The 71,794-nt window shown below is 41.2% G+C and overlaps 2 protein-coding genes across 9 annotated transcripts; one reads left to right on the top strand and one right to left on the bottom strand.

The window, feature by feature from the left end:
- Nucleotides 1-18,960: 18,960 nt before the first annotated feature.
- On the top strand, nt 18,961-51,379 carry AP1S2 (adaptor related protein complex 1 subunit sigma 2). 8 transcript variants are annotated; one of them, XR_012661041.1, is made up of 6 exons: nt 18,961-19,322; nt 20,484-20,662; nt 28,148-28,256; nt 29,170-29,307; nt 37,709-37,803; nt 49,361-51,379. XR_012661041.1 is itself a non-coding variant. In XM_075096061.1 (5 exons), exons 2-5 carry the CDS (start codon nt 20,484-20,486, stop codon nt 49,406-49,408), a joined length of 474 nt encoding a protein of 157 aa, XP_074952162.1. In that variant the 5' UTR covers nt 18,961-19,322; the 3' UTR covers nt 49,409-51,379. The 8 variants fall into 8 exon arrangements, 4 of the variants coding, with proteins under 4 accessions (XP_074952162.1, XP_074952202.1, XP_074952153.1 ...); XR_012661042.1 differs by lacking the exon at nt 49,361-51,379 and adding an exon at nt 45,604-47,023; XR_012661039.1 differs by having other exon boundaries at nt 18,962-19,155.
- A 64-nt stretch (nt 51,380-51,443) lies between these two features.
- Nucleotides 51,444-70,769, bottom strand: ZRSR2 (zinc finger CCCH-type, RNA binding motif and serine/arginine rich 2). Its single transcript, XM_075096016.1, has 11 exons — nt 70,624-70,769; nt 68,726-68,805; nt 67,908-68,007; nt 67,507-67,615; nt 67,082-67,168; nt 64,860-64,898; nt 62,942-63,057; nt 59,840-60,053; nt 57,469-57,524; nt 57,210-57,319; nt 51,444-56,596 (listed from the first exon to the last, which is right to left on the bottom strand). The coding sequence occupies exons 1-11, from the start codon at nt 70,668-70,670 to the stop codon at nt 56,115-56,117; spliced, it is 1,440 nt and encodes a 479-aa protein (XP_074952117.1). The 5' UTR covers nt 70,671-70,769; the 3' UTR covers nt 51,444-56,114.
- Nucleotides 70,770-71,794: the final 1,025 nt, after the last annotated feature.

Here is a 71,794-nt window from a genome sequence, read left to right as displayed (position 1 = left end):
AAGCAGGTTTCTGAGCACAGGACCACGAGTGTCTACCCTAAACTGCTCCCTGACCCCCATTTTGGCTGAGCTAGTGCTCCCCCAGAGCAGCTTCCAGGCACAGTCTGGCAGTGAAGGCAGCAGGGTGGCCATCACTAGCTGGCAGTATGCCTACAGCTGTCTCCATCTGCAAGCCAGATGGTGAACTGGCACAGACACGGGCTGTCCCACAGCAGTTGGTCCTGATGCCCAGGGAAGCTTCTGGGCATGCTTCATTTATGAGCGGACACATGGACATGGTCAGCATGCCTGTGAGTCCATATAGCACTAACAGAGCCAGTGTCTATACGCAGACGGTGCATAGCTGTACCCAGAGGGCAGGTCCACCAGATGCAAACACTGTTTTTAAAGACAAGCTGGACTGAACTTGCAGCCCAAAAGGGGTGGGAGGTGAAGTGTCTTCATACCCATTTTATTGCTTTCATTCCTCAGCTGTTCCAGAGACTGGAGATGTCTCTTAAATAATTAGGGCTCTATCGCTCTGCCAATAACGTGCCCTGTACCAGAGCTTGTAGTACAGTCTTCGTGAAGAAACCTTGTTGGCAGTTATCCTCTATTGCTAAAATACTTCTGCAATAATACCCTTGGCTTTTCCTTCCTTCACTGAAGAGGCTGGAATAAGGAAGTGCAGAGCATTGGGAACAGTGTATCAAAAGCCATCAACAGATTGTATCTTAACTTCATGGGTAATTCTTGAATAACCAACTAGACAAAAATCTACATTTAAGTGCTCCCAAAGTCTATAAGCTTTGTACTCCAGGCAGATTTTGCATTTTGGTACTATTACTCAGCTTAGTGCCTGAGGTTGAGAAGTGAGGAAATGTGGAAAATATGAGGTAGTCCTAACAGCTATTTATATCACCCTAAATTATGGAAAACATAAGCCTTCCCTTGAAATGCTTGCACCACCTTTTTCCAAGCAGCTGCACGAAATCATTACACTTTGCAAAATGAATACGTTTGCTTGACTTTGGAAAAAGTAAATCGCACATATCAGCATTATGTTTTGATAACTTAAAAATGATTACTATCTCCCAATGCCAATTTCTAGGTTATGATTAATAGCAGACAATTTTACTTTGAAACCGTCCAGTGTTTACTGTAAAAGCCCACAGGTCTTAGTGGAAGGCTTGGGTTTATCATGAAATCTGAAAATGCTGGTTTAGTTATTTTGCATCCCAAAGCTGGAGGGATAATTGAACTAGTTTCTCAGAAAAGCAAGCTCAGGCTTGTGAGATGAAAATCCGACCACAAGATGGCATCTCGTTCTCACAGTAACATTCAGTAATGGGCAGGAATATTTCTGAAAAGCAAATGAAGCGGTGATGGGCATTTCAGTAACCCCAAACCATTTCAGACAGGGCACTTGCTCGTAGTGCTGCCCAACGTGGCACAGGTCTGGAGTACCACAACATGGAGCAACAAGCATCTCTTCCTCTCACCCCACCCGAACTACAGTTTCCTCCATTCATGGGTCCTAATGAAATTTTGACCTAATGTTTTTTATTGCTGTACTAAAAAAAAATAAAAATCTGAATGCACCATGAATATAATGCTGGCACTTTAAGGCTTTAGAGGGAAGGACCATCATTAAAACAGATTTGAGAACCTTTTGACTGTGAATTGCTCCAAAGGAGTGATTTTCTGGAAATCAGAAAGTGGCTGATTTTCTTGAGAGCAAAATACTTTGTCATTCTCAAGGATAAGACAACTGTTTCTATCATTCTTAACTTCCAGTACATGCTTAATATCTACGGTGTGTTTCCAGTTTTCAAAGAGTGATGAGACACAAAATAAGGCTGAGAATTACTTTAGTAATATTTCCATGGGGAAAATGTGACTGGCTCTGGAACTGATACAGTTTGAAAGCTAAATTTAAAAATACACACATTTAGCTGACACTGCTGTTTAATACAGAAGGCTTTAGAAATTAAATGTCTTTTATTTCTTATGTGCCCTATTACGTAGTACCTTTCCAGTCTGCAAGCACTGCGTTAATTAAGGACACAATACGGGAGTGTGGATCCTCTCCAATCTCAGGCACTTCCTTTCCCCGAGTAATGCTATGTCCCTCTGCACCAGCGGCGGTGCCCCAGGGACCCCAGTGCCGTGGGGGACGTGCCCCAGAGCGGAGGGAGAGGAGAGGCTCCAGACTGCCCTCTGCACCATGGCATCATCATCAGTGCATTCATCACCATCAGGTTTCAGCTAGGGTTTAAACAGCAGCCATGTGATGAGGGACACGGTAGGGAAGAACTGGTTGCCTGCTGGCTAGAAGCTGCCTGAAATCTCCCTCTTGGTTTGAGTCATGCCTCTCCTCTCTGGAGGCAGCCAGGGTTACAGGCAGCCCTGTGAGGAGGGGAGCTGGCACAAGTAGGCAGAAAGCAGATGTGCTGCAAGGCGGGTAGAGGGGCCTGTGAAATGCCCCGAAACATCCCTCTATTTGGACACGAGAGTGTCTTGTAAATCACCGTCCTTATGAAGGCTGTTCCTCTAAGTAAGGGCGCGTGTGTACACCAGTCCTTGCTCAGGCATGCTGCCCTGCTCACTGCCGCTGTTCTGCTTGCTCTGAGGTGAAATATCTTGTAAATGTTCTGTAAATCACAGCCTAAGACAGCAAAAATGCTACATCCGTCTGAAACTGCAGAGAGAGTTTCAGGAGTCAGGCTGCTATCATCTGTATTGGATTGACAGCACATCTTCACAAAATCTGAGGTGGGATCTGTAATGACCATGAGAGGTCATGAACCCACAGCAATGGCTCATCAGGAAGACAGCACCATGTTCCCCAGTAAAATACTGAGGCTTCAGCTCATCTGCTGAACCGTGAATATTGACTGCTGCAGCACCTTTGTCTTATTGAAGGCTTTCACTAATGCACTGGACAAGTATCCCGCTGCAATTACCATCTGAAATCTAAGAAACAAAAGCACAGCTCTCTTCAGCTTTGGCCTGGAGGAATGCCGTATCAAAGTTTTCCCAAGCTCTGCCCCTTTTGTAGCTGCATAAGAGACTCCTTGTTCCAAAACATTAACTGAATGATTGTGTGCTACTCCCACGTTTATTAGTGGGAGGCAACACTCTCCAAAGCCTTTTCTATTCTTGAACTGAAAGAACTGTGCAATTAAAAAAAAATTTATGAGAAGTGTTCACAAAACATCAAGGAAAATATAATTGAAACTGTCCTTTTCTTTCACACATTGAATTGTGTCATTTTTATCCAGCCTGTTTAAAAATGGCTCCGTTCTGTTTGCAGTGGGAAAACAATAGCGTAGACAATTTATTCAGAACAACCACTTATTTGAGATCTGTTATAGTCAGAGAGCTTCAACAAAGCCTGTGTCATCATGGAAGCTCACGAATGCTATTACATATCTGCACACACCTAATGTGACATTCCTGACACTCCATTGTCATCTGAATAGCTGCAAAAAATATACTTCAGGACACACTTCAGAGCTGAGAGCATCTTGCAAGAGCTTCCACAATTTAAAACAGAGTCCGAGGAGGTTTTTTTTACAAAATTTATTAAGAAATTCACACTCAGAATTATTAATATTTTGTTTCTGCTACTGTGGCTTAATTTCAGCTTTTCTCCTCTGCTCTGTTTTCACCCAGGAGAGCTATTGGTTTATCCTGTGCTGCACCAAACCCCCAACACTTCGAGAAAAGCCCACCCTGAATGCCACTGTGCTGGCAGAGCTCCCCAGAACTGAATACTACCCAGGCAGGCACGACTGTTTTGCCTACGTACCGTGAATCCGAGCTTCCCAAGTCAGAGAGGGCGCAAGACTGACCCAGATTTGAGATCCTTCCACAAAGTCTTTGGACCAGCTCCTTCATTTACTAACACCTGAGAGCTGGGACTTCACAACAAAACTGTTTAGCCCTGAAGATTACCTCAGCTTCTGCCTCCGTGACCAAATCTGGGAGCAGTTGAGTTCTGGTACCTGCACTACAGCAAGAACCAACTGAACTGGCCTCTCTCCTTCACTCTGGTTCCCACAGGCTGAATGATCAGACAAGAGCTGCAGTCTGTCTGCAGGTTACGTACAGGTGCAGCTTCAGCTTTAATAGCTTAAACTGCAGGTTTCCCCAGAGTTTCAATAATATGAGACCATTTCCTAGAAGATATGTGACATATGTAATATAAAATACATGCAGGCTTTTCAGATTCCAAAATGAGTGGATCTTCACAAAAGTCATGCGAACAGCACATAGATAGATTAAATAATAAACACTACATGTACTTCCTTCACTTAGTATTCCTTCACGTTGGAATGGGATCATCTAAGATATTCACACAAGTCCCATAACTCCCTTTCTGGCCATTACACTTCTTTTGCCACTGAAGGTCAGTGTACGTGACGTGGCAAGTCCTGTCGTTAAAAGACGTTCCCATTCATCATGCCTCCTCCCAAAACAGCCCTCCTGACTCTCTTTCTCCCTTTATCCCAAAACTCCTCACGTGGCTCCATACGGTACAATCTACTCTACAGTTGTGACCAGCACACAGAGAATACTATGTTCAGTGAGACCTCCCAGGGTCCAATGTAGCCATGATATCCAAGCCTTACCATGAATCAGAGTTAATTCAGATTTACCCGTCATGACAGGGAAAGGAAGGGAAAGGAAGCCATACAGTGCACAGTCAGTATAACCTTGGTAATGCTGCCTTTGTAGCTCCAGGTTTTATACTCGTATTACAAAATTACTGTCACAGATTATGGTGAAAATCTTGGAATTCACAGGTCAGAAGACTGTCTTTCCTACCTACCTATGGCTGCAACCTCCAACCGCCTGCCAACACATACTTGCTTCTTTTTTTCATCAAAAAAGTCATCCTCCACATGCATTTTCCCTTGCAGATGTTTTATCTAGACACTTACTTCTACAGAAAGCTTGTGTTTTTCCTTCCTTATGCATCTATTAATTTGTTGTATAAGGCTTGCAAAGGTTTTAATATTTGTTCTGTTTTCACATGGTCCATAAGCATGTTATTGTGACACAAAATAAATGTTTCAGTTCAGGATGTATATAGCCTAGGGACAGATCACAGACACAGATGCGCTTCAGAAATGTGCCAGAGACTGGTAACATTCACTGTTTGGTGAGCAAGAAAATTTTCCGTTTACAGTAGATCCTTCCCACCGTGGCTGCAAAATGTATTTGAAAAATGCGATTTAGGAGAGGGCACAAATGCTATGGTTCAGGAACAAAGAACAAATTTAAGCCTTGAACATTCCTCTGGTTCCATGAGGAGTGGATCTAATCAATTAGTACAATCAGTAACATCTCTTCAAAACACATTAAGGAATTCTTATCAAATGAGTATTGGTGGCACCATGGTACACAGGATACGCATGGTACCTCTGCAAGATCAGTTGGCCTATAATCTCTTTTCCTTATGGAACAGGGAAAGGTAGCATCACAGTGCCAATAAAAGAAGTAATACTCCAATGTTGCCATTTCTGTGTCATGTCCACCACATACCATTAAGGAAATACAATGACATCAAAAGACCACTTCAGCTGGAAATGAAGAGAACTTCCCTCTGTTTCATGCCCAGCTGCCCCTACTGTGACCTGATTTCTGTGTTCAGACTGCAGTGTTCAACCCAGGTACAGGCATTGCTCCAAAGTGGTGGCGAGGATGTCCTGTATGATGCTCAAGGGATGGGAGCAGTGGCAGCCAGCTCTGTGCAAACTTCTGCACTCACCCACGCAAAACCAGGCTGGGTCCAGCTGGACACCACTGGATACAGATGGAGAGATCGGACAATGAAGCCCAGCACTCTCATAGCTGAAAGCAAGGAACGAAGACATTTAAATGAACCCCTGATTTAGCCAGTAAGCACCCAGACTGTATTTGCACGGTGCCCAGCACACTGGGCTTTGGAAGCTCTAGGGATCAGAAAATAATAACATTTGTTTTCTAGATAGGACTTAAATAGGCACTAGAGAACTATTTTAGCAAATAAATAAATACGCATTAATGTGCCGGGGATCTTCCTCGACTCAAAATGACCTAATAAAAATATCCAAATGTTTCAGTCAAGTCACGTTTTTATCTATGTGACTGAGAAGAGGATTATCATGTGGCCATATTATTTACATATTTTTCAGGCATGATTAAGAAAACATAGCGATTGGAAAAAGTATCCCAATTGGGACAGATAACATTGATGTGATACGTGGGCTGATTGGAGATTTAAAAGTGCTGTTTGTTATGCTACAGCCAGTTATGAAACAAATGATCTGGCTCCAACATAAACTGTTAAACTGAAAACATGCCAGAGGGAGACAGCTGTCAGTACATTAAAAAGTCATTTTCTCAGACAACAAAGACTTAAACCAATCATTTTATAAACATATTTCTTTGCCCAACCAGATTTCTGCAACTGTAATGGTTCGTCTGCTGCACGGAGAAATAAAGTAAGTTTTTGCTCATATGATTTGTCAGGAATTTCTACTCGGGAAGAACAGATGGTGCTAAAAAATTGAACAAGGGTAACAGCATTATCAGGCTTTCAACTACAAAATCCATTCTTTCTACGCGCTTAAAATGGAAGCAATGCATACCACAAACCTTTGACCGCGGCCAATCCACAGTTTGCATTTAAATGACACTGTTCCCAGTGTCAAGGATCGCATTTTGGAATCATTTTCCCCAGATTTGTGACAAAGGCTTTGAATTATAAATTATAGACATGGCCAAACTTGCCAGTGGTGTAAACTGGTACCTTTCTATTAAACCAGTGGATGGAGGGATAGGATCCATAAGGATCCAAACAATCTATGCCTTTTTGGATGCCGACCCAGGTGACTGCCTGGACAGGTTTTAGGGAGGTTGGCCCTCCAGACAAAGCTCAGAGCACTGCATTTTCTCCAAAATAATTTTGTACTATTGTAGCATTGTCCAAACAATTATTCCTGGATCTCCCACTGACTTAACTCCTCTTCTGAAAGATCACCTGTGACCCTCAGCCACCTAAAGAAACCAGAGATCCCGAATTACTCTGTCCTCCTGCACCTGCATATTCAGGAGCCCAGAAAGTAAAGGCAGCACTCAGGTGTAAGAGCCCAAAATCCCAGCCCTCTCACTTCAGAAAATAAAATACATTTCATCACCAAGGTAGTCCACCACCTGGCCTGCTGCAGGTTAGAGTCCCAAGAATCACAAGTACTGAGGGGACAAGAAATCTCAAGTTCACTAATTCAAGCTAGGGAATTTATGAGAAGGGAATGGGGTGGCTTTACAACCCTGTTAATGTCTGTGCTGGCATGGATAATTTTGAGCTGACAAGTTACTGCTGGATAAAATATATTCATTTACTTTGCCTCTCACTCTTGTTCAGTGAGCCAAGTCTTGACAGAGCTATTGTCTCTAGTTTTATGTGAAACTTATTTCACCTGTTACTTTTCTTAAAGGCACAGCTCCTGGTGTCGTTCTGTAGAAATTATTTTTCTTTACTTCTTGCTTGCTATTCTTCCCTGTTCCACTTCCCTTCTCCCCTTCTTCTTCCCCTCTTTCCCTCCTTTCCTTCCTTTCTTCTGTCCTTCCCTCCCCTCTTCCCTCCTTCCTGCACCTAAAATCTTTGCCTGCTAGAGAGAAAAATGAAGAACGACCTGTATGGATGCTAAAGACCCAGAAGCCAAACAGCAAGGAAAAGGAAACCTCTGATGTATTTATTTCTAAATTGCATAATTTGGGGCCAGGCTTCTGTGGGCTTTGAAAACATGAAACTGATAATAAGGTCACCCACTAGGATTTAAAAGCAGGGCTGTCTCCACAGCGCAGTACTGAGAGTGGCAGGTGGCAGCCGTGCACAGATACAATCTGTTAAAGCAATAATAATGATTACTGCTCAGCACTCCTCTCCAGAAGCAGCACCACTAATGAAAATGTGATCTGCTCTAACCTAAATATGTCATTATCAGCAACTTCTAAGACAAGTCTAACGGCATCGGTTGCATACACTGCTGGCAAGGCCCACAGCTTCTGTTTCCCGAGAGATGGCAAGGCACTGACTCCACTCCGTAGCATGGGGAGAAAAGAGCAACCACATAAATCCTGTCTGGCAAATCTGCCTTTTCCTCAGAGATGGACCCCGCACGTCTGTCTCTGTCTGGCACCGGAGGCTCCTGCCCCGCACAGGTGGGAGGGCGGCTGTGCCTCTGCCCAGGAACCAGGAGCACCCTGAGCCCCAAAGCTTGCCTGAGCGCCAGCCAGGCATGGCTCCTTGGCACGCCGGCATCCTTCCCTGGCGTCCCTTCCCTGGCCAGGTGCTGCTCCCCCCAGCTCAGCGGGATGATTCAGCGCTCAGTGGAAGGTAAGCGTTGATGCTGCCAAAGTCTCCTCCAGTGTGGTGATGTCTAAACCAGAGAGTTATTCGGGGCTCTCAGCCAGTTTTCAGCCTGCACCCATCCATCATCCACTCCTCAGTCTGGTGATTTCAGTCTGGCGCTGCTTTAAGGCCCTAAACTGACTTAGCACCCATCTGCTTCTAGGACTGGGCGGATCTGCGTCGAGGGTGCAGGCAAGCCTGAGTGCCAGTGGCCCTGCATCCCCGTCCCCCAGTCCTGTCGCCCCTGGCTGTGCCAGGGCTGCTGCTGGTGGCAGAAGGGCAGGTCCCAGCACACAAAGAGCCACTGGCTCCGTGCTCCACTACACACAAGTGGGTACAGAAACAATGAGGCGATGGGAGCATCAGTCACGCTGTGGCATGGACATGCTCCCACGTGGGGATAACATGTAAGCTCAGAGTGGCTCACCTCTGAGGGAGGACGTCAGAGAAAGGTAGAGTGGGCATGCACCCTACAAGCATTGGTTATAAACATGCACATCCTGGTCTTAAATAAAACTTGCTGTGCAACATGGCAAGTTACACAGAACAAATCTTTTAAAAGCACGCCACTGCCAATTAAGGAGATACTCACTGCTATAAAAGTTGTTTTGAGCATTTATTATATATAAATGAACAACAGGAAAGGAAACCAATTTTTCTCAGCTTCTTAATCTTCTTAATGAAACCAATTGCATCAGCATAAGCCACACCCATTTCCAGTTCAGACTCCACCTGGTTTTTATGATGTTGCATCGCCACCGTACACAGAATTTTCCCATCCAGTACCTCTTTCAGTTTGCAAGTGTACAGTCAGTACTCCTTTCTCACACACATGGACACGCGCACTTTGTGAGGTTTGCTGAAGGGAGGTGTCTGCTGCCAGGCAGGCTGCGAGGCCAAGGCAGACAGTGAAGCGGTGGCAGTGGTGGTGGTGCTCTCTTCCCTGGGCCACCTACAGCAATGTTCGCCTTAACAAGTCACTACCCTGTTCCTTACCACTTGCTCAAACGGGCAGGAAAGTCAGCTTCACTGTAAATATTTACAAAGCAAGCATTTGTTTCCATTTTTAGATCACTGTTTGCCCATTATATCGCCCATCCCTTTTATGGTGATATAACTGATGTTTTCTTCTATCTCCACTTTGGTATCACAAGTAGTTCTGTCCAGCTGCCTCTGAAGATGCAATCTTTCTTCTTGAATTTGTCAGTGAATTGGGTATCCAAGAGAAGGGAGCCCAGCTGAATTACACTGTTTCAGTGGGAGGTATACAAAAACTGTATATCCTGTATGACAACTTGAGATGCGGTATCTGTAGGTGTGAGGCCTTCTTTTTGAGAACTTCAGCTGGGAACCCCCATTTTTTTTTTTTCCTTTTGACAGTATTTTTTAACCAATAAGTATCACAGGCATCCATTTGACTAGCCACCTTCATTGGCCAGTCATCACCTCATATTAGCCAGCTTGTGTGTTGCATGAAAATAGACAGGTAATGTGGGAAAAAAGCAGACTAGTTTAGTTCGTCTGCTACATATGCTCTCTTACAAGAGCGGTGAGATAAATTACGCCTATCTAGCAGCTAAGGTAGCACCTGCACCTGTAGCTTCTACAAGTTTTAATAACCAAGGTACCCTCTGTGCTCAGGAGAGGATGAAATCTTTGGAAAATGATCTTTTGTGCACAGAACTATCACTCAAAGCAGACATCCATGATGGAGAAACCACTGATCTCCAGTTTTGGACAACCGTGCTGCTTCCCTGGTTTCGCAGTTGCACCTCTTTCCTTTTTTGGCTACTTAGCTGTGTGATGAATTCTGGGTAACGCAAGAAAGAGTGGGCTAAAGAAGGTGAGCTGCTACATAAATTGTGCTGTTTGTTACAGCTTTTAAGTTGCTTAAACAGCCAAACTGATGAAATGTTGGTAACCATCTGCTACCAACATTTGTAAATAAATACAAACCAACCTAAATATTCCCTGGCTTGTAGCTCTGTTTCAGGCATGGGTCGCTTGGTGGGTTTTTTTTTTTTGTTTGTGTGTTTAAAGTTTATATGTAGTTTATGCAGAGCCTTCATTTTTTCAGACTGTTTAGCTGCCTGGGGGTGACTTCACTATGCTGTTCTTTGGTACCCCTCAGTGCAAATTACTCATGACTGAACAGAGAGTAAGGATGCCTAATTCTGTTATTCAGTGGCAGAGCAAGCTGTAAAGCTGTAATTTCTTCATGGCAGACTGGGAAGAGAGATTAATTATAAGCTTTCTTTACATGAGTTCCTTTTGCAAATTCAAGCAAGTGGGACAAACCTGCTCTACTTACAGAAGGAAGAGATTTCATAGCATTTAGGAGCCCGCCCCAAAACTCAGCTGTGTTTGCCTGGAAAGAAGAGCCAGAATTTTGAAAGTTTGAATCTTTAGTTTTGGCCTTACATCCGGGTCAACTGTATTATACACAGCAGCTGTGGAACATGGCTCATTTCAGTGCATCCTCTCCCATGCATGCTTCCTCTCTGACTTATGATGATACAGTACCTCTTTTGTTTACACAACAGTTGCTTACTGGGAAAAATAATATTATGAAAATTGTACTAGAAATCAGCTCTTGGGTACTTCTTCAAGCATCTACCACAATAAATGTTACTTGCTGACTGTTGCTATCATTTTGCACCATAGTGCCCCAGGGAAATAAAAGCTGCTCACTCTCAGATCTGATTTCCTTTCTGACAGCTTTGTCTCTGCAATAAACAGCATCTGTAGGTTAAGAGTGCTCAGAGGGAAACTCACATTTTGGAGAAAGCGTTGAAAAAATTACAATGAAATGGAAGGACTTCTTGATAGCCAAATTTTCCTATATAAAGCATTATTTTCCAACAACAGGTCATTAAGTTTTACAACATGATTTTACAACTCCTCCAACACATGAAGTGCTGTGCACATTTTAGATGTCTTTTTTTCTTTTGTTGCTGCTCTGCATTGAGTTATTATCTCTATTGAACATGACTTCTAAACAGTTTGGTGGGCTGTAATATAGTAGAAACATCTCTCAATTAATTTTTTTAAAAAAGTTCAAGTATTCCCTTCCCACTAGAGAGCCAGATCAAATATGAGCATAGCTGTATTATCTTGCACAAACCAATGATCTCTTTTGCTTCCAGATGACTGCAATGCTTATGAAAGCTGCCAGGATGCATTAAAATCATTCATGAATTTGTAATAAGGGTCTTAGGTTCCACATGGCAAGGCTTTTGCATTGCCAAAGGATTCATCCTTGTTAATAGCACACTCTGCAGTTTTGAAACACTGGCCTTTCAAACTTGAGCAAATAACTCAATCTCCTTTTGGCTTTGCTTCAGTAATGACCCATTGGAATAGGGCAGAATCCTAAAGTCACAGAGTAAATGGGGTCTTTTTACTGGGACAGGCTTCTAATTGTATTTGATATGCTACTGTATAGATGTAAATAAAAAGTGAGGCTTGCACATGAGGAACAATGTAATCGGGGAAAAAGGAGGAGCTACTTGGCTCTCCTCCAGTGATTTGTAACAAACATTAAGACTGGTATTAATGGAGTGTGAGCAAAAGAGTGTGCACGCATGCGTGTGTTTGTGTGTGTTTGTGTGTATGAAAGTACCAGAAGAAGTAGAACACGTATTAAAGTAACAAACTGACCTAAAGACAAGCTATCAAACAAGATGAACAACAAGACCAGAGCCATAACACACCCACAGGCAACATTCACGAATTTGTGAAGAATGAAATAAAATAGTGAGTCAAACTATCCTAAACACGATCCTATCCTAGAGAGTATAAAACAAGTCCAAAACCAGTTCATTTGCCAATCAAGAAACCCAAGGACACAACAAGGACTTAACAGACAGCATCCTTATCCTCTGTGTGATCACAGCCGTGATCTTGGCCAGACCATTTGAACCCACAAATATTCTGAGTATGTGGGTGTGAAAGTGTACAGGGAGACAGTCAACTGTTCACAAAGATTTTGTTTATAAAATGACATTTTTTAAGATCTCATGGTAAGCTTTATCACACTCATTTCCTATGCTCTTTAGTTCTTCAAAATCCTTCGAAACCTAGAGATCCCAGGTACACACTCTTTCAAGTGATGCACACATCCCCCAGCAAAGAGGTTTGCTGCAATTGCTGTTTAGCAGCTTTAAGGTAGGATGAGGGTGGCACTGCAAAGATAGGCTTTACAGAGTAATAGCAACAGAGGGGGTCTAGACAGCTTGCATGGGAATCCACATGGATGAAATTTTCTCACATGCAGAGACAGCCAGCACAAAAATTTGCACATCATTTAAATTCTTCTTGAGCCTTTAAAATTACGGAGTAAGTGGTTTACAGGCCTTTGGCTGCCCCAGTTTCATCCTCTTTAAATACTTCAGCCAAAAAGAAAATGGCAATAAATGAAGGCCTTACAGAATGTCATCCCTTTATGGTGGCGGCAACAACTAGGCAGATCATGTAATATATTTTCTTTAAAACAACAGAGGAAGTTGTACTGAGTTTTCCAGAAGGATTTGAAATGAAAGCTTAGTGTAATACTGTAGGATCAATGTGGAAGCTTGGGAGATTTAGGAGTCTGATTATAACACAGAACATTTTAGGTTACCATTTCAGATTCAGACCAGTTTCCAAGTTTCCAAGAAAAGTTTCTATCTGCTGAAAATTAGGACACACACTATGCAAATCTGTATCTTCTGTGCTGGTTACACAAAGCAATGTGCCAATCTGGGAAAGTCAGAAGTTAGAAGCTGGATTATCTCCTTGGTGCAGAAGGCAGTACTGTCTGAGCTATGTTAGATCAGGCTCCACATGGAGTCGGATCCAGAGGCCTTTTAGGATGATCAGTTGGGCACGTCTCATGGCAAGGACAGAAGAGGACATATATGCCTAAATCAGGACTTCAGTAGATTTAGGGCGATCGAACGGTGTTCCAGAAAACCTATGCACTGTCTTACTCTGAATGCATCTGACTTCACAGGCACCTTATCCAGAGCTGTGCTCTGGTTTATTAAAAAAAAAATCCTCATCCTGGGCAAAATTGAGCAGCTCTGCAGAAGCCTGTCCAAGAAGTACTTCATCTGAAGGGAGGGATCCAGCAAGTACATACTGCTTAACCTGCAGCATCAGCCACTTCACAAACCACAGCAGCAGCTACTGTTTTCTTAGGAGTACCAGAGGATGAGCAAGATATATGTGAGATGCTTTATTCAACAACTCCTTAAAGTACTGACACAGTCTCAGAAACCCCAGCCTTCTCTCCCTCCTTCCCTCTCTCCTCCTTCCTCCCAGCAACTACCTTGTGAGGCTGAAAAGCCAGGTTTCCCCGCACACTTGCTTCAGAAACCATTCAATTCTTTGCTGCTCTGGCAGTTTGTAGCCATAGAGCAGAAAGGAGCACAAGGAGTCACGACAAGTTCTTCATAAATGTCTGCAGGGCAGTTCATTTCTTCGACTCTGGGGCTTCTAAGCCCCACTCCAATATAAACATTGAAAAACGAAAGATAAGAACACCACCTAAGTTAAAAAAAAAAAAACACAAAAGAAAAAAAAAAAACACAAAAACCCAGAAATATGCTGCTCACTAGCCCAACATACACAATGCTACCAGCTGGCTTGTGTGTGTCTTTTTCAAATGGCTGCTGTGCCTTGCACAGGCCCAGGCTAATGAACACGGCAAATAAGAGCAAGCCCTCACTGACTGGCAACTAGCACATTCCCTTACCTCATTTCTGTATATTCAGATATTTTCAAAAGCAAGTTTTTATTTCCAAAACAAATGGCATGCGTAAGCCATGGTTTACGTTCTGTAATTCCCATAACCCGGCTGGAAGACCACATTTCAGCTGTGAACCTATTCCTTCAGCTTTGGAAATTCAGCTTCAAGGACAAACATCCATGATGCTCATTTTGTAGCTGTGCCTACCACACATGCAGCCTGACACCCATGTTCCTGAGGGAACTAACTCACGCAACCGTTAGAAACGAATCATATTTAAAAGAATGTCAATGTCCAGGAGTCTCTCACGGGCAAACCTATAACACCTGCACAGAAAAGACAGACGGGTGAGGACTCCAGGCATGATCTGATGATTTACTAGCATCTAGCAATCAGGCTCCTAGATTGCACTAAATAGTATTTCATCAAGAGAGAGCTCCACATAAAAAAAAAGAGCACAGCAATGAAAACTGTCATTTGTGGTCTCATGTATACTTACTTTGGCTCCACTGAGATTAAGTGTTCGGCATGAATCACAGCAGTACACTGATAGTTTGGCCAATGCTCAGACAGTGCATCAGGGAAGAGAATTGCATATAATAACGCAACATCCTGTTTGGAGGCTCAAGAGGCAAAAATCTAGCAGTAATCACTTCCAAGGCTAGTAACTCAGTTCTTATTGCCTTCATAATGACTCCACAGTTATTCAGTCAATGAAAATGGAGTCTGATACTGAGCATGAAGAAGATAAATTAACAATAAAATGAGCCTCACTCACACATTCACCGCTTACTTTAGTGGAGACCTGCAAAGATACAGTATGCACTTTAGAAGCATTTTGCCTTCCTCTTTAAGGTGCTGAGATGGTGAAAAGGGAGGCTGGAGCAAAGACTTTCTTTCCCAAATACTGGGTTGCTTTACTTAAGGAAGAAGAAAAAAAGCTGTTAAAATTTAACAGACAAGTTTTCCATTGCAATAGATAGCTCATGTTATAAAGGTCTTTTGCTTTATCCATCATTTTGGCCAACAATGAAAACACAACAACACTCTTTTAGGGGCTACAGATCTGACGCTAACACCATGCATGAAGTGCCAAATGCCAGGATGTTGGTCTTACTAATTTTGGTGTAAGACCTAATATTCCAGATAAACCGACCATATTCTAACTAATTAGAAAAACAAACAAAAAAAAAACCCCAAGCAACCAATCAATCAAATAAAAAACTTCAAGAATTGACATAAACCATACCAGGCAAACCCAAGCAAATTTAATCTTATGAGATGTACGCTTCCTTCCTCCCACTCTGCCTCTCTCTCCCAGCTCCAGGAAGTTCTCTTCTGTGTTTCAAGTCATGTTGGAAATGACCTAGAGAGCAAACTCTTGGTCAGGGACCCCAAATGTCTTATGGTCAATGGATACATCCCCTGAAGACTTGCCTTACATGTAAAATGGAATACCAAGGACTTTACAACTACGGCAGTTGAAAATCCACCCATAACAAACAAGGGGGGTTACCTTCATGGCTCAGAAACCAAAATACTGAGCTCATTCTTTAAAATCCATCTTGTTAAAGCTGGTTATAGGACAATAAATAAAGGCTAATGAACAGAAGACTCACTGTGTCACATCTAAAATTAGACTGCATGACATTTGCATTATCATGGGTTTGTGGACTACTCAAAGGCTATTGTATTTTTGTTATAAGCATTGTATCTATCTTTATCAATTTGATAATTACAGCTAGCTCAGTATATTGCTAGTTCAATGAGTAAGTGACAGGATAATTTCCTACAGGAACAAACGATGGAGTTGTTATAAAGAGGTGTAATTAGTAGAAATTGCAACACAGAAGAAAACTGCAAATGACAAGTCTTCTAAGTTCCTGAAAGAAGCAGCACAAACAGAAAGTCCAACACTACCTCTGTTTGTCACTGCCCTCCCGACAGAGGTACTCAGCCCTGAAACCGCCTTACTCGGTTATTGTGTCCCCTCACCCGTACAGCCAAAAGCAGCCTCACTGGCAATGCCCTGTGTGAGCCGCAGCAAAGTGCCCACACAGGAAAAGCATTGGGAACGTGGAGCTGGGAATGGGAGGAGGGGGTGGGTGAAGGCGAGATTTAGATCATCTGAAACTGCCATGGAATCGCACCTTGAACTGCTTAAAATAAGCAGGGTCATTCTGAGAGAAACGAGTTAAGGAATGATTACATGAGTGGCAGTCTCGGAAGGCTTGAGAAAATTACATCCTCTGGATGGAATGGTGATGAGGAGGCAGGACAGGCTGAGGAAGAGAGAGAACTTCAGCTGAGCTAGACCTGGCTAGACACTGCTACCCCCACGCCTGCTATAACACTGGTCTCATATGCCTTATCATACCACCTGAAACTGCACCTAGAGTGATTCTGATCAGGAGGAGATTTAATTAAGGGGCTCCAGGTTAAAGTCTGAAGAAATCCAGCCAAGTAACAGAGAGGAGGGGAAAAAAACAGTGGAGCAATTGCCCTTCTATCACTGGATGAAACCATACACTGAAACTGAGCAGGAAGTATGACAAAAAGTTAAAACAAAGATACAGGATCCAAAAAAAAGAATTGGTGGAGCTTTGAGACTTTGTCTTTATGCCACCAAAATACATGCATTTCTTCAACCATCGGGTAGTTAGTCTGATTTCAATCAACTAAGCGTCTGTAGAATGTGTGGTTTGATCCATATGCAGAAATATTTCACTGAGCTGGGAAGTGACAAATCATAATACAGGTCTGGTGCGACTCCTTCAGAAATTAGTTTCTGAGCTCCCGTTACCATTATGATGCTAATATACTGGAAGTAGCTCAGAGGATGAGAAATAAAAATAGGTTGCTGGCTTAAACAACGGTTTAGAAGACCTAGAAGCACCTGAAGCATGCCTGCACTTGTAACGGAGAACTTGTGGGATATATGATGCTAAATTCAAGTCCAGCGAAGTGCAGATTAGGAAAGAGATCATTTATGAAAGCTTTCTGAACAACAGGGTATTTTAGACCACGGGATAGCCTTACAAGAAACAAGGGCAGCTGCAGTGTGTGGCAACTAACAAAGACTCTACAAGATAGCAGATCCATACGCATCTGTTCTGTGCTTGATGAAAGACAAGCTCAAATGAGAACAGGACAGCTGCTAAGCAAACATTGAACATGACAGGAACAAGCCCCTACAACCGTAGTGCTCACTTTCTATGGGACCTCCAATATATTAATTGCCTTAGCCGTTTCGTTTCGTGTGCGCCTCTTCTTCCTCATGTTTTTCACTCTCACAATTATAACCTCTACTATAAAATAAGAAATATATCTGCAGTTTTCCTCAAGTAGAATTTATTATAGCATTCCTTGAAACACCAGAAAATTGGCTTTCCTTTCAGACCATCCACATTTTTACACAAAAGCATTTCCTGCACTGGTTTCTGCTGCCACAGCACTTTTATAGCCAGAAGAATAAGCTTTTTTTTTAAAGTGTCAATAATAAAAAGTAATAAAAGCATGACACATCCTGAAGCGCTAGGAGCTACTCCTAACAGAGAGCTACAGAGGGGACAACAATCTTTTCCCCTAGTCCTGTCAATCACTGTTACACTGCTGAAGGCTCAGCTGGTTAATCTTTTCTGATTATTGCCACCTTTAATGTTGGTGGGGGGATGAGCACCAATGATGTAGAGAGCTCCAGGTCCTTAAAAGATTTTTTTACAAGTTGCTCCAACTTTGCCTTGAAGAGACATGTCTCTAAATTACTTTCAACTAAAATTTTACCATGTATTTTCAGCCTACCTCCATTAGAAATAAAAAAAAACCAACCCAACAAACTCACAAAAAAAAAACCAACCCAAACCAACCAACCAAAACCTCAGATCAATCTGTTTCGGCACGGAAAAGCTCCTTAGCTACACATGAATATTAAAAAAAAAAAAAAAAAACGCAGTTACGAAACACAACATCGCTAAATAAATGACAGGGGCTCATCCCGCGGATCTCGTTACCACTCGGAATCAAGGTGACTTTGGGGAAAAACTTTCCGGGGAAGCGCCGTGCCGCCCGGCCCGGATCCGCCCCCGCCTCCTCACGGAGGGGCCAGGAGCCGCCTCACGGGGAGAGGAGCCTCCTGACGGAGGCGAGCGCCTCCCTCCCAACGGCTCCCGGCCCCGCGCCCGCCTCTGCCTCCAGCCCACCCCACCCCGCGCCCTCCCCCGCGGGGCGCGCACGTGCTAGAAGGAAACACGGCACGGCGCAGGCGCCGCCCAGCCCCCTCCCCCCCGCCACGCCGCAGGAGGAGTCTCAATCTCCGGGCGCCCTGATTGATTGATGTCATTTCCCCAACCCCTGCTTCGCCGAACTATTGGCTGTTTGCAGACCGCTATCTGCATTGCACATCCTGATTGGCTGTTGCCGCGCCAGCTGTTGTCCTATCCTGACTCGGGCCATGCGGACTAGGTTCTTTAACCCCGCCTCCTGCCCCAGCCCCTCCCACCGCCACCGCCAGCTCCTCCCTCGCCGCCTTTTCCACCCTCTCATTGCTCAATACCGCGCTTCGCTCCTCCCGCCCGCCGCCGCGCTGAGCTCCCCGATTGGGTGGCGGCGAGCTCCCTCAGGGCCCCCCCTCCTCGCCGCCCTACGCATGCGCACACTCGCGCCACCCGCCCGCCGGCAAGCTAATAAAGTTTTGTTCGAAGGGTGAAGGGGGAGAGAGAAGGGAACGTCAGTGTCCCCGGGCCCCGCCCCCTTCTTTCCCCGCCCCCAGCCCGGCAGCGGCGTCCGCGAGCCCGGCCCGGCCCGGCCCCGCCCCGCCTCGCCCGAGCGCGGGGGGGTGTGGGGTGTGTGTTGGGGGGGGGGGGGTGGCCGTTGAGAGGCGCGCGCGCGCGCCCTCGCGCCGGGCTCGAGCCGGCGGCATCTCCCCTCCCCTCAGTCCCGCTCGGCAGCCGCGGTGGCAGCAGTAGCCGCTGCCCGGGTAGCGGTGCCGGTGCCTCCTCCTCGTCCTCCTCGCTCTTCCTCCACCCCTCCCCGGGGCACGGTGAGCACAGCCGCGTGGGGACGGGCTCGCTGCCCTCGCCGCGCCGGGACGCGGAGCCCGCCGTTGGGTGCGACGGGACTGCGGGACCCCCCCTGCCCTCAGCCCGCCGCGGCGAGCGGCCGAGGCAGGGGCCGGCTGGCCGCTTTCTCTCTTCCTCCCCCTCCACGGTACAGACACGCCGATGCAAGTGGGGCGCCCAGCCCTGGCGGCAGCGCTCCCACCCGCTCCGCGCCCCGGCTGGGACGGGCGGCGGCGCCCCCTGGGCTGGCGGTGGGGAGCGGGCGCCGGTCTCCTCACCGGGCGGGGCGGGGCGGGGTGGGGCGGGTCCGCGCCGCCGGCGGCGCCGCTCGGGTGGCCCGGCACCGCTCCCGCGTGTGGGGGCGGCGGGGAGCCGGGCCGGGTGCTGGGGCGGCGGTGCCGGCCCTAGGGAGGGCGGGAGGGACGGAGGGAGAGAGGGCCGCCCGCGCCGGGGGAGCGCCCCGGCAGCGCCGGGCTGCGGGGCCGCCGCCGCCGCCGCCTCTTGTCTGTGCTGGCGCTGGTCGGAGTTGTCACCCGGGACTAGGCTGGGCTTCCTCATCGTATTTCACGTCTTGTCGTATTGCCGGGGAAACTTTCTCAGCCCAACGCAACTTTGAGCGAAAAGGGGGGGGGGGGGGAAGGGAGCTATGTTACAGCTGCTGGAAAACACAGCAGACAAGTTCCTCTTAAAATATAATTGCAACATCACTCCTTTAGAGGAAGCGAGACCTGGAACATAGGACCGCAGGGAAAGCACTTAATCTCTACTCCTTTTGTGAGATGGGAGAAAAGACTAGGCTTTTCTATGCCGTAGGACTCTCCATTGGGAGATATAATGCCTTTTAAAGTATTCTGAGGCTTTTCGGAAAGATTTTAAGTGCAAATTGCTCCTGCCGTAAGGCTCTAATCCGGTGATTTGAAAATGAGTTTGGGTATCAGAGGAGCCGTCTGTGCTGGTTTTTTGTCGTTTTCTGTAGTAAATGCAAACGCAACCATACCAGTGCTGGGCATGGTTTGTCTGAAATTTGGCTGTATTCATTCGCTGCCTGGCGGTTCTGACACACGTTTCTGAGACCTGTGTATCCTTTCTGCTGTCTTTGCTTTGACCGACCTTGTTCAGCGGAATCCTTTGTATTATTGGTACTTCCAAATATTGTGCAACATCTGCAGCCACTATAGAAATACGTAATGTAGTTAGGGTTTTGGATGGCTATCTTGCTTCCTGTTTGGTTTTCCTCACAGAAATCTTTTTAGAACTAAGAGCCTGAGATTAATCCTTTTTTTTTTTTTCCCTCCTTCTAATTCAACAGATGCAGTTTATGTTGCTTTTTAGTCGCCAGGGGAAACTGAGACTCCAGAAGTGGTATGTCCCATTATCTGACAAAGAAAAGAAGAAAATCACAAGGGAACTTGTTCAAACAGTGTTAGCCCGCAAACCGAAAATGTGCAGCTTCCTGGAATGGAGAGACCTGAAGATTGTCTACAAAAGGTTGTTCTGTCTCACTAACCTTGTAATTGCCATATATCACAAACAGTTTAATAAGTAGCAAGAAAATAATGAAGGTTGATTTTTTTCCTCTTTTTTTGTTGTTTTTTTTCTTCCCTTTGCTGGTTATGGAAAAGACTGACTTTTCCCTTGCATCTAATTTGATAACCAAGTAGGAAGCATTCATGTGTGGAAAATCACTCATGCGTTTAGAAATGTGCTGAAGAAAAGAAATGAGGTTTCCTACTTTCATAAGGAGTGGTGGTTCTTAATTCTCTGTTTAGAATCATAGAGTATGTAAATGCATACAGATACAAAGCATGTAAGACTTAATAGGTGATAAAGAAAACCTAAATTTTATAAATATTTACCTCGGACAGTGACTACATAAATTACCTGAAAATGTAACTTGCTTTTAAAGGCTCATAGAAATAAGGAAGCAAATTTTTTCAGAATACCTAGTTTGGGGTTTTTTTTGGTTTTTTATTTTAATTATTTTTTTGCTATGAATACAAAAAGGCATTTCTCCTAAATGAAGAAATCACGGCTAGATTTCTTTTGGTGGAAGTACTGTATCATTTTCTTTAGAATAGTTTCATTTCTTAGTTGTTCTGTACTTTTCTAGGTGTATTTGGCAAGCTTTTCTTAGCTTTGTGCTGATCTTTGGAATGTATTACAACACAGAGGTGTGAAAATAATTTTCTCCACAAATAACAGTAATCCTCATCCCCCTTTGGTAGGCTGCATCTCTTCTGGCTAAAGCTTGTGCTACGAAGCCTTGACTTATCTCCCTTCAGAAGATTTATGCATTCTTATTTTCTCTTTGAGATGATAAATTATTTGTACCCTGCAATAAATATTGTTCTATCCTCTCTGTAGGGAGGGCAGAGAGAACTGGAGCTGAAATGAAGAGTTTGTACCTCTTTTCCAATGTGCCAAATGGGTAGAACAAAAAAGGTTTAGACGTTTTGAGTCCTGGTTTCATATATACATTGGTAACATTCATGTGCGTGACGTTACGTGCACCAGTCTAATGTGTGTAGTTCTTCAGCACGAGGAGGAACTGTGCCTAAGTCTGTGCTTAAAGAAACCGTATGGAGTTTTTTATTCTCTTGCCTCTTGATTTCCCAACAAAACTTGTACGTACCTGTAGACAAGCTTGCTCAGATGCTTTGTGTGCACCCTTCAGCAACAATGACTGCAAGTGCTCTTCCAGCTGGGCTTTTATGGGACTAGATCAGAAAAACTAGGCATAAGAAGGCTAGTCTGTCCCCTTCCTTGCCCAGTCTTGAACAGCAGTAGCTGTTCTGGTGGTGAGTTGATTCCACAGCACTGCTTTCCCTTCCTGTCTGTTTATTGCTGGTAACTAGTACTTGCCATATACTTTTGTGTCTAGGGAGCTGGTGGAAATTTGGGTATGACTGTTTAAGTTGCTGAAAGTTGTGGTGTTTGCACATTTCAGTAGTGTGCTGTGGGTTGCGTGGTCAAGGAGAATGAAGAAATTTGCTGGGAGGTAGGTGTATCTAGACCATTTTGGGCTGGATGTAGACTGCAGTCATCTGCTAGACTGCTGGTGTGCACAGCTGACTGCAGTAGCTTATTTCACTGTCTGCAAACCAGTCTGGCACAGTTGGCCTATGAAATCTTGCTCATGATTAGCTTGTATCAAGCTAACGAACATCTCAAATCTTGTTTTACTCTTGCTTTTTTGGCAAGTTTCATTAGGCTAAAACATCACCAGAAAGGACTGGGTATAAGAGGTGATAGTTTAAATTCCTGTATCTGATAAAGTTTACAGCTTTTAGGTTTGTGGGACAGATTTTTTCCAATCATCATACTGTAATTAAGGTTGATGAGTACCAACTAGTATGATTCCTGTGAAGGAGATAATCCCAAGAAGGCAACCATAGTAGTCAAAGCGTAACACTTTCTGAAAGGTGGGTGGCTAAAAGAGAGACAGACCTACAGGAACTGTGTGTGGTTTGTGAGGTTGCAAAAGGTCTTCTGAGTTGCTCACAGACAAAAGACTCTTGAACATCTCTACTAAGATCTGCTCTTGTCTGATCTATTACTGGGAAGTATCTGAACTTCCTGGTGCAAATGTTTTTTTAATATAAGCTGTAAAAGATTGTGCATAGTGCTATTGCACAAGTTGCATGTGCATATTGCTATTATGAGTCTTAAATTGTGGAAATTGATGTGCTCTTCTTGTTTTTAGAGTGTATTTACTGTCAACATGTAAGAGAGAATTGACCTAGATATTGCGACTCAAAGAATGGTTGGTGTTATTAGAAGTATACTCAAGGGTCTCACTGATGTACATTTTCGCAAGAACAGAATGAACTCAAATGCAAAATTGGCAAGCCAGTAGCTTTTGCTACCTTCTGATACTTAAAATTTATGAAGAAAGCTGGACTGTTTTGATTCCCTCCTTAGCTCTGTAGCATTTCATCCTTACAGGATGCTTTCTGAGTGAAACTTCAAGAAAATAGAACTAAGTGTTCTAAAATTAATCTGAATATGTGTGACTAACTTCTGTTTTCCTTGGTTTCATACATGTAGCATTGATAATGATTGCAAAACAGGGTCAGTTGTTGGCTTCTTAATTTGTCTTTAGCGCTACAAAACACGGATGGAAAGGTGTGCTGCTTTTGACATGGTTCATTAATTGGGATGTATGTATTCTGTAGCTGGTTTGGAAGAGTTTTTCAAGATGGTAGGCACCAGAAGTTTGAAAAAGGATGTGAGCTTCTAACTTCAAGAGTCAGAGATTGGAAATGACTTGCTGGAGAAAAGGAAAAAAAAAGAAATTCAAATATGGAAAGACAGCAACAATTGTTCTTTATGAAAATAGGGAGTCATCTGCAGACAGCTGATTAGGAACTTAGCAAACAGTGTTAATGATGTCTCTTTGTGTTTGTCATTTTAAAAACTAACTGTAGTGATATTGGAACTTACAAGGTACAATTTCATGCAGCTTTTGCTTTGTGGCAGGGAAATGTGTTAAATGTTAGAATTTCTAATTTTACTAAAAAAGGAGGTTGTGTGATTTTTTTTTTCTTTGAAGCTCTCAGCTGTTCACTATTTTAGCTTCTGACAGTACGAGTTAGTTTCATTGTGTAGTATATTGCAGTCAAAATCAGAAATTGAAGAATAACTGATTTTTATGTAAATTCTACTTTGTTAGCATTTGGTTAACTGAGATCATGGGACTTGATTATTGTTGATTGGTAATTTGATTAAGGATTGTGGCTTTGCTTTTATATGTCAGTTTGGAACTGTATTTGCAGTATAAAGTTCTAGAACTGTCATAGCTTGGGCTCCCTTAATGCTGTGGCAATCATCTTTTACTTTAACATAAAATAACCATAATCATAGGTTATGTTAAAGACTTAGGGAAAAATAAGGTTTAACACTTTCTTTTTACCCACCCCCCACTGAAAGGAACAAGGAGCAAGCTCGTTCTGCAAATAGTGTGCGTCTTAGCTCAAAGTGTTGTGAACCTAAGGTGCAGCCACGTGGCTAATGGTATGTGCCCAGCAGCTGACGTGTTCCCTGTCTTTCTTTATGTACATCTTGGCTGTCAGTTGTATCTGTTAAAAATGTTAGAGTGACCTATTCAACACCACAATAAAACTGGACACAATGATTACAGTGAATTAGGTACTTGGGCTTGATTATTTTAACTTGATCGGGTCCTCTTTGTACAGGATTCTAGTTCATGTGGAACAAGGACCTCAGCATCAAGAAGCAGCAGCTTTCTGTTAGAGGATTACCAGTACCAAGCTTTTTTCCATTTCTGAAACTACTGGGGGTTATGGCCTTGCTGAAATGAGAAACTTGAAAATAAATGCTTAGCTTTGGCATTATTGTTGATTTTAGTATCCTTGACTGAATAGTGACTGATCTGGCTGTCCTGGAGTCTCAGAACTGTTTTATTTAAGAAATCTGTACGTTTTTTTGAGGAGAAGAAAATCTTTTGCCAAGCACGCTTCTCAGTGGTCCCAGTTTTCACTGGGTCAGCTATCACCAAAGCATGGATTCTTGGGCTCCCTTAAGCACCTGCCTGTCTCTTAAAGGCAGCTTGGTTGTCATTTGCAGTTCAGCTCTGCTCCTGCCAAACTCTGTAAGCTTTACATTTCTGCAGCTAGGATCTACATGCAAAGTGACTTAGATGCTGACAGACTTATGGCTTGCTTGCAACTTTACCTGGTGACAAACTTCCAGGGATGACTTGAAGCAGGTGTTCTCTCATCTAGTAGGAGAAAACTACTGAGCTGGTAGGATTTGCAAGTTACGTTCTGCCCATGGTGACCTGATCTCCCATCACAGTGACTGAACCTGGCTAGGAGCAGAGTAGTAGCAGCGAACTCTGCTGAAGCATTGCCTGCCCTTTGTGAGGCTTCCCACTACTGAACTGTTGCGATTGTTGAGGGGGAGGTTCATGAATTTCTTTCCTATCACAAAAAAACCCCTAAGGTTATCTATCTGAAGGCAGGAATTTGCATAAGTATTTATACCTCCTGTGTTTCCTTTTTGTTCTTTTATTCCATATTACATTTTGAGGTGATTTTTCCAAATGCTTTTTGATCTCTCTGGTTTTGTTTGTGTTGTTTTCTGACAAGTGGAGGATGTTTATCGTAAAATGTTTCCCTAAACGAGTGTAAGCAGCTGAGTTATCTGAAGATTCTGCTAATAACACCTACTGAGAATTCCCCCCGCCCGCCCCCCCCCCCCCCGCTACTGTAATAGGAGTAAAAAGGGCAGAACGTTTCTTCCAGACTGCGCTACATTTGCTTTTGTGTGATGCGGCAGTACTTTACAATCAGGATTTGCCTTTTCATTGGGTGCATGTGAAAGACAGGTTTCTTTCAGGCTCATTAGGAAGAAACAATGCTCCTGCAGAGCAGAAATCTTTTTCAGTGGGGAATACAGTAATCTACATTTCTTTGTATGGACACTCTCCATGTAAACTTCTACACATGGAAAAACCTCTAGTTTATCTGCTGTAGACTATGTGTGGACACTTCTTTTTTCTGAAGCTCTGGCCTGCAGGGAAAAAGAAATACAGTAAACTATTGTCTTTGAGAATTTGAGTCTGAAGAAAGGTATACCTTTTGTAGTACACTCGTGCCCTTTGCAATGATGGCTTACCTGTTTATACTGTTCCACTATTTGCCATGTAGGCTTACTGGATCTGTATTTGTTTTCTTTTGAGTAGTGATCCACTAGTCACGGTTGCTACTTAAAAAATACTTTGCAAAATACTCTTTTTATATTATGATAGGTACCCAGGCCTCAATTTTGTGTTAAGATGCCCACTGAGCAAGTTTTGTTTCTTGGTGTTCTTTCTCCAAAACTGCAGTTGGCAGAGCTTAAATATGTAGTCTACTTGCTAGCTGCCAAATAAAGGGTTTCAAAAGTATGTTATGCTCTCTTTTCACTGAGGAGACGGAGAGCAGACCACTTTCTGGGAAACTATTTTATGTTATGTAGTCTCCTCCTCTCTCTTTCCCCTCCCACACCCCTCTCTTTTGCGGGTATTTACATAAAATAGTTGTGCATCAAAAGAGACTTTTAAGTAATAGGGAAGCACAAAAGGACTGTGTGGATAAATTTCAAATACCTGAGTCAAATTTGATTTGATAAGGTCTGCTGGTACGTGATTCAGTGATTCATTGATTCACTTGTGTTTAAGTACTGTAAGAGAAAAGTTTAACTACACTTTCATCATAATCGGTGCTGCTCATCTGAATATGAAGAAAGCTTTGTTTAGATGGTTTTGGCCTGGGTGCTGGTAGTTAGCATAAATGTCAACTAATTTGCCAAAGCTCTTTTTTTCTACGCTGAAATATGGTAACATGGAGTTTGACTTATAGATTCCTCAGTAGGTTTGAGAACGTTTTTTTTCCTTATAGTATCACTTTCTAATACTTTTTTAAAAAAAGCTTTCTCTAAAAGATGTCTTGTACAGATTGAACCTTGCAGGCTGCCATAACGACTGTAAATGTCCTTGAAGAATGTGGGGCACAAACATGTAAAATCAAAGGAACCATGCTCATATAGGACTTCTGATGAGCTGACAAGTCACCATGGTGAAGAGATGAAAGAGCAAGGGAATTAAAGTGTTAAGTACTTCAATGGAGGTGTCTTCCTCTCCTCCCTCCCCATCATGGTTTGTGGTATGATCAAAGTTGATGTAGACAGTATTTGTTTCATAATTTAATATGCTTGAATAAAAGTTATTCTGAGCAGTTGTTCATGATGAAGCCATAGAAATTTGACTTGGCTAGAGCAGAACGGGGGACTTTCAGGTCATAAATGACGTTTGAGTGGCTGGGAGACAAATTTAAACATACTACAAAATACAGCATTTTTCTGCAGGATGTCTATTTAAAAACCCTGACAGTTTCTTTGGGGGCTTAAAAAGTCCCAGCTGATAAAATATGCATAACGTTTAAAAGGTGTATGGAAACAAATGTGCATCTTAAACTTGGCATTCACATTTGAATGACTTCTTTTTCAATAGGGGTGGCTACTTGAAGAGTGTTTAATGTGGCCAGTTGTCCTCTCTAAACAGGCAAAACAAAAGCTGTTTCTGGTTCATGTAAATTATCAGTTACAACTGGTGTTACTTGAAATCTCATTTGTGCCATGTGTGCCTGTGAGGCATATGGTTTTGGCACTTCTAGAAAAGGCTGAATGGGTTTTTCAGCTTTCCTTCCTGGTTTGTTTTTGTGTGGTTTTGTGTCAGCTTTTTTAAATGTGACTTGAACAAGTGTATAATAGAGCACAGTAGAATTGGATGATCTTTTTGAAGCATAACTCAAGATCATATCTGAAGTAAAGAATTCCCTGTCTTCCAAGGTGGAAGTGGATTGCTAGAAACTAGCTGATGGCCTCTCCGGTATTAGTCTGGTACCAGGACAGTTAGGGATTGAGTTGTTGACTTAATAGCAATTGGGTTATGTGATGTTAGTGTTAGTTTTGGAAATTTTTTTGCATTTTTAAAATTCTCTATAAAGACCAGATCCTAATTGCCAGCTCAATTTATCTTTCCCAATGCATTTCTATAGTTTTTAATATCTCTGTGTGTAGCTTGTGTGATAAAAATTTAAGATTGAATCTGTTTGTTAGGATACCAGTGTTTGGATGTTACAGATAGTAGAGAAAATATCTTGTACTCTGCGGGAGGCTAAAAAATCCAATACATTTTTCTTTTCTAGCCACCTCTTTGGCTAAACTAATTCTGTCAGCTAAAGGTTGGTAAAGACTGAAGTCTTGCGTGACTCAAGGAGGCAGATCCCGTGTGTGCATGCATATGTCTGCTCATCTTTCAGCTGTTCTTTGGTAGAACTTGCATGGCTGTTGCTTTAGAGCAACAGTATGCTAAACTTGAGTACGAAGGACTAATTAGAACATAATACATCTCAAGTGCATTCATTTTACTTATATTCTTATTCTAACATCAGGATCATTTTATTACAGGTACGCAAGCCTCTATTTCTGCTGTGCTATTGAAGATCAGGACAATGAACTAATAACTCTGGAAATAATTCATCGCTATGTAGAACTTCTTGACAAGTATTTTGGCAGTGTGAGTTAGTAATTTCTTTTCAATATTTATTGATTCACGGTCTCATTATGCTGTATTGTTTTATGCCCACAGCACTTTCAAAAAACGTAATCAACTAGCTGTTGAAAAGGTACATCTAACACATTTTATGTTGCTTGGCCAAATGAAACTGATGGTCGCCTATATGACTGTTAAAATACAAAATTACTAATTTGGGAGAAGAACTATTAATCTGGTCTTAATTGCCTGTGTTTATTTCATTTCGTAGTATTCTCACTTGAGGTCAGATAAAATCTTACCCTTAACTTTGTGTCTTGGCACCCAGCTTTCTTTTACCCTGGCACTGCTGTACAGTGTGAGCACCACTTACATCTGCTTCCAAGGAGGCAGTTGGTTGTGAACTAGCAGTAGCAGTACGGAAAGAAAAGACAGACATCTGCTTACTCAGACAGCAAACACAAACAACTGTAGTGATATATGTCAGGACTCCTAGAAAAACTGCTGCTCATCCTTCTGTCTTCCTAGTCCTTCTGACTTAGAAATGCACAGGATGAATAAGAAATTTGAGATTATTGTTTTCACACTTTTCTGTAAAATTGCATAATCTGCCTTTGATACTGCAGGCAAGAAGAGGACTTTTAGGGTTACTCTCTTGTTTGATGAAGAGCCATGTCATACTGATGGTTGTGAATTGAACCCTTTTGAACAATGGAAACATTTAAAGAGGTTGCTATAATGGTTTTTAAATAAAAAGAAAATTTTTTTTCTGTTTTTTCTCAAAGGACTGATTTTGATGTTGCTCCATTTCTTAAAAGGTTACAGCCTGAGGCCTAGCATCTTGATTTGGTGAAGTTTGGTGAAGCTGTGAACAAGTTAAGTTTTATAAGAGGATATACCTCAATAGATAGCAATAATGCTTGATGTTCTTTTTTAGGTATGTGAACTTGATATAATCTTCAATTTTGAAAAAGCCTATTTCATTCTGGATGAGTTCCTTTTAGGCGGGGAAGTTCAGGAGACTTCCAAGAAAAATGTTCTCAAAGCCATTGAACAGGCAGACCTTTTACAGGAGGTAAGCAGATTCAGCTTCTCTGGCCGAAGTATCAGCGTGGTAGGTTGTGACTTGAAAAAGGTCCTGTTTCTCTAAGCTTGTAGAAGGTGCTTTTTTTTAGCATGCTTAGCTTGTAGTTTATAGGTGGTTGTCCTAATTGTGCAAGATGGTGACATTACCTGCTCTCTTAATTTTGTTTGGCATGTGTGTATTGTAACCTACCGTCATTTTGTGTTTTGCTAGAAATGCAAGTGGTCGTTTTATGTGTGTACCTAGATAATTGTAGTTCATGCTGCTTTAATTTTGCTCACTTCTTTTTATTAATAAACCACTAGTTTTTTGTCATACCTGATGCATGTTCACTTCTTCACTGTTTCACTGCTGAAATCCAGAAGCTAGACTCTCTTCTTTGACACTCATTCAGGTATAGTTCTTATTCTAAAGACCTGCCTTTCTGCTATAGGTTGCTTACTCTGGAACATTCCTCTCGTATAAGTTGACAAAGCTGTAACAGTAGTGCCATAGAAACATACAGAATGAAGTATATGAATATATATTTTTTCCACTTTATATGCTTTTGTTGTTCATTACTAACATCGAAGAAAGACATATTGCATCTAACATTTTTCTTTGGAAAACATTTGATGGGAAGGGATTAATGGTATAGAAAAATTTAGTATTGTTTCCCCATGTTTCTCCATCCGGTACCATTTTGTTTGGTTTTTACTGAACTCTTGTAGTCTTGAGGTTAGTGTTAAGGTCCTTTAATGTCTAAATGGAAGTAATAAAATTCTGGTGTGCTGAGGGAGTCATCAGTCCTGTGTGCAGGGCAGTGGAACGTAAGGTTTAACAGAGCTGATGAACATTTAAAATAAATGTACTGAGGTTCACAGGTAAGTTTCTATATAAATGTAAGCTCCTTTTTTTTTCTCCCTCATGTGAACCTTCAATTTGTTACTTCATCCTGTGAGTTAATAGCTTTATTCTCATATAAGCATTCTGTGTTCCACTTGGTACTCTTTTTTTTTGTTGAACGTAGTACTAATAGGATGGGGAAACAGAATGTTCTTTACCCTTGTAGCTGTGTTTGTAATCCTTTCAGAGTACAAGCAAATCCACAGCACGTTGAAGTTCTTGTCTGTCAACAGCTAGTTAGTGTCATGAAGGAGGTCAGCCATTACACACATACTTACCACCCTATTTTTCTAGGAAGGAAATACATGCACTTATTTACTGCTTGTGTTCTGATGCAGTTCCTGAGCCCTTCTTTACTCCTAGAAGGAGTTATCTTAACCAGATGTCCTGTTGCAGTTTACAAAGGGTGTGTGTGGGAAATAATATATTTAGTTTTTAAAATCTTTTGCTCTTCTTCATATGAAGACATATAACAGACTAGTTATCGATTTCAGTCTCCTGCAAATGCACAGTTAATTATACATAAAATAGAATTACTGCATTTTTTCTCATTCTCACTTGTTTTGGATTTTATTTTCACCATTGGGGCTCTTCTAAAGCAAAAATGCATTCTACCTCTAGGAATTAATTACTGATTCTCTATCCAAACAAATAGCATTCTCTTTTTACAATTAATATAATTTCAAGTTAAAAATTTTTATGCAAAAGGAAGTACTACTTTTTCAACGGGAGGCTTTTCCTTTGCCCTGATAGCTTTACTCTTGATTACCCTTCCTTTCCCCATCTCTATGATGCTTCTGTTCTGTCAAGGTTTATTAAGTGTTTCTGGTTAAGTTGGAATGTAACAGTTTTATCACAGCACTGCTGTAGTCTTACGTTTGACTTCATGTTTTGCATTCTTAGATTATATTGACTGTTGATCAAGTATAAAGCTACTTTATATATCTGATTTTGATTTTATAAAACTCACAAGTCTGAGTTCATATTTAAATTGAGTTCAGTAAAGTTGGACTCTTTCTGCAGAGGTTTGTTTTCGTATCAACTACTGCTGTGTGCATGCTGACTTTGAAGAGGGCTGTTAAAATAAGTTTGTCACAACTGGAAACTTTTTTTGTACTTTCTGTGAATTTCTGCTTCCCAGAATACTTCAAAGCTACCAGATTGAAATGTGGTTTGATTCCAAATACAGACAATTTCTAGAAGGGTGGTTGTGTGTTTGTTTTTGACCATGTCGGATTCTAATTATGTGCAACAAAAGGACTTCTATTTGGCCCTGAATACTCATATTGCCCAATTTAAAAATTATTAATCAGTGTTGAATACACAACACTATTAATCAGTAACACTCCATACATTAATGTCTGAAGCACCTTAAAGATTAAAAGCTGTACAGAATGCTTATACAAAGAAAAATCATTACAAATACATTTGCATGATGTTAAAAGATATGCAGAGGCATAAAGTGCTGAATAGTGAATTAGTTAATAGCCTTGCTACTTGTATTTTCTGTGGCAGTTTTCCAGGTGTACTTCTGTTCCTGAGCACTTACTTCAGTTTGACATTGAGTTTTTGGTGCTGTGCAGTCCACTTCCTAACTGCTAGAGTTTGTGTGACAAACATACTCACTTTTAAAGCCTTTTTCACCTTCACTCTCTTGTTAGCTCTTCAATAATGTGCTCAATTCAAATATCATTCCCTCCTGCCCCCCCATTTATTATCACCTGATAACTTACCAATAGTGGCTTACTGGCTGTGTTATCCGTATGAATGGCAGTAGAACTAATTATTTCTGTGTTTCCGTGCTTCCTTGTAAATCTACTGCTAGAAATACTTCTGTTCAAAAGAATGCTGTCATGTGTCCCATTTGATAATTTTATATCTTGTTTGCTATAGAAATTCTAAATACCTAACTAGTGATCGCAAAGGCATGCATTTCTGAAAAGGTGTATTTTTGCTTGTGTGAACAACTCAATTATACTGAGAAGAAAATCAGCAGATGCAGTATATTGTTGCATGACTTACACGGGGTGTGTGGAGCAGCTGAAAGATAATCCCATGCATGATTTCATGATACTTATATTTTTTAATTCATAAAACTAGCAACAAAAATATCTTGTATGAAAAAGAGAGGATCTGACTTTTTTCCCTTAAAAGTCCAATTGCTCTGTTGTTATTTGGTGGTCCAAGTAATTAAGTACGGTGCTTGGAACTTCATGGTCGTTTACTGTGCTAAAACACTAAAATCAGGCAGTTAGTAATTCTGATATCTAAAACAAGCAGTTATATATATATTTAAAAAGCAAATCTATACAGACATGTTCATCTTCATTTGGCTTTGAGTGAAAATTGTTTTTGTTATTCATCCTATGTAATTTTTATAAAAGTATTTGGAAATTATCCCCATTTTGTACACCACTATTCTTTTGTAGGGTGTGCATATATTCTTTCAGTAGCTTATTGCAGAACATCAAAAATACTTAAATACATATTTCATATATATAAAAAAGAGGCTTCTCAATAAAAAGGCCAGCAGATCTATCAGTGAATCACACTTGTTTCCATTGCTATTTCAGTAATGATCAAAAATCTAAAAGCTATGTGAATGTTTTTTCTTAGGCTATTGCAGTTTGGTCTCAGACAGTATTTACTAGTCCTTCCACATGAGCAATAATAGATGTGCTAACAATTAACCTCATTTCCTTCGCTATTTCAAGCCCTCACCTCATGCCATATGCAGAAGGGTGCTTGAATTGTTAATGTCAGCTGACTTGCACTAGATGCTTAGAGTTGGTATGTAGATTTACGCTTTCAGTTTTAGAATGACCATCTTTTACTGGAAATTAAAATTTGTTGAATTTCCTGCATATGCCATGAAAACTTTCTTCTTGGAGATGAAAACATTTCTAGTTTGCTCACTGGAAACTGTAGGTTTGAAGGTGTGCATAATAGTGGAGAGGTGGTATTAGCTTGTCCTTGAGATAGGACAAAATAAAGGAATGTTAGCATTAGCAATTACAAAAGAAAATCCCTGATACTTAAGCCTGGAGTGGGTGGGAGTAGAAGGGGTTTTGTCTGGTTTAGGAAACAGCCTTTGTAAGCATCTGTTTCTTACTGGTCTCTTGAGAAACTTTCCATAATTAATGCAATTAATTCAGTCTTACCTTAATGTTAGCTCTTAAATATAGACTGCTGAAATAGACTGTCTTCCGAAGTTGGCAGTGACATTATTTGCCTCAGCTATTCCAGTATTCCTTTCAACAAGAATGAATAATGAAATCTTCGTTATAATGGAGATCTGACTGCCTTGATTGCCGTCTGTTCTTTATGTGTAACTTCTGGCTCAGTTTCAGGTAGTCAGCTTCGTTGGTCAGCTGAAGACTGCAGTTCTTAAGACGTGTATGTACTTGATTTTAGGCTCAGATAATGATCTGTGATTACATTGAAGAAGGTACATATGGGAAGCTGTAAGAGTTACTGTGAATGAGATAAGGGATATGTTGGTAGTTCATTATTTAAGGGTTAGGAAATGGCTACAATCTTTGTGGAATTGGAATTCTCCCAGCTTGTAGAAGATACAGGAAGTTGTGGTAGTGATTTGGTAGCTGACACATTTGTAAAATGCATTTCAGCCTTCAGTCCCTGAAGGATGTTGGATATGTAGCAGGGAAAGAGGTTATAATGCAGTCAGATTGTTTGATCTTTTGGTTTAAGTATGAAGTGTATAGCATGTCCATTTATATTGAAGATATTGACTCTGATACATGGATCAAAAATAAAGTGAGCTCATCCATGGTATTGGTTCTAAATATTATTTAAGAACCTGGAATGAAACTATATCTGGTTTTATGTGAGAGGTAAAGTTGATACATAAGCAGAATAAATAAGTCCAATTTGGGAGTGTGCATTTGACGTAATTACTTTCTTTTTGAGGTATGTCCTGTTTTCTTAATTATGCTGTTGAAAGTGTATGTGCTTTTTTAGTTGGTGAGGAAATGCATGTGTGTGGAAATGGCTTTTTGCAAAATACTTTAAGTGTGAGAGGCAGGTTTCACACACACCCCCCCAGTCTTGGGAATACTAAGTTGAATTGCTTGTTCTTAAAGACTGGCATAGTTCGTTGCAAAACATATTACTCAGAAACAAGAGAAAGCGTATTGGGCCTAAATGAAGAGGTCAGTTGCTTTTGTGTGGTCAGTTGCTTTTGTGTTTGCTTTCGCACATCAGTTGATCAGATGATTGTTATTTTATGAATGAAGTAGGCCTTGTATGCATGCTTGACTACAGTGGTGTGCTCTGACTTTGTGTATATATAATATGCTTTGGAAGAACTTATTTGCACCTTGTCTTTGGAAAATCTGTTTTTGATGTTCAGTTATGATATGGGTTTTCTTGTCGTCACAAAAACTAGGAATTCAGTGTTTGCAGGATGGAGAGCAAGGAGATAATGAAGTTACAAAGTGTTTGATTGTGTGAAACTGTGCAAGAGTAGAATTTCCAAACATGTCAGCTGAAGTTCCAAGCCTTGTCATGTTATCATCTATTCTTTAGTGTTAATTACTCTGCTTTGTATCATTCTGTTCAAGTAGAAAATGACTTAAAATCTTCCAAGAACTGCATTTCTGACTTCATATATATATGTGTATGTTTTTGGCTGTCCTGCTTGTTGTTTACTGTTGACTATTGAGTTTATAGATTCACTGATAAAACCTGCCAACAGTTTTTTTTTAAGAAATCGTAGATTCATAAATACGTAATAAATTCAGCTGGACTTTAGATGACATGAACTTAAGAATACACGTAATCAGGAATCATAGGAACATCACTTGTCGTTAGAACAAACCTCTAAAGACAACCACTTAAGATTTAACAGTGTCAGACAGGTCTGTAAACCTTTATCAAAGGTGTTTCCATATTTTTAATAGATACTTTTGAATTGTCCTCCTTGTACTGTGAAGTAGGCTTTCCTGCAAATACTTAACAAATTGTACTCTTCTATGTAAAGCAATAGGAATTGGTCCAGAAAATTAATAGTAGAACCTGCATCTCTGTTGTTCTCCCAAGTAGGAATGGGGGGGAGGGGAAGTTAACCTCTTCAGATTTAAATGTCGTCTTGCAAAAGTGGCATTGAGCATCCAGGAAGTTATCATATCATGCTTCACCCCCTTCTCATTCTAGCAGCTTTTTCCTCTGGTAACTTAAATATTTTACTGGTCTGTGTGTAAGTCTTTTGATTCTTTTTGGAAAAATGCAGTTCAATATCTTAATGTTCTTTGAAGTTTCTTGCTTCTCTGGATGTGTCATGATGCTGAGGATTTACCATAGGTTAGCAGGTTGTGAATTCTGAGTGCTTTAGAAATCCAGTTGTCTTTCCAGAAACATGTTGTCAAATCTTAATCTGTCCTTGGCTTTAAGAATTGAAATGGATGGAAAGCAGTCCACTTTTTACCTGAGTAGCTTTAGTTGAGACCTTTTAAAATACCGTTTTAGTAAATCTCTCTATAATATTCTCCTTTTTTGGACTGTTTTGTTCAGTGTCTATGCATGTAAGGTGTGAGTAATCTTATTCTATAAAAGAAATCAAAATGCTGATTAGAAGTACTTAAGACTCAATAGTTATGAGGAAGGAGTCTTCCATATAAATATTAAGTATGCATTCTGTTAGCTTTGCAGACCGAAACACTAGGAAGTTTCAATTAAGACTAATTAAGACAAGTTAGTGTAAGTCAAAAGTCCTTGCTGTCTAAGTATTCAGTACCCCCTCTGATGTGAATTCCGGTACTGATCAGCAACATCCACTTTGTTAAAACTACCTGCAAAGTTCATCATTCATTGATATAAGCAATTCTTGTAGAACTGTTGAGGGTATATTTAAGAGTACACTGAACTCCTCATAGATTATAGTTCTATTAAGGGTAGATTTATTATCTGTACACTCAACTGATAGATTTTTTTTTTCTCCAGAGTTCCTCTTCTGTTGCTGTCTGCAGAAGCTTTGTGTCAGGGTGATACGATGAAAATTTTAGCACTGCTGCATATGCCACGGCTGTTTCGAGGAGCTTAGTTGCGTGCTTTCAGTCAATAAACATAGTAAATTCAATGAACAATTGCAGAAGCATGCTTGACAGTAAGGAGTATTTTATCTTCAAAATTAGATGCTCTTTCTGAATGAGCACATTCATCTGCATTTTAATAGAACATGTTCCCTGAATCTGGCAGAACGCTGTAAAGAGCAATGTTAACATTTGAACCTTGAGATAGTGAGGAGAAAATTCCATTTTTACTTTAGTGCCGGAGAGTTGTCTGAGATGATGTGTCATGTTGCAGTGCTACTACTCTTCCCTAAAATTCTCGCTTCCTGTGAAGATGGTTTTAGTATCACAGAATAGTAGGTGAAAATAATAGAACGTCCCCAGGAGGCATCCCACTGTGTTTGGTTTTTAGATTCTCATTTCTTTGTGGTCTTATCTGTGTGTTGTACAGATCTTGGGCCCATTGCTGGTCTGTATTTTGGAGACTTATTTTTATTATTTTTAAGGGAGAAGCCATGTTTTTTGTTGCCAAGCTGTCTCACAACAGTAGTAGTTCTGGTGATAGATATCAAGATGCATTAAAAGTGTATAAATTTTAAATCTTATGCTGAAAAGTTGATTTTAAAAAGACAAAAAAACCCTCTGAGAAGACCTGTTGCTCACAGTTCTTTGAGAAATCTAAGTATGTTTGATTAATAGATGGATTAAAGTGGAAATGTTAACTTTTTGCACCAAGCATTACTACATGAAAATGACTGGCTTATCGCATACAGCTCAGCAAGTAACAGTGATGGCTTGATTGTAAATACAATTACATAAATTGTATAAATTACTTCAGGGATGGTAGGTAGATAAGTTGAATGAAACACTTATTTCGCTTCATGGAACAAATTTTACTTTAATGTTAATATTAGTAGTAATACTGTGTGAAACTTAGTCACTGAATTAATATATGTAAATTTGGTAGCATTCTATTCTATTATGCTCTCAATCTGTTATCACGAACAACTGATCTTAAGTTAATTTTAAAAAAAAATTAATCTTCGTTCAAGCACAGGTGAAACTTCCTAAACAACTCTCTAGAACTAGAACTCATTCTTTTAAGGTTCTAAAGTCCTTTATCTTGTTACGAAATGAAAAATAAACTTAATTTTTTTTAACGCATCTACTTGGCGTCTTTGAACACATGTTGTTTACTGATGCATTTCTGTTTCCTTTCTTAACAGTGAGCTTTTAATAGGACCTAATAAAATTGCATTAACTTAAAGAATAACAATAGCTGAAACACATTTGAGTGAAATAACTGAATTTACTTTTCTACATAGTTTAGAATATTGTTTAACTTCTGTTTTAAATGGAAATAAGCTGTAAATTGGGTGGGTGTTGGGGTTTTGTGGTGTGTTTTTTTTTGTGTTTTTTTTTTTTTAATTAAGTAGTTGGTATTACATTTTCACTGCTGCTTGATTTTGTATTTATAGAGCCAGAATGAAGACTGGGGAGGTTTGTCTGAGGATATCTTATGATTAAGAGCAATCTAAGGCATTAGTCCTTTTGACCCCCATCTAAATGATTGGTAACTACCAAGTTTACCATTTTGGTGGCATGGATTAAATGGGTGCTATGGAAAGACTGCTGCACGTGCAATTAAGTCCTTGCAAGGGTAAACAGAAAATGGGTGATGGGCTTAACTTTCTGCAACTCTTGCATGATGGTCTTTGAAGAGTGCTTTGAGTGTTCCTTTTTATTTTCCTTTTTTGTACTAACCGCATCAACTTGAAGTGTCTGACTTCTACTAGCTTTCTTTGGTGTTGACAATTAAGTGGGATAATGCAAGTCAGAGAAATGGATACCAAAACTAATAACTAAACAGATGTTTGGCTTTGTTTACTTACAATCAATCTGTGTAAACGTGTATTTACTGGAAAATGAGCTGTTTACATCTGCTGTGCAAAGAAAACGGGCCCTAAAAAGACTGGGTGCTGCTGCAATTGACTGTATATCAAGTGCCGGATGCTGCATGACAGAACAAAGCTTATTTGCATATATAGTGCATTGCAACATATTTTTGTCCAAAGCATAAGTGCAATACATTGTGGCAGTCCTACTAATAAAGGTAAGATTTTATTTTACGTAAGGCAAGCTTAAAACACACATGAAAATGATTTGCTGGAGAAAACTTAATAATTCCACTGATTATTTGATATCATGATAAACAAGTAGTTTAGTAAAGAAACTGGCTTTTGTAATGTGGAAGTGTAGTAATAGATCTAATTTCATATGCAGCTTTATAAATATTAGGATTTAGTTTCCAGACAAAAGAATATCATTATAATAGACAGAGATATTTTGTAATATGTTCAAAATCAAATTCACTGTTGGTATATATGGGTATTTTTACCATTTAAAAGTTACCTAGAATATGATACAGCAGTTGATCTGTGTTGGAGTGGGGTGTAGTTAATAACCTGCTTGTGTATTAGACCTGTAGAATTAGGGCAGCCAACAAGTCATTTGTTCAAAATAGGATTTCTTATGTGAGTTTGAATGTATTCTAAGATCACAATAAAACCTAAATGCTCAAGCTTGATTTTTTTTTTTTCCAGTCTTTTCCCCATGTTTATTGTTTTTTCTCTTCCCTTTGTGATAACAAGTTCATGTATGAACAGTGTGATTCTCACGGTGAGGTTAGTATCAATACTGTGACTGTCAAAGTTTCCTTGTGATTAAAACTTTAAAAAGTATTTCTGTTGTTTGGAACCGACGCTAATATAGAGCTTTTACTTAGGAAAGAGCAAAAGCTTTTTTTGTTGTCTTAGATGGCTACAAAGACCAATTCTGGAACATGCAAGCTCGGGCTTAGAGAATACTGTGACTCCAGTTTACTTGTCTACTGCATGTCCCTGATTAATTCTACGTATGGGCAGTTTTAGTTGAAGTGTGCTTTTTTCCCCACTAATTTAAGCAGAGGGGCATTATCAGATGCCCACAGGATGCTCCTTCCTGGTCTGTACTGTTCCCTGGAAAGGAGTGAAGGTATATTCGCTGCATACAGAGCTAAATTTACAGGGTTGTCATGACTCCACAGAATATGGAGGGGCAGGGATGGCATCTGTTGGGTTGAGTGGAGAGGGACAGGTAGATGGTTGCACATAATAAGAGATGGGGATACTTTGCCTGCAGGAAGGAACAGTGTCTTGTATATAGGAATGAGGATCATCTGTGGTAAAGACAGACCTCCTGAGGTAAAGAAGGTTGTCTTTGGGAAAGGGAAGGAGTTTGACTCATATAGCTTCTGTTCTTGGATTAACCTGATATTTAACTCATAGGTTATACAGCTTCAAATTACTTAGTGTTACTCTGTCAAGCATAAACAAGCACTAAATGAGTCAAATCTGACTCTTTGAGGCTTGTTTCAGAGAGATTTGCTTGTATACTAGGGTGCTGAGTTCCACATGTGCTGTATGGCAAGTATAAGAAGAAACATACTCAGAAACAGTCTATTCCATACAGAATTTGGTTAAATTTAAGGTAAGCCTTGTATAATGTTGAAAACCTAAGTGGTATACAACTAGACAGGGTGAAATCTTTTTATTGTACATCAAGTTCTACTGATTAAAACATACGCTTTCTATCAGGAGCAGTTTACAGGTGGTTAAAGTCATGGTCTTGAGTCAGGGTGCAGTTATCACCTAAACCATGCTGACAGTGACTCTTGTTGAAAGGCCAGATCCATTCCTGCTGCTGCCTTTGTGGTGGCACTTGCGTTGATCCACTTGTCCTGTGTTTGTGGCTCCTAGCTCATTAGCTAAAATCTGAGAATATGCAGGGGAGCATGAGGGAAGTGCCAGGAGGAGGAAAGCAGTGGCATTGAGATGGGAGGTAAAAGGCAGCTGCTTCTGGTGGCAGCCAGAACTTTTGCTAATGCTAATTAACGTTCTATTTTTAACAAATCCAGGTGTTCTAAAAAGCCAGTGTTCTCTGTGTCTTGTCTTAATTCATGCTTCCTGTGAACCCCCAAGTCAGCTGGCATAGTTAGGTAAATTCTAATTTACTGGTTTTATGCTGCTGGCCTGAGTGATAGGAGTGTGGCAAGGAGCTTCAGCAGCAGTGTTGACTTACGGAGTTTTCAGTTGTCCTTTCTCTCCCTCTTCCCTTTGTGCCAGAGAAACTATTTATATGACCATTCTAGAACTGGATTTCAGATCCATTTAAACTGATCCAATTTAAATTGCTCATTTCAGAAAACATATAGTCAGCAGTTTTTTCTTTTTCGTGTTTACAGCTTGGCCCTGCAAACACTTGTCAAAACAACTATAAGAAGGCAAAATGCTGAACAGGAGGGAAGGCGAATGCTTAAATGCTATTGCCATGGAAGCCGAGTGATGCTGGATGTGACATGGCTTGTTACAGCAGTATATTCTGGTCATCCCTTCAGAGATACAGCCCTGCAGTTTAAGAAATGGTTCCTTAAGCCTGGGGGAATAAGTAATGCAAACCTGTAGCTGCAGTGCTGGAAGAAAATGGAAAGAAAAATTAATGAATCCTTATGTGTGTAGTTTGGCAAACTACCAAACGTACAGACACTGTGGGATTATCTGATAGAAAAAATTGGTGGTTTGTAATAATTTTGGCTCTAGCTTCACAATACGAAGTATTCAGCAGTAGTATTTGCTTAAACCATTTGTGTTTTTGTAGTATGGAGGTGGAGCCTCCAGTGGATGCTTGGAACCATCCTTACCCTTAAAGATTAGACTGTCAGTTCTTTATAGCTTACTGTGTAGCAACTGATCGGCAGGTATAAAGCACTGCTTCCTGGAGCAATTATCACCTCTGATCCAGGAGATCAGAATAGCAACTAAGAAGCAGGAAGCACCCGCTATTATCCAGTTACAGTACATGAAGCTTCCACTGGTATTTTTACTTCTGAGTTTGATAGGGAGGCAGGCAGGCAGGCCGCCGTCATATCCTTGTGCTCTGGTCTGTTAAGGTGATGTTTTAGAGCTGAAGTGTGCATACGCTAGGAGGTTTTGCTGAATTAACAGTTGTATGATGACTGTTGCTGTTTCAGACTCTAGTTGAGTATCGTGTTGACTAATTTGCACCAATCTTGAAGATTTCTGTTTTTGTCCTCTCTGTATAGGAAGCTGCAGGCAAGATCTTGGCTTGGAGTTGGCACTGATGTAGGATTGTTCTTTGTTTTTGAACAGCATCATAGCTAATATTTGTCTTTGAACATGTGCAGGACCTCATGGGTGTTTCTGGGTTCTCTGAGAAAACACTTTGCTCTCCTTTGAAAGTAAAGCAGAATTTTCCCAATAACCATGTAATTGGAGTTTCTGAATAGTTAGCTAACCAAATACTGGGAAACAGATACGGTACTATTTTGAAATCCCTCAAAAGGCAAGTGAACAGCGGCAATTTTCTAAAGCCTTTCATTAGAAGTATTTCCTAATAAAGATTCAGAAGTAGAGTGTAAAAGTAATTGCTTGTGAAGCATTGCTAAAGAAGTGCTTGTTAAATATTAATGTCTTCCTACTGTAAGAACTAAATGTTTCTAAACAGAAATCCTCATCCCTCACCTCTCTTTTCCCCATAGCCTGCTTCTGTAGAATTTTTCCCAAACCGCTGAGCACTTCATGGTCCCGCATCTTGTTTGTTGTTCTAGCTTGGGCTTTGTTCCAATGCTGGGGACAAAAAAGCCAAGTCCTTTTGAAAAGGTAGCAGTTGTAATTTTTGCCTGCAGTTTAACATGGCTTTGTGCTGGTTTTGATGGGAAAACAAAAACCTAAGCAAACTTCCCCTGAAAAAGGTGGTGTCCAAGTATTTGTGAAGTCTTACGTTGCTGCTGTGTGGTGTTGTCAGTAAAATGGCAGCACTGCAAAACACTGAACTTGAGTCAGTTTGGTGTAGGCGTAAATAATTTCTTGTCTCTCTTGCCTGAGGAAATAGACTGTTTTCTTGTCCACTACAGATGTAAAATAGCTTAAATTGTAACAAGAAAATAATTTCAAAGTAGATGTTAGGCAAATTTTCCAGTGGTGATGATAATGAAGCATTAAGTAGATTGCCTGGGGGGCATTAAAAAGTTTCCATCACTGGATGCCTTTAACAGATAAAATATCTCTCAGGAATGTTACAGGTATGCCCTTTGGGGGACTGGACTAAAAGAAGTCCCTTCTAATTTTAGTTTGATTATGACTTTTAATTATGTTGGGTCATGACAAAGTTGGCTGAGAAAAACGTCACTTGGGTTGGGCTAGCTAAATAGTTATGTTGACTCAAATCAATTCTACCATTTTTCTAATTTAAAAATCTCTAATGACTCAGACTGACAATTTCAGAGAGTGTTATTAGCTTTTTAAAATTAGTTGTAAACACAGATGTCAGCTTGAAAAAGATGGATTCTAGTAACTTTAAAACGTGCAATTGCAGTGTGCAGCTTGTACTGTAGAGCTATTACTGCTTTGGCATAACTAGGATCTAAGACTTGTGTTAAAGTCAGATAAAAAATTTACATCCACACTTTAAAATAAGCGATGATTTTTCAGAGGTAGTATTTGATGTTAGTTTGCCATTGTATTGTGCTGTAAGGATACTATTGCCTCTTCCCTAGCTGCCAGATAAACTTATAAATTCATTAGGTAGCTAGTCATCTCCAGGACATGCTTCACAGGGTCAGGTGTTGTCTGAGGTCTGCAGAGTCCCGCAGAAGGAAGGCAAGGTAGTCTGGATACTGATGGTAGAAGCTGATGTCTGTCCTTCCCCCGAGATTGTCTTTTCTGGTATTCAGAGCAGCAGGCTAACTGCTCGGGAGACAACATGGTAGGGAAGACAGTGAAAGCTTGTGAGACACTATACTTCTGTGATGGCAAACAATTTGTCAAAACTTTTTCCATTCTGTTGTTAGTCAGGCTTCCCGCAGTGCTAGACCCTCTGTGTGTTGTCTCGGACATCTTCAGTGGGGTACAGAGGCCTCACTGAAACTGCAGTGTTTGCCATCTCACAATATTGCTGTTATCGCATCATATCTCAGTTACTGTTGTCTTCCATTTTAATCTTTTAGATTCACCTCTCCAATGTCAGTTTATTGCTAGTCTAGTTGCAGTTGGTGTTTACATGTTGTGTAAGCTACAAAGCCACCGAGTGAAATAACCTCTTTCTTCCTGTTGTTATCTGACAATCTGTATTGCTTTATCAGTAGATAGTAAGTTTCTGTCAAGATGAGGCACTAATCCCATAACAGTAATTTGAGTCAATTTTGTGTAACACGATTTTTGCATCAAAGACAGTTAATTCCTCAAGTTATAAACCATTGAAAATATGAACAGGGTGGGGAATACCTCAGGGGTGTGTGAGAGAGTAGAAGTTTGAGAAATACTGAAAGGTAACAAGTAGATATATATGAAATGAATGCTTCTGTGTCCTTACTTGATGATACCAGCTGGGTAAAATGGAACATGGTCAGGGGTTACACACCAAAGAGTGTGCTGAAGAATGTGTGCAGCCTGGGATAATCTTTGAACACAACAGTGAATGGTAATCAACTTCACAGCAGTGCTAGAAAATGAGCTGATGTCACTCTTCTTTCCGTCCAGAGACCTACTGTAAAATTGAAGAGTAATCTGTTATGAGGTTTGACAGGCATTTTAGTGGAGACACCACCTTTGGCACCAGGTTTCCAAGCATGAAACACTGGAAGACATGAGGGTTGGTTTTGGTTGGTTGTTAGGGTTTTTTGTTTCGAGGAGGAGGAGAATCAGTCACATGTATGTGTATATGTTCCAGGTAAAAACTCAACTGAAAACATGAAACTGTATAAATTGGGCATTTGAGATTGTTACAATATGCCTGGTTTTCAGTTGTCTTAATGAATCTATATCATGCCAGCAGTGCTAAGTAAAGCAGAAGTTTTCCATAAGTACCTCTCTAGGAATTTTTTGTCTGTGGAGGCTCCAGCAGTTCTAGAGTTAATATCTTTTTAGACAAAGCTTTTTGTCCTTGGAGCTACTACTGCATACCACCATCATGTGCCATTCCTTTTCCAGTTAGGTGTATGCCTCAGCATTTTGTTTCTAATATAGGCTGACACTTGACTTAAGCAGTAAGGGAGGTTCTAAGAGTTAAAATTTGCATTTGTAATTCTGTTATATACCAAATTCTTCTGAATTCTATCAAAAATGACTACTTATTTGCAACTGTCACTGAGCTATAGGTGCTAGTATTTTGAGAACTACTGGGTTTGTAGTTGGCTTGTTCAGAATTATTCTAACCTCTATGGAATAATGTTCAGATTACTGATAGTGAAGAGCAGTATAAATCCTGTAAAGCATCTAGAATATTTTTGTTGTGCTTTTTTGTAACTGGCATTTAGATTTTTAAAATACGCAAGTTTGAATGTGTGAATAAACTGAGGTGGCACAGAGGAAATTAGGTTTAGAAGTTATAGGAACTTTCTCATGCTGTTGTGAGACTTCCATAATTTTGGGAGGTGGGTTACTAAAACAGATTGAAGATATTAATTGGTGCATCATGAAAGATGGTAACTGATAGGCAGAGTTGCTTTGTGCCTTTTCTTCCCCTACCCCACTAAATGTGTAACGGGCATATGTGGGGCTGATACTCCGAATTGCTATTACTCCATTAAAAATGTCCTCACCTGACTTCAGGGCACTGCTTAGGATACAAAAAGTTGAGTATCGCTTGCTTTCTAACTCATCTTTTAATAAATTGTATACTAACATTCATGCTAATAATATAAGAGTACTAAGTTCAGCGGCATAATTCAAAAGCAAAGAAAACTTTGCCTCCTGTGAGAGATCTCGTGGATACCTACCGCTTTCCTTTTTAAACAGTCACTCTTTGACAGACAATTTTGGTTGCAAGTAGTGCCACTGCTGGCTACCCTGGCATGGTGCTGCTCACAGCTGTGTCCTAGAGGCCTGTGGTACACCAGTGTGTGTTTCAGAGCAGGTATGGTAGGTGATGTCAGAAGTTCACTTAGCCCAGTGCCCTGTCTCTGACAGTAGCCAACATTGATATCTACTGAAGAGGCTAGAATGGAGTAAATGGTCCATCTCTGGAACAGTGTCTCAGCTTCCAACATTTTTTGGCTGAGAAGAAACTCTGAGCTCACATAGTACAGTAATTATGCTGTGAAGTTGTCCTGTGTGTTGTTGGGCCCAGTGTGCAAGCATGGGGGTGGGTAAAACGATGGTTCTCCCCACCCTCTAAGGTCTAGAGTAGTCCAAAATACAGTATTGTGTTTCTGTATGTCCTTTTCATGTCAGAGATACAATAGTGAGGTAATCTTTGTTTTCTTGCATATCTGTCCACCTTTCTATTATGTATAAGAATATGTACATTTCTTTTGTAGCCACGTCATGAATACTTTAATGTCCCAGTGTACTAAATGGCTTCATTCATCATGCATGCAGAATTTCAGAGGAGATAGACCTGTGGCTTACTCATGACAGAACATTATCATCAGCTTGGTGAATCCAGTCATCATGAATCTAATAGAATACCACACCCATTCTCTGCTGTTGTACTCTCCTCTTCCCCCTCTGTTCTACAGTGTTGTCTCTTCACATGTCTCATTTCAACAAAACTTGTGCTTGTTGGCATATGGTTTAACTTTTTATTATGTGTAAGCTTGAAGTCTTATGCTTAAAAGTTCTGTAGAATTTTCTGAGCTAAACATCTATATGCTGCAACACCTATACTGTAACATTACTTGGCCTGTGTTTATCTTTCAAATAAGCTGTGGTGGTATTTAAATGTACGCTTAAAACTTGTAGGTGAAGTTAGTATTTACAGAGAAACTAGTGAAGGAGTAGTAGCGTGTGAAATGTGTACAGACACAAGTATTACATACTGCACACGATTCTACACGGACCTTGCATCTTAATTAAAGATGCACATACCAGTATCGTCTTCTGAGACTGGCACAGTGGTGTGACTTACCTGATAAAGAGGAGGAAGGCAAAATTGGTTAGGGCAAAGAAAATGACTACGTAAATCTGAAGATACAACAGTAGTATTTAAATGTTCAAAACGCTTTTGTGAGTAGTTGAACAACTGCTGCTACTGAAGGAGAGAACAAGTTCATTGTTTTAGAAATGGTTAGGGTTGGAAAGATTTATTTTTAAATCTATTAACAGCATACTTGAAATATGTCTCCTTCAATTGGCTGTTCCAGTTTTAAGTACAGGCTACCTTGTATATCAGAGAATTGCCACGAGGATGAATATGATAAGTACTTCTCAATTAAAAAGTGTGGGTAGAGTGAGAGGGCACATATTGCATCCTCTCTTTGCCTAGTAGAAGAGAATAACTTGTAACCTAAAACCAGTGCTGGTTTTGAAAATGGTTTAAATGTAATTAGCAAGAAGGTGGTTACCAAGATTAACCACCAACAGCTAGTTCCACGTACTATATGTGGTAATGCACTACCTTTCAAATATTAAACTGACATTAAAATGGGAGATCTAGAAGATTAGATGAAAGATTTGGATTGGACTTGCAGCATTCTGAAATTCTAGAAAACAAGATGTTAGGAGTGGTTTTCCATTTCCAAGTTTGCCTTTTTTTCTGTAAGACATTAACAATGCGTTTGAACGTCTGGTTAATGCTGCTTTAGCCTGCATTATTTCATGCCTGTTGGCCTAAAATGCTGTGCATTGAGCTGTAATGAGATGCTGTTTTTCTTGTTATCTGTATACAGCTGCTTGCTTCTAAGTGACTAGGTAATGAATTAGCTTTCCTGGCATGTTTGAAATAAAGTATTGCATGCACTTTTGTCTCATGTGAATGACTTTTTTCCTCATCTGTGTTCTGATATATTTCAAATTTGCATTGTTTGCCTTGGGTGATTCTGAGCTGCAGGTAGTATATATTACTGCAGGACATTTTCCATAACAATTGGGTAAAGTGTTTGACACTTCCTAAAACAAATAATGTGAACAAAACAGAATACAATCCATTCTATTTGTTTCTTAAAAGGCATAATTGATGAAATTATTCCTCTAGCAAAACACATTAGCCTTTGGGTATTCCTTTTGAGATTATATTGTTGATGTGCACGGAAGAAGGCATGTCTGCCTCAAGGTTACTGCTGTTGTATTAAAAAATTAAAACCTTACTGAGTTTTACCGCTGAGGTATCTGTGGACAAGTAGCTGATGTCCTTGAAATACATTGCTTTAAATTCATTGTTAGCCAATGACCTTGATTTACTTGAAAAAACTTTAAGTATATGCCTGGTGAAAATTACCTACAACTTTGAATCGGCAGTGGAGACAATAATATTCAACTGCTCTAAAAATAGTAGCAGCAGCGCATTGTGTTTCTTCATAGCTCTTGAGCAACATTTTTCTGGGTAATGTGGGAAATACCCTGTTTTACCACTGAGTAACTGTAAGGGTCCACTGCTGTCTAACCAATTGAAAACTGAGAAGCTGTTTTATTACAAATATTTTCAAGACCCTGAAATGCTTGAGAAGTTATATTCTGTTAGAATACTCTGAATTCTGTTGCTATAATTCAGATGTAGGATTTTTTGAGTGAAATGCTTTAAGTTGGTGGATAAGGGAGACACATGTCCTCGCAAATGAATGCAACAAAGTAATCTGGGAATAAATATGATGGGATAGCCTTCTCTGCAATCAGTGTCTCCTTTTGGGGGATTTGTGTTAGAATACACACGTAAATCTTTAATCCTGCCATCCTGTCTGGCTTTGTTGAGGTCAGTGCAGCTCTGAGAATATTTAAATATTACATCAGTGAGAAACCACCCCCGCCCCCCCGCCCCGCTACATCTTTAATACAAAGTATCTTGTTTCCAGTTTTAACTTGCCCTTTTCTTGCAATTTCTTATTTGCTACTGGATTTTGGAAGGCATCTCAAAAGTGCTTGAAGGTGGCCCGTTCTCAGCACTGACTTAAGTTAAAATGAAGTTGCCTTTAAAATACCATAGCTGGTTCCTTCAATACTATATTGCCTCATACGTGAACTGAATGAGGATTGTAAACTCAATCATTTTGTGCTACATAGTCAGGGTTCATTGACTGAGTGTTCTGGTCTTATTTGCAAGATCTGAGGCATTTAATGATGCATTTGACAATTTTTTAAAAAATAAACGTTTAGAAAGCAGTTGTAAAATAACTTGTTTGTTGCCTTAACTATTATCTGCTTTTTTTTCCTGCTTCATGACCTGTCTTGTTTTAGGATGCTAAAGTAAGTTTATTCATACTCTGGCTACTAAACCGGCTTATGTTTCCATAAGAACACAGTATCCCTTTTTACTTCCTATGATATCGTTGATTATGGAAAAGGACAGTCTGATGTCTAAATAAACTACTGTTTCTTTTCAGATGCTGTAGGAATAATGAATACAAAACTGATGACAAACCTTTGGAGTTTTGTATTGAACAACTTGCTCTGAATCTAAAGAAAGCTTTTTAAGATTAGAATTAACCTAAAACTGTCTGGTGTAGAATAATAATACAATTGCAATCCTGGCAATTCCTACACTGCTGTAGGGGTCCATTTATTGACACCAGGTGTACCAAGGTACCTTGACCTGGTTTTGTGAACTGAGCGTGTGACTGGTGTGTTTAAAAAAAAAAACAAAACAAAACAAACACAAACAAAAAACCCCCACAACCTAGCCTCTCTATAAAGAGCTTAAGGGATACTGTGTCTTAGTTGCGTCAGTCTCTTCATTCATCCACTTATTTGTTCTTCCCTAACAGATTTTTGAGGCCCATGAAATGATTCACCACAAAAATCACTGACTCCATTGCAAGATGCTTCCCCCCCTGCCCGCCCCCCAATTCTTATCTCTGTTACTGGGTTGTGATTTGTTCCCTGCTGGTACATTGAATTGCTTTATTTTTATTACGCTTAAGGGCAATAAAATCTGCCAGCTATTCCTGTGAACCATGACAATCTAATTAACAGCTCTTTGAAAAGTGCAGCTAATACCATGTTTGCAAACTGCAGGACTTCTAGATTTTCATGTCTTTCAGCTTTTCTTTTTTAATTAAGCATCTTTCATACTAACTCATGTACAGTACCGTTCAATAGAAGCACAGGGTCCATTTACCACTGTCTCACATTTTCCCTCCGTAGGAAGCAGAGACCCCACGTAGTGTACTTGAAGAAATTGGATTGACATAAATCTTCACTTCAGCTGATGACATCTCAGTGTTTCATACTGTAAATGTTCACTGCCTTCATTGTAATGTTTAGCTAATGGTGTAAGATTCTGTTTGTCAGTATTACTGTTTTGCTAAGCTGCTTCGTTCAGGCCTACAAGAAAAATACTCCTTTAAAAAGGGAGCAAGAAACTGAAGCCCAAAAATCATAAATGAAAGGGATTAGATTTAAATTGACTCAGTGTCTCCATTCACTGCATTTATAGCAAAATTGCATTTGACTTCAATAAGTGTTTTTTATAATCAAACTTGACTTCAGGAAACAAATGCATCGTTATGACGTAGCATATCTAAATGAGAAGAAACTATATGGACAACTCCAAATACAAAATGTTATGGTGTAGAAATCGTGTTTATGCAACCAAAGACTTCTTTTCATCTACATTTTAGTCACCACTTGTGCTAATTCTGCTTATTTCAGTTGATGCATAAAGATTGGAAATACCTGTTTACTACTGAATTTGTCATAATACCAAAGAATCCTGTTTGATATGCAGATCCAAACTGGTTAAAAACTGTTAAGATGATACTGCTTTTTTGAAAGAAAACGGCAAACTGATCAACTCACTAGAAATGAAGGTGTGTTTAAGTGTAGCTACCTTGAGCAAAACTCTGCAAGTTACTATACTATAAAGGGAATGCATGTATTTTTTAAAAAAATCCACATAAGAGAACTATTTTTAGATCTGATAATAGCTTGCTCTGAGCACAAGAAAGGAGGCAGGCTTTCCGACTATATCGAGAGGCACGTATGAAAATTGGATACGTTTGAAGATGGGAAAGGAGGAGCTTTACGAAAGGGACTTATTATTTTCTTTTAGACTGCAGACTGATTCGTGTTTATTGGTGTTTTATAGTTACGCTTTAATGGGTGTATAGGTACCCTTAAAAACACCAACAAAAAACCAAACCAACCCACACTATGTGTCAGTGTCATTTTAACTGCTTTTCTTGACTTACACCTTTAACATGACCCATCCCTTATGAAACACCTGTGTGATGCACACTTGAACCAACTAATTTGCAGTGAGAGCTTTTAATTATTAGCTTTGTATAGTAGATTCACTGCAAATCATGTAAAGTAAGGCCAGGTGATACTTTGACACTTCTAGCAGACTTTCAGTAGTTATAAACTAAACCCCTTTCACTTGAGGGAATTTGACTTGTGTATGCTTTTGAGTTTTGAGGAGGTAGTTGCCACGCTTTGGAGTAGCCAAGCTGTGCCCTGTGTCTGCACGGTCCCTGAGGAGGTGGGGCTGCTCCCCTTCCTCCCCCCCCCCCCCCAGTAACTCCACGCTAGGAGTCAATGCTTTGGCTTGTTCACTTGAGTAAGTAGCGCCATGTTTTCACGAAGCTTCACTTCAGCGTTGCCGCTGGAAGCGGCACTGCTAGCATTAGCATTTACACAGCCACCCGTGGCGCCACCCGCCTTAAATTTGACCCATGGGGAAAGGCTCGGTGTTGCCCCTTGTGGGTGCCCTGCTCCAGACCCAGTGCTGGTGGCAGCAGAAGGGCCAGCCGGGGCAGGGGTGGGTCTGCACGCTGCCGGGGTGGGGCTGGTGAACTCCCAGTGTTAGAATTTCTCTACTTTAAGCCCCTTCTGGGATTTAAACACATCCAATTGCTAGAGAATGTTTTTAACCGAGGGCACGCAGAAGCAGTGGTGTGCGTTTCCCCAGTGCGCAACACGCAGGGATAGATGAGGTTAAAGTGGTAGCGGAACGACCTTGTGTGTGAGATTGAAATGGTAAAATTACCTTCATTTAAGTCAAACCCGAAGCAATTTTCTATGTATTTAATATGTTTTTAAAGTTTACACTGTCACTTGTATGTGCTTGGCTGGATTAAGCTTTGTTGTGATTGTGACAAATAAACTGTTTGATCTCTGTCTGTCACATCGGTTTAGTTGTAATAAATGTCCATTTTTACACCATTGCTTTGTGTTTACATGTAATTCATTCGTTCTTTTGCAGAGGAAAGAAGAGGCTACTCAGTGCTAGCTTAAAAAAAGGGAAATTTTATTACAGTGCTTAACCTGTTCTTGAGCACTTTATTAAAAAATGTGTGAGTATACTGTGTCCAAGATTAGTTATTTACATCCATTTAAATTGTACAGAAAGCCATAAATTAGCAAGTTTTTGGAAGGCTTACCACATTAAACATGAAATTTATTAAAGTAGATGTTAAATTAGGCAGTGGTGCCACTTCATTTGAAAATTAAAACAAACCACATGTTGATTGAGGGTTCGGGATAACACAAACTCAACATTCAGTTCCTTAAATGGAATTTTGAGCAAGTCAATGCAACATTCACAATCCTAGTCTCAACCAAAATTCTCAGATTAATCTGTTCTTCAGTTTTCTGAAAGAACTGAATGGGTTGACATTATCAGCAAAAGCATGGGGAAAAACTTACCATCTTAGGGCATTTCTTTAATATCGAATAAAGTTTTGTTTCTGAAATTTCTTATGGGGAAGGGGTGGGGGGAGCTAAAGAATCAGTTAGAATTCCAGGATTGGTTAGGCAAGCGATTGTTGACTTAGGTGTCTTCGTCACTGAATCTTAGTCCTTAAGGTGAAGAGGCCTTCCTAAACATCTGCTGTTCCTTTGGAGTTAAGGCCATGATGGTGGTTGCCCTGTAGCTGCCTTTGTCCAGTCGCTACATGCCATGGGTTACGCTGGCATGGCTGGCTTTGGCATCAGTCTCATAGTTCACTGACGCGTAACTTGTCTGACACCTTGTTACCTTTTTTTTTTTTAAACAGCGATAGGTACTGACTGATAGCTCAGTGCTGGATAGAAGGGTAGGTGGAATACCAGGGGTTTACTTTAATTACAACAAATTTACAGTGAAAGCAAAATCAGCTGCACTCTTTTGATGATGGAAGAAAGTAAATGTCGCTTTTAAGTTACTAACATAGGCTTTCACGTTTTGTAACAAGTGCTGATCCAGGACAGGCAGCAATAACATCTTTAAGCAGGCTCCTGCATTTCTTTTGGAAAAATGTTATTTAGGGCACAGGAATGTCACCGGTAAACTTCAGGGCAATTTCCGATATACTGCCGGTGGTAATGCAAAACCGAATCCGAGAAAGACACGCTGTCGTCAGAGGAGGTAAAGCTGGGAAGCTACTTAGGCTGTCTTTCAGACCATCTGCCCTCTGTATAAAGCAAGGGAGGGGCCAGCCACGAAAGGCCTTTTCGCACGTGCTGGTTCCCCTCCGCAACAAAGGGACGCCCCGCACCCAGCGCGCTGCCCCTCACCCCCGCGCCGGTGTCCGGCCACTCGGGAGCGGCAGAACAGGCAAGCGCTCGGAGGCAGCCACCAGCCAGAAGCCGAAGGCTTGCTCTGCGAGGGGTCAAGGCCGGTTCCCAGCTGCCGAAACGCTGCTGGGCAGCAACACCTCCTGCCTGTGCCTGCAGGAGCTCCCACCAGGGTGTCGCTAGTCCCCTCCTGCCCCTGGAAGAATGCCACCTCCCTCTGCCAGGCTCCCCGAGAAGGGCCCGCTCCCCACTGGGGCTGGGGAAGGGGCTGCCTGGCAGGCCCTGCTCCTCCCTACCCATGCCCGCTGGCCTCTGCGAACGCCTGCTTTCATCATCACGCCACCTCAGCGATCCTGGCAGAATTCACAACTGGAAAAAAAGGACTTTGAAAGCCACCACTTTTAAGTGGTCGTTCAAAACGAAACAAAACTTGGCCAATGTTAATTCACTTTATAAGGCCCTTTTAATTGGAATATGCAGTGTGAACAAGCTATTTCTTGCAAATGTAAATCCTTTCTGTGTTCTGGGGCTTCTCCCCTTGGGAGAAAAAAAAAAAAAAAAGAATTAAGGAATTAAGCTTAACACTTAAGAACTTCTAGTCTCTTTGTCTCTTCAGAATAAATAGCTCACTCAGCTAATAAGGAAACACAAAACCATGCATATAACACTACTTAAGATTATGAAGTAGGGAAACAATAGTGAAATATATGTACTCTGAAAGTTAGAAAACTGGTTGTATTCCAGGTTTCATGCTAACAAATGCAAACTAAATGTCAGATCTACAGCACTCAATTTCTGTGTAATAAACGGACTGCATGTGAAAGTAAATGCTAATTACAGCTACCGGTCCTACACCGCACAGGTACAGCCAGTAAGTTTGGGTCCAGACCTCAAGAAAAAAAGCTGAAGCTTCAGCCATTATCGTAGCAGAAATAAAGCATATTTAATTTTTTTTCATGCATCTTTGAGCAAGTCTTTTTTTTTTTTTCATTATAAGAACTTTTTTTTTAAAAAAATACAGCAGCTCAGCTTCCCAGATCCCATTACAAAACTGTGGGGACACGGAGCCTAATTACCTGTGGAATTCTCACGCGGGTCTTAGTTGGCACTTGGCTTCTAATCCTACAGAGGCCTGCTTTGCTTATTTCTCCCAACTGGTGACAGGTTCCCACCACCCATTCCACACCTTCTGTTTGAGCTCGGTAATTGACTTCCCTCAGAGAACGCTCAGCAATAACCTGCCAGATGACGCAGGATGCACAACGTGCCGCAGACGGCATTGAGTCAACTCTTCCACCCGGGAGCCTTAACCATCGGGCTAGCTGACCAGCGTGAGTTGTGGGGCCCAAGGCAGCACCACTGAAAGGAAGGTGTCGCCGGCCTGTTGGTGGTGCATCTACGGTTCCCTTCTGCTCCAGGGCACTGAACCAGTTTGCCATGTTCTGCAAGTGACCCAGCTAGACAAGTGAACATCTATGGAAAAAATAAAACCTAGGGGAAAATCTGTAAGGTCTAGTCAGAAACATTATGAGAAACTGGTGGTTGCAAATTTCTCAAATATAATTTAAAACTTAGTGCTGTCTCTTCTTGGAAATATGCCTTTCAAACAAAGTTGTTATTTCAAAAGTTATGCTATTAAATTACAACTCCTACATCTGTTAATAACTAAAACATTTAATCAAATGAACTAAGCTACGATTCTGCCTACAGTTATGACAATATATAGTGAAAGTCGGGTTTGAACTGAACATCAATATATAGCACTTTTGTTGTATTACTCCATATTGGACAACAGTTACACATGAAAGAAGGAAAATGTATAATCAGCATGCTAGGTGCAGTATGCATTTAGAAAAGCAAAAATATATATATATTATATTCAGAAACAATGTTCATTCACTCTTAACTACCTTGGGGGAAAAACGTTCTTGCTGTGAGGAATGCTATCATAAGGTTTGGATACCCAGATTTTCTACGGGACTTTATGTTGTGCTGTTGGAATCGTAACAAGTGTCTCTCTGGGAGCACTTCACATCCACTTTAGGCTTCTAACCTGGGTGGTCTGAACTGTACTCTAACGGCAGGAGCCCAAGTTCTTTGGAGAGGCTAAAGAGAAGGAGGTATCTCTGCAGACTGTTCAGGGCATCTGCATACCTGCATTTCCAGCGCTGCAGACTGCTCTCTCCAAGCATCTAAGGACTCCAGGTGCCTAAGTTAAATACCTGAAGTTGAGCAGCATGAAGTACAGTCCATCTAACAGCTCAAATCTTTCATTTAAAAGTGAAGAAATAGTTCTAATGGTTTATCTAGTTGCAGGTACTTTGCTAATATAGCTGTCATTTCAAAAGCGTTTTGTCCTGGTAACTTCATTATGTACCCTACTCTCGACCTTGACCGTAGGGAAGCTAGGCAGCAGGGTGCCTTAAACTGTTTGTAAAATAAGCCTAAAAAGGCTTTAAATCAAGTCCTCCCCTCCAAAAAAACCGTAAAGTATTGTTTCAGTTATAAAACCTTCAGTTTCTGTAGCCACTCTGCAACCATCTTGGCCCTTCACAACTACACATACGCATCTTCCGTTACCAGATGTACGCTCTTCTACCACGCCATTGCAGGTTAGGCAGGCTGCTTTCAGCTACAGATGGTATGCAACCAAGAGGTATGCAAAGTATTTTCTATCCTCACTCGAGGATTACAAGTGCATGGTCTCCACTCTTACTTGGGGATTAAGGTACTGAATAAATTGATTGTTTTTCTGTGTACTTCTGCCTTGGTTTTAGTCTACTGCAATCCCTACAGGCAATTAGCTCAGCAGCTCAGTCAGGGGACAGAGGAAAATCCAACACTTATGACCACAAAGCTCCTACTGGGCAAGTACTGTACAATCAAACAGTGATGTCTTTCAGATCCCTTTTCTCCAACTCATAACATGATTCTATTTACTTTGTCTAGAAAAAGATTTCCCATAAACAGACAGAAAATATAAATGGCAGTCTTCTACAGACTTCCGTTTGCGGTATGCTGTGGTGTGAATTTACAGCACGCTGGCTGTTCTGTACTAACTCCTTACAGGGACAGTAAACACTTAACACACACATAACACAGAAATAAGCATATACCAAATAAGCTTTACTTCTCTTTCTATTTGTACTTGGTATGCATCCAGATGTTGCAGCAGTTCAGAGGGACAGAGTAGCTAGGGTACTTGACATTCACACCTTATGTAGGACTTAAACTTTTCATTTTCTGAAGCTTAGCACACAATAAACTAGGTTCCTTTATTAGGAAGAAACATTTTAATGTGCAAGAACACTTTATTTGAAACTCAAATATATCTGGTGCCCTACTGGAAAGATTTCTGTGTCAGCTCTATGTTTGACCAATTAGCAACTTCTAAAAGTAATTCTCACTTTGTTTTGGGAGTTTCACTACTTTTTCCTCTGCTGCTCGATCTCTTTTTACCCCTGCTCCTTGACCGAGAGGAACTCCGACTTCTGCTCCTACTGCGTGTTCGGCTATGACTTCTGCTGCGACTGCGGCCTCTCCTCTTTCTCCCCCTGCTGCGAGACCTCCTCCTCTCTCGACTTCTTGACCTGCCAGACCGGCGCCTTCTCTTGTTTTTGCGGCGATTCTTTTTCCTCTCAGATTCTCCATTTCTCCGGTAAGAATGATCTGGGCTTGGGCTGCCCCTTCTCCTTGACCGGCTGTAATAGTCATCACGATGGCTCGTCCTGTTTCTCCTTTCAGAGTTTTTAGACAACTGATTAGTCCGTTCAGGAGAAATACGTATGTCTCTATTGGCCTCCCAAAACTCATTGTTTGGATTTTTGAATACATGAAGAAAGTTGCAGTGTTTCCCTCTTGGACACTTCTGCCTTTCAAATAAGCCTGCAACAGATTAGGGTTTGCTTTTTTTATGAACCAGACCTGTTAAGTCTCTTTCTTCATCATGTACCTACTGGAAAGAAACTTACTAAACTGAATTTTGCTTCTTCAAACAGAAAAACATGCACCTGACCACCTATCAATTCACACAAGATTATTTTTCAATAGGTACTTATTTGGAATTAACTTTAACAGTTTTAGCTTAAAACGATGTTAATAAATAATTTTATTACCTTCATCTAAGAGCGTAAGTCAAATGTGACCGTTACTGCTAAGAACTGTTGATGGTCCAGAAACTGCTGTTGCTTTTTAAAAAGATAAATTCTTACTTCCTGTACTTCCACCTTAAGATTATTATTTCCAAAGCTAGGATCCGAACTTTCTTTTCCAGTCCAAGCTAAATCCACTAGAATGATTCACACCTACGTGACATGGTATGAATATTCCCTTTCTTTCCTAGATCTACACAAGCAAGTTAGCATATGTGTCTTCCAAACCGAAATGAACTGCAACATTAGGCAGATCTGAAAGCTACAGGCTAATTCCCTCTTTTTCACCTCCACAAGTACTCTTTCAATAAAACACGCTCTCTTTTCCATGTCTTTGTGTGACTCACCGCATATAGCAGTTTTCCACCTTGTCACAGGACAAAATTCACAATGAAGCTGTCGGCCTGCATACCATCGTCCACTGAATAGAGCAAGAGCTGCCTGACAGTCCTTCTCCCTTTAAAAAGTAAAAATCAAAGAGCATTATCATCATGCAATCATTTAAGACGTTACTTACCAACTTTAGGCTCCCATTACAGTATGGGAATGAATCACTTAGATTACGTGTTCACAGTTCTAAAATTCAGTAAGATTGTGAGTACTTACGACTGATACTGGACATACACGTTTCCTCGCAGGTGAGGCTCGTAATTGCAACTGACCTAAGGGGATGGAAACGTTAAGTTAGTGCAATGGAAGGTTTATGCTGTAACAGCAGCTCACGCATATTGAGATGGCAGCCATTCCAATTTATGACAGCTCATCAGTATGAACTTACATGTGAATTTCTTCTGAACACTTAGTTTTAGGCATATAAAAGGTTTTGGAAAAAAAAAAAAGGCAAAAAAAAAAGCAAAAAGCCCTTCTGGCTTATGTTTGCCTGTTTCCAGCATTATGCTTTGATTAACATTAGGACCTCTGCATCACTTAGTCTACAAGACAGCTTGTACTCAATTGTCTCGCACTTGTCTGGGCCAACCCTACTGTGCAACAGCCAAATCCTGCTCTAAAAACAATTAGTAGTATGCTCATGGGGAAACGGGGGATTTGTTATGGTAAGAGAATCTTTAGAGCAATTTTGCTTCACAGCATCCCTGTGAGACCAGCGGGAAAAGCTGAAGTTACTAGCTTTCACTGTACCATTCTGAGACACCCTTTTTAAATGATAATCTAGCATTCAGAGTATATCTAAAGCTCTCAAAATTACACAATTTAACTTCCAAAAAGCTTGTTGCTAGCCACAAAGGATTATGAAATGGGCAGGCCCGAGCAGGCTAGAACCCGATTCCCCAGGGCAGAGCTGTGAGCCCAGCCCCTTTTGCCCCAGGCCTCTTCCTGAATCTGCACCAAATGAGGCAAGCAGCTCCTTTCATCACGGAACCCTGACTGACCCTCAGAGACTACCTCTGTGCGTTGCATTAGGCAGGGGCTACAGGCAACAAGCAGCAGCTGTGTAATTAAGCATTACAGAATAAGCAGTCAAACTACATCAACACAAGAACAGGCAAGAATGATTTTGCCATGGACAGTTTTGGGTGGGAAAAGTGTGTTTTGTAAGGATCTGTCAGATTCTGGAGCAGCTTACCAGAAAAAAGAGGAAGAATAAAACCCTGGACTACATTGGAAACGGAAGTCAGGTGGAAGAGGGGTGTGCATAATCTGATTCTAAATGGTAGCAGAGACTCAGCTCGATCGCAGGTAAGATCCCTGCAGCCAACACCTAATTTCTAAGCATCCCTAATATAATGAAAATGCCCATGAGAATCACATTGCAGGTGCCCAATTACTTCAGAAGGTAAGAAACGCCACAGTAAAAGCTCTTACCCTGTTTTTAGTCATAGGGACCCAAGTATGCACAACTTAGCACAGTTGCATATAACGACAATGATACAGAGACGAGGATCTGGGTTTGATGGGTCTTCAGACAGCGTTTCAACCCACGCTCCATTGGGAACCTACATCCTGTCTTCTAGATGGAGCGCGGCTTGCTAATATCCCATGAGTCAAAATAGGGAGGGGATACTCCTCCAAATAAACGAAGGTTTCTTGCCCACAAAGCTCATTATAAACCTATTGAAAATTTACTTTTTCTACTTTGCTCTTGCTTGAAACGCTAATACAATCTCAGTTCTGAGGCAGCTGTCAGTAGATGGAAACAAGAGGAGAAAAGGCACTGTGTGCCTCCGGGTGACTGCAGGAAAACACTCAGAATGCCAAGCAGAAAGGGGTGTTGCAGCAGGTTCTGCTACAGGGAGATTTCACCATCCAAGCTGTGTATTTTGGGGCAACATGGGACTGTTGACACCCACCATTCATCTCTGATGTCTCCACTTACAGGTCCCTCTTCTTCCCCCATAAGAAATCGTAATATAAATGGGAAAAAAAAAATCAGGAAAGAAACTAAGGATGGATGACAAATCTCAACACCATTTACATAACTTACCTTTTTATAATTCCTCCTACTGAAATATCTACTACCTTTTCAGTTCATTGTAGTTTTATTTTATCCAGCCAGTCCCAAAATGGCATTGTTTGGGTGTATACTCCACATACATTTTATACTCCCACTACTTTATTCCTTAGGCACAAATACAATAGGCCAGATATATTTATATTGCCTAACAGTCTTAGTCGACCCTCTGAGGCTCATCATGAGCCAGGTTAAGAAGGGACTGTGAGGTAAGTGGACTGTTGAGCAGTATGAATAACTTGCAGTATGAAAGCACAGACTTTTATAACAGTTCAGGGGAATGGGAGAGAAGATCCACCCAGAGTAAGACAATGCTCTGTAACAGCAGTGGTAAGTTTACAGGTGACATGAGAGATGTACAGTTTGCTGTAAGGACACTGTACAGTTCTCTAATGTACATGGGATTTAGCTAGGGCATGCTGGACAGAATTCCTGTTAAGGCTAGTAAGACACATCTTATGTGTCATATGTTACACATTTAACAAGCTATTATACTCAGACACATACCTTGAATTGAACAACCTTCCCCACATTCTGAAACTCGGGGAGCACGTCCTCGTAGAACTCTAGGAACTGCTGGTAGGTCTCCTCGTCACTGTACTCAAGACTCGCGTCCGTGTCGTAGTCATCTCTCCGGCACTGCTCCATGCCAAAAGTAAGGAACATCCCTCGGACAAGTAGTGTCTTACTAGATGTTGGATAGTTATGCTTGCGAGAACACCTGGACATTTGTAGTGAAGAAAGAAAAGTTAAAAGATCAGCACTTTCAGCAGAGGATGCACTTGAAACTCCAAACACTTGCCATTTTGAGTAACAGCTATTACAAAAGAAAATCCATTAGTGGGAGATCAACATACTTCAATTATTAAAACAAATCTTCTGGAAGTGAGTTCACATATAATCTTAATGCTTTCTGCTCTGCATAAATACATTCTTGCTGAAAAAAAGCACATCTGCAAAAGCTATAGATGCCAGTAACATAGTAAGAGCTAGAGTAATTTCTTTTAGGCTACTAGAGTTAAAGGTATTCTACGTTCTGAAGAGCTTTACAGAAAGACTACTGACAATCTTTTAAGACACTTTAAGGCCACTCCCTGCTCTTCTTTTTGCAAACTGAACAACTGTAACCGAAGTTGTTCTCATCATATGGGGGAGTAGGGAGGGAGGGAACGTACATTTAGACCTGAAGTTGGATGAGTACGAGATTGATATTTTTCAGCTTTTAAAAAAATGCTTCTTATAAGTCAGTCTTATCTTAATCTGCATCTTCTCAGCAGCCATAAAAGTATTAGATCTCCCTCACCATCCATCATATTCAGGCTACCTCCCTCACATGCTGAGACAGAGTTCTTCCCCACAAACCTGTAGACTGAGTGAGAACATAGATGTTAGCCTCTACATTTATTTCACTGTGCTTTATGATCTCCATTTCAAACACTTCCCCGAGCAACTGGGTATGCACTCTCCAACATATTTTTCTGATCATATTACGAAAAGAAGAAATGGTCAGACCAGTCTACTCTCTTTATCTAGCACTGGCAAAGCACACATAAATTGGAGGGAGGTCAGGTCTCAAAATGGGCAATTACAATCTAGACTTCAGATAAGAAGTTTCTTTCTGCATCCAGTCAGTCAGAAATTGACTCTCGCTTTCTGGTTGGCACCTTAGACTTCAAAATAACTAAAGATAAAAAACAAAACTCCGAAAGCAAAACTAAAACCGGATACAATTAATTTGATTTTTAAATTACATTTTAGAAGCTGCATCATTTCACTGTTCTGTTTGAATAACAGAACTCAAAATATTATACCCAACCAATACTGTCTGTACACAAAATGAATATAGCACATGACAGAACGAAAGGAAATCCAAGGAAAATTAATGACCCAAAATCCAGTATTGTTACAGATTTGGGTTTGAATTACTGGGAAAATTAGTGATGGTGAACTCAGCCAGTTTTAGCTTCTTCAGGACATAGTGAGCTTTGACAAGATTCAACAAGTATTTTATTGGTAACACTGGCTCTCAGTTTTTCACCACTGTGGTGCATTTCAGCTTTCAACCCATTCTTCCAATCCTTATCCTAGCTGTATCTCAGTCCTTCAACTTACGGTCAACACCAGAGGTTAAAGTGACCAGAATATTAAGGAAGCAGATATGTGAGGAGGAAGAAAGAAGACAGAGGAGAGGTAGCTGAGATAAACAACTACAGGCGACAGAAGGGCAGAATATGATGTTTCTCAGTATTTATTTGTTTACCAAGTGTGTTCATAGTTCAAAACTGATTTTTACCCAACCCATAATTAATCCAAGGAGGTCACCTCCGTTAAATACCACTGAAACAAAAATACTGCAAAGATTACAAAGAACTTAACATTTGAAAAGCAAAAATGCTGCCTGCAGTGAAATAGCTGGCCAAACTTTTATTTAGGAATTCAACACATGTTTAGGAATTAAAAAAAAACCGAAGATGTGGACTTAAAGCTTCCATGGAGTTGAATTACCACATAACTATCTACAATATACATCACACTAAAACAAACTACTTCTAGGATCAAGAAAACTGCAATAGATGGACCACATGTGTTTCAGTGATACAAGTTAGTATAATATGCTTACTAGTTTGTTCTGAAGATTCATGTAGTAAGTAACAGAGTCTTATTACTGAGCTATTTCTCCTCCTTAACACACATGAAAACTCAGGGATTTTCTAGCGAGATGCTGCATTTGGGTCATCATCTTTAATGGTCACCAATGAACCTGTAAGTCCACGAACCTATCTATTCTGGCAACAAGTTTCACCATTTGTTTCGTATGAGAAAGTACTTTTTTTTTTTTTAAGCTGGTAAACACTCAGGTACACCTAGTTAAACTATTTCATAATAAAAGCAAATAAATCCATCCCATCCTACTCATGAGTTCAATGTTCATCTACCACAGCCCTCTTCCATCATCTTTGAAAGTAGAGTCTACACTAGTTAGCCACTCCTCTTACAGAAGCTGTTCCTCATCTCTGATCATCTTATTGTCCTTCTCTCTTCTTGCCTTTTAGTATACTTTCTTTCTGAAATAGGGCATGTGTAACAGTAAAAAAAAAAAAAATCAGGAACGAATGTATCATGCATTTAAGCAATACACGAACTGGATAATTCTGGAAGCTACACAGCAGCTTTCTAAACTGTGCAGATGTACCTGAACTTGTTTTAGTCCATTTGCGATTCGATTTTATTTTTTAAAAGATGAAGTATATGCAAATTAGCCAAGATAAAAGACAATATCTGATGTATCAGGACTGTACTAACAGGAGTAATCAAATATATGCTGGCTGAATGCATCCATACATCTGTCAGAGCTAAGGAAAAGTCAGTTTGGCCAATGCGAGCAGAATGCACCATCAATAATATGCCATAATAATAAATAGATCAATTCCAGCCAGGCAACACTTTTGCTCTCAATGTCTAGTTCCATCATGAATAACAGAACCACATCCAAATACATAAAAGTAATTTATATAGCAATTTTTCTTCAGTTTGCATATGACCTAATGAAGTTGCTTCCCTTTCATCTCTCCAAAACACGTCTATGCTGGTAAATATTCAATTGATTACCTGTCTCCAAATCGGCAGGAACCTGTTTTAATATAGAATGGGCAATTTGCTCTATCTTTCTCTGTTCCTATATTCTCTGGGGGTTCTGGGTTATGCCAGGTGACACCATTCTCCAGCTGTGGAAAAACACGAAAATACACAGAAGTTAGAAAAGAGTAGAGAGATGTAGCATCAAAATAAAATTACCAATTAAATCCACATGCAGTTATGAGCACTGTGTTACCATATTTTAAGCACTGTTTTATAAAGCTGCCCAGTGCCTTAGGTCTCTGGTGATAGAAACCTCTTTTCTTGATAATTGTTCAGTTTTAACAACAAGTCTATATTCATTATTTCTTTTTAACAACAACAACAAAAATCACCAAACTGGATATTTTGTTTGCTAAAGGAAAAGCTTCTTAAGATTTTATAACCAAAGAAGTTGCGGTAATATTTGCTCCTCAAACAACAATTTCATTTGTCATCTATAAGAATCACAAATATTGGGACAGATTCTTTCCATTCTGCTAAGCCTGTTACCTGCTTCACTCCAGGACCCACTGAGCAGCATCTGGCAGAGAGAAAGCTAGAACTATTTACTTATTTGTCCTTACAACAGCTCAAAGCTCAGTAAGGTTATCACTATCACTTTCTATGCAGCTAGAAAAGGCTAAAATAAACCTAATGTGCTAAAGGCCAGAATTAAAAAAAAATAAATTCATAGTCAGCACTGGAATTAAAAGCCTCCATACTGCTTGTCTCAGGCCATTAAGGTTTCTATAATTCAAAATGAAACTGTCAAATTGCAAGCATTGACTGACTACAAACAAAACAAACATTTTAAAAAGGGAATTTTCATTTTGTTAGCCAAAAGGCTAGTCAGCTTTACAGAACTAAGTTCTTGTTTTAAATCAACTGAAAACTCTATTTACAAGCAGCATTTGACCCTACTATCAGTTCTGTTCATGATTCTCGGCCATAATTTTCTTTCAACAAAACAGCACTGTCACTTCAACAGCGTCAACAGCAAGTAACTGAACCCTGAACTGATACTATAATGAAGTCTCTAACGTACCACATTTCTTCCTATTCCCTTGCACAAATGGCTGCTAATACATCTTGAGCTCCCGGCAGGTGATAGTTCAGAGCATTTTTCTACCCGTATTATAAAATAAGAGTTAGATTCCCTACCTAAAAAACTGTTTAAACATAATTTGGAACCGCACGCAACTCCAGTCAAGCTACGGCAATCAACGTACGGTGGGTTAATTAGGTTAAAACTTAGTTTTCAGATTCATGCAGTGGTTTAAGCAGAGCAAGAATCTTCACAAGTTTAACCATATGACAGGGATAGAAAGCCAAATTATTCTTTAAGGCAATAGGAAAGTTTGAATTCATCTTTTCTAAGATTTAAATCAAGGCTGCAGTTTTGTTTACTACACGCTGCCAGCTTGAGATCCGTGCTCTCCCAGGCACTCGAGGAGTCAGTTTCTCCCTCCCCCACTTTTTTTTTTCTTAAGGATCTGTGCCCTCCTCTACTGCTGAATCCTTTTATTCAGAGCTTGCCGTCTGCTTAAAAAGGCAAGTTTGTCTTGCCACGCAGAAGGAGTGACAGATTTAGTTGGAATTCTACTTCACAAATAAACCATCATGCCTAGTGTTTTTTAACAGCACACAGCAGTATTTCCAGATTCATTTTGACTCACGTCTCCCAAACAAGAATGAGCACGAACAACTGCACTGCCACCAACCACTCAGAAATATGCTTAATTATGTTCCACCTCATAAATAATTGTTTGCAACTCATGCAAGCCACTACATATCAAATTCATTCAGGCCATTAGGTTCTTGAGAACAGACGGACAACATGCTAGAAGGCAAACACCGGATGGCAATTAAATTACTTTTCAGTTCTTTTTGAAAAAGTCTCTGAGCGTACCTGGCTTTCAGCTTGATCCAGCATCCTCTGCACGGCTGCCTATAAATGGTGCAAACACAGGACTAGTGAAAACCCTGAGGACACGCAAAACATCTGGTTTCTTTAGTTAAGAACCTAATTTACAATACTCAATGATTATACGCAATAAAAGTTTGATGCGGTTTGCTTTAAAAACTAAAGTTTTGCTTTTGCTCTGTAGCAATTCATGTACTACAAAGCTGTTACAGGATACGTCAGACAAGACCCTCATTTAGATAATTTTCTAATCTAAATGCTAGACAACTTTAAAAGCTTCATTTTTTTTCTTTTTTAAAACTATCAGTGAACTACTGAATACTGGAATATATCTCCTGCTCCAGTACTCAAGTCTGGTTACAGTTAAATTCATAATCATTTAGTTGCATTAAACTTTTTAACTTAGAACGATCTATGTAGCACACAGAAAACCACATTGCTCAGTGAATCTCTGTTAAAGCAAAGCATGTAACTGTTAAGAAAACTTATGATACTAAGTTCACTGTGTCTAGCCTTTCAAATACAGGCAAACAACGAGGATAGTCTTTCCCTTCCTTCTTCTAAGTGGGCTGAGCAAAACAATAAAGTCACTCTCCAGAACTGGCTGGAAATTTCTCACAAATTATTCTAGGAAGTTCCAAGAAAAAAAGACATTTAAACATAACCAATACAAGAAAATATGTTAGCATGATCTTAATATGGAAGAGGATTAATTCAATTAAAAAAAAAGAGGAAGAGCAAATAAAAATTAAAAAATTCAACCCCAGTCAGCATCTGGTACTATTCATCACGTATGTCAGATATTACCCATCTTACTAAATAAATAAATAAATCTCCAAACAAAAAAAAACCCATATTTTCTCATCTTTGGGAGGGAAAAAAATTGCTTTTTATCAGTAAGTCAGAATTTGAACAAACTGCTGTTTCAAGAGACAGGCCAAATCAATTGAACAACTTTCTGCTGCCGAAACGGGTGGCTCCACTCCCTGCTGGGTACTCAAGTTTCCCTCTGGGTGCCTGTCAATGTCCTCTGTGAGCCAATTTAGCTCACTAAACCAGTAAAATAGTAACACAGAAAAACACAGCACAAACAAACCAACAACCAACAAAAAAGAAAGTGGCTTCCAGGTTTCAGGGAGCCAAATTAGCCCACTGAGGGCTTGGACAAACCCAGAGACAAGGAGAGGGAAGGAACAAAATCCCACTGTTACCATGGTTCAACTCTCTTGGAACTATATCTCAACCTTAAATAAAGGACGCGACCGTCATTTTCTCTCCCTGCTCTGCAAAGAGAGAAACGGACACTTAACACAAGAGGAAGTAAGACAGGAAATACAACTGCTGTTCTTTTTCATTCCTTATGCAATTAGGATCTGTTATACAATCGGTGGCACAAACAACTGTTAAATGCAGGAGACAATACTGTTTGCTCCTGTCTCTTCTGCTGTGGCTACCAGACACAGTGGCAAGACACCTCCCAGTGAAATGACTGGAATCTTTTGCCATTGTGGATTGGATTGTGAACCCTAGAAAGCTGCAATCACCCTTTACTGGCGATAGGCCAGTCCTCACGTTGGATTTCCTTACGGGACATCTTACATCCAGGTCATTCAACTTCTAAAACTTAAGAAGAATGTATCGTTAACAGAAATGTTATCAATGACTAGTATCTTCAGTATCAATTTTTTCTCCACCCAAGGAGCTCTGAAAAAAAGATACGCCCTATTGGATGAGTCAGGTAAAGAAGAGCTGTAATGTATCTTTTGATTAAGAACTGCGTTAAGGAACAGCAGCAATGTAATACCATATTCCATATCCTCATTGTGCGTATTCTTCAACACTGAGTGCGTTCAACTGGGACATTAAGTAAGGATTATCTTTAACACATGATGCAAAAAGTGCACATATCATCAGAACCTGCATTCACGGCGTGCTTTTGGATTGAACCGATGTAAAAAAAAAAAAATCACATACTATGAACAACCAGACGCATTAAAACTAGTTACCCTTCTAGGTGTAAGGGCTCATTACATCCTCTCTTACAGTGAATAATAGTTTCAGGAATTTAGACAGAATGGAGAGAAGTAATTAACACATTTGTAAGTTCGCTAATCAGAATAAAATCCCTCTTCAACATGCATAGACTGTTGCATCTGATAATGTAAGAGGATATGTAACATGTTTATCCTCCCACTGCCAGGAATCACCTCTCTCTCTCTCTTCTCCTGTTGCTTCTGCTGTGCCGCTTCTCTCTCTTTTCTTTGCTGCTCTTCCCATTCTTCTTTGATCTTCCGCTTTATGATAAAAAATATTTTTAAAAATCACTTAAGGAAACAGATGCTTTATAATCAGTCAAATTCAAAACTACCATGTTGTAGTACAGCTCCTTAATCATTAAGTTTTCAACCAGTCATAAGCAACTAAATCTCCAGACAAAAACCCTTTTAAAAAGTCTTTTTTTTGGTTTTTTTTCCCCCTTCAATTTTGCTCTTCTAGAATGGAAGAAAGAGCTTACACTTTCAAATACACCAACATCAATAACAAAACTGGGTCCAGTATAGAATAGTAAAAGATTTTACACTAAGTCTCCCTTATTGCCAGGCACAACTGTAACACTCAGTTTATACACCACCTCTTCTTCTTCCTGACGTTTTCTCGCAGCCTCTTCTTTTTCTTTTTTAAGCTTGAACTCTTCTTGGGCCTTTTCTTCTCTCAGCAACCACTGCTCATGTAGTTTTTGTCTACCAAGGAAACAGACGCCACTTAGAAAAAATTTAATGAATACCCACAACTGATGCAATTCTTATACATACAATCCACATATATTAGTTCAGCAATAACTACGGCTTATCCCATCTTCTTTACAAGAGAAAATTCCACAGTAATCATTCAGGCTTTAGAGAAAAACTGCGTAGCCTGAAATATACAAAAAAGATTCTATTTTACAGACTATATTGAAACTTTTAGAAGTATCAAAATGGAATTGACTATAAATGTATCTACTGCATATAAGCCATTTTCTAGATTTTTCACCTTTCTGCCTCAAGCTTTTTTTCTTCTTCTTCTTCCTCCTCTTCTTCTTCCAGTTCCTCCTCTTCCTCCTCAGACACTGATTCATCTTTTTCTGTAGCTTCTGAGAAAAAAAAAACCACAAAACAACGTGTCATTGTTTTGGCTGGGATAGAGGTAACTGTCTTCACTGTAGCTCGTCTAGCGCTGTGTTTTGGACTTAGTATTAGAATAATGCTGATAACACACACATGTTTTAGTTGTTGCTAAGTAGTGCTTGCACTAGTCAAGGACTTTTCCACCTTCCCATGCTCTGCCGGGTGCACAAGAAGCCAGGAGGGGAGGGGGCACAGCCAGGACAGCTGACCCCAACTGGCCAAAGGGATATTCCATATTGTATGATGTCATGCCCAGTATATTAACTGGAGGGAGTTGGCCGGGGGACACAATGATTGAGGCTCAGGGACCAGCAGTGTCAGTCAGCAAGCTGAGTGGTTGCACCACTTTTGTTTTGGTTTTTTTTCCTCTCTCTTTTTGGTTTTGCCTCTCTCTCTCTATTATTATATTTTATTTTACTTATTAAACTGTTAATACCTCAACCCATAAGTTTTCTTGCTTTTGCTCTTCCAATTCTCTCCCCCATCCCACAGGGATGGGCGGCGTGAGTGAGCAGCTGCGTGGGGCTTAGTTGCTGAATGGGGCTAAACCACGATACAATGCACCTAAATAATTGCATGTTATAGTCGGCAAAGATACATAAAATTATATCCTTTTTAAAAAACAAAAAGAAAAAAAAGAATCACTACTAGGTCTGCTGACAATACAAACCACTTCACAGTTACCTGAGTCTCTTAGTTTGGCAAGGGCCTGCCGCTTTTTTTTCCGCTTTTCTTTCTTCAGAATAGCTCTGTATTTTTGATGGCTGAAGATGAGAGAATATTATTTACGTTAAAACAGACAAAAAAGGGATTTTTACTGTCATAAATACACTCAATTTACATCAACAGCACAAAACCCCACAAATGGCAAAATTAACAGCTATTCATATGAAACAGTAACTCTACGTGGATGTCTGACGTGACAATGAAATACGTAGTTTTGCTGTTAGAGCTGCATGTGGACAGCAGCAACAGTCACATTCGGACACAACACAGGCGGTCCCATCCTTTTTGAGCTCCTCAGTTCCTGACTCTTGGTCACTAGATACGATTAGGGAGAAAAATTTGGGGATCTCCTACCCTATAATTCTGGCATACTTTCAGCACATTCTAGTCTTCCTCTCTTTTACAGGGTATGAAATTTTAAGTCCCTTCCCTTCTCCCTTGATATTCTCTAGAGGCGGAAGTCTTAATGTAGAGTTAACAACAGCACTCTTAACAACCACCGCAGGTAATGCTCAGGTCTACTCTTCTGCTGCTGAAGCGTGGCCAGACTCATCCTTGCTTGTCTGACAGCTCTGCAAGGCTGCCTAGAAACAGCACCATGCTTTCACTAACCCGCTAAGCATCTGAAAGCCTTTTCATATCAACCCCTTTTCTAAAATTTTTCATTCTAGCTCTCTTCTTTCTAGTCAGATCATAATGGAAAAATAGGAGGGAGGCATGATGTTCAACTCTTGGTGTTCTGCCATGCCAAGTATTGACAGGAGATCAAAATCTTCCTGTTTCAGAGTATGTAATTCTAAAAGATTCCATAGGTATAACTCTGACAGCCAAAACCTCACCCACACCTCTAACCCTTCAGTTCAGGATTACTCACAACCTCACCATCTGCACACCTCTGCAGGCCATCAGTAACACCGTGGCAGTTATCCCAGCAGCAGAGCGCTTGCCCTCAAAGACCAGCGCCTGACTGCGTGCTCTGCCCACATCTGAGCCTTCTATCAAGCAAGCCTAGCGACTCCTCCTGTAATATCATCTGCCTGAAACGAAACTCATCTGCTCAGCAGGTGCCTGGGGCTGACAAGCGAGGATACATCCTTCCCAGTTCCTGGGCTTTCTTAGGTGCTCTTGAAGCCCAAGGAAAGAAGAGAGCGAGCAACTCTCCTTGCTCCTAGGCCACAGCAGCACAAGAGGAGGTGGGTGGAGAACTGAAGTGCAAGAAGCAGCTCCAGGACTGGGGATCGCCCAAACCCCTCCAGCCACACAGCACTGACGAGCAGGGCCGCCCAAACAAGCGTGGAGCATACGCGCTTACAAAGACTCGGAGGCCCAGACCGGAGATCCCGTCAGCTGCGGGACTGGGCCCAGGCACGCACACGCCGGCCGTCTCCCCGGGCCGCGGCCTCCGCCAAGCCTCACACCGCCCTGTACCCTCCGCCGTCTCCCCCGAGGCGTGGAGCGTCGACCCCAGCCCCGGCAGGAGCGCACGCAGGAGGGCCGCGGCGGAGGCCAAGCAGCGCCGGCTGCCCCCGGCAGCGGGCCGGGCTGGGCCGATCGCCCCTCGCGGCCCCTCCCGCTTCCAGCCCCGCCCCCAGGCGCCCCCCGTGGCCCCGCTCGCCGCCCCCCAGGGCCACCGGTCGCTCAACCGCCCCCGCGGCGGCCGCCCGGCCATGGCCGCTGCCGCACGTAGCTGCGCCACTCCCAGGCCCGGCCGCGAGGCGGCCTCAGCTTCGGCCGCCGAGAGGCCAGACTATGCCGGCCAGGGCTAAGCCCTGCTCCACCTCAGGGCTCCTCGGGCCCTTCCCCTACGCCCGGGAGGTGACGGGGAGGTCCGGCACGGGCCTGGGCCTCGGCCTCACCTCAGCTTCCCCAGAGGGGACTCGGGCAGCAACATGGGCGCCGCCATCTTGCGTTACCAAGGGGATGTCACGTGACCCCGCGGCGGAAGGGCGCAAAATCCCTTCCGGCAGACCGAACGGGGACCGGCGCCGGCGGCGGGAGCGGGTGGGCGGTACGAGTGTGCGTGCGTACGTGTGCACGTAGGCACGTACGCGCGCACATTGGGCGGCCGTTGTGGAGCCGGGCTGCGGGGCTGCGTGGGGAAGGGTGGCTGCTGTGGCGCTGTCCCGGCTGGCGGGGGCGGGGGGCGGCGCAGTCGCCGGCGTGGGACGGCGCCGGGGCCGTTCGTCGGGGAGCCTTGTGAGGGGCGCCGGCCGTCCCGTGGCAGCCCGGGCCTGGTCGCTGAGGAGGCACCGGGGCCGGTTGGGGCTTGGGGTCGCGGTTCTCCAGCCGGTTGCAGTAGCCGCCCGACGCCGCAGCTGTACGCGGCGGGGTAGGGGAGACGGGGGAAAAGACCACCTGCTTTGGGTGATTGCGTAGAACTGACGAGTGCAGCTGCTTTCAGCGTGCTTACACGCTGTTAGAGCTACCTTTGCAAAATTCAGAAAGCAAGACCAGAGCGATTCATACGTTAAAAGATGAGATGGAGTTTGTGTTATTCTTCCTATCAAAGCATTTAGGATTCAGTGAATGCTCTGAAAAGCAGCGTTTTAAATTTCAATTTACTAAACTCTCGTTAAGAAAGACCAGAAAAGACACAGCCCACTGAATCTTCCGTTATCTATAATTTTGCCAGCCCTTTTGGGTAAAACAGTGCCCAGTTCACAACTAGCCTGGGTTTTGTCTGCACAAGCACGCTACTAGAGAGTGTCCAGAGGAGGTCCATGGTGAAGGGTTTAAAGGAGATTCCATGTCTGGAGGAGACTGAGGGCAGACATCATCGCGGTCTGCAGCTTCCTCACCAGGGGAGGAGGAGGAGGGGCAGGCGCTGATCTCTTCTCTCTGGCGACCAGTGACAGGACCCGAGGGAATGGCAGGAAGATGCGCCAGGGGAGGGTTAGGTTGGGTATCGGGAAAAGGTTCTTCCCCCAGAGGGTGGTGGAGCACTGGAACAGGCTCCCCAGGGAGGCACTCACGGCGCCAAGCCTGACAATATTCAAGAAGCACTTGGACAACACCTCAGACACGTGG

This window comes from Phalacrocorax aristotelis, chromosome 1, assembly GCF_949628215.1.
Source record: "Phalacrocorax aristotelis chromosome 1, bGulAri2.1, whole genome shotgun sequence".
In the NCBI taxonomy this organism is placed as follows: domain Eukaryota; kingdom Metazoa; phylum Chordata; class Aves; order Suliformes; family Phalacrocoracidae; genus Phalacrocorax; species Phalacrocorax aristotelis.
The sequence above is the reverse complement of the archived record's forward strand: the minus strand, read 5'-3'. Positions and strand labels throughout refer to the sequence as shown.

Excerpts from the sequence above, each read along its gene's own strand:
- AP1S2 (XM_075096061.1), top strand. The coding sequence starts at position 20,484 with ATGCAGTTTATGTTGCTTTTTAGTCGCCAGGGGAAACTGAGACTCCAG. Across the intron at positions 28,257-29,169 it reads TTGACAAGTATTTTGGCAGT|GTATGTGAACTTGATATAAT; the intron begins GTGAGTTAGTAA and ends GTTCTTTTTTAG. Across the intron at positions 29,308-49,360 it reads AGGCAGACCTTTTACAGGAG|GAAGCAGAGACCCCACGTAG; the intron begins GTAAGCAGATTC and ends TTCCCTCCGTAG.
- ZRSR2 (XM_075096016.1), bottom strand. The coding sequence starts at position 70,670 with ATGGCGGCGCCCATGTTGCTGCCCGAGTCCCCTCTGGGGAAGCTGAG. Across the intron at positions 67,616-67,907 it reads AAAAAGCTTGAGGCAGAAAG|ACAAAAACTACATGAGCAGT; the intron begins GTGAAAAATCTA and ends TTTCCTTGGTAG. Across the intron at positions 64,899-67,081 it reads AGGAGAAGAGAGAGAGAGAG|GCAGCCGTGCAGAGGATGCT; the intron begins GTGATTCCTGGC and ends CACCATTTATAG.